The sequence below is a fragment of the Eulemur rufifrons genome, chromosome 3 (assembly GCF_041146395.1).
Source record: "Eulemur rufifrons isolate Redbay chromosome 3, OSU_ERuf_1, whole genome shotgun sequence".
In the NCBI taxonomy this organism is placed as follows: Eukaryota; Metazoa; Chordata; class Mammalia; order Primates; family Lemuridae; genus Eulemur; species Eulemur rufifrons.
The window spans coordinates 80989130-81050077 of NC_090985.1; the positions used below are offsets into that span (position 1 = coordinate 80989130).

Here is a 60948-nt window from a genome sequence, read left to right on the forward strand (position 1 = left end):
CAAAGGATACATTTGTTTAGAGCCTGTGCTATATATTCCTCAGGAACCTAGAGGGGATATCCATTGCCATGTTAGAAGGATTCAAGGATTGGTGTTCCAGTTGGCCCTCATCTTAAGACACCATTAACAAATAAACCCAAAAGTCAATACAGGCAGATAATTGGTGCTACATTCTACCTTCTCACCCATGTCTTAGTCTATTAGGTTGCTACAAAAATGCCATAGATTAGGTGGCTTATAAACAACCGAAATTTATTTCTCACAGTTCTGGATGCTGGAAAATCCAATATCAAGGCACTGACAGATCTAATGTCTGATGAGGACCTATTTCCTGGTTCATTGATGGGGCCTTCTCACTGTGTCCTCACATGGTAGAAAGGGCAAGCAGCTCTCTGAAGCCCCTTTTGTAAGGACACTAATTCCATCATGAGAGCTCCAATCTCACAACCTAATCACCTCCCAAAGGCCTTACCTCCTAATACCATCACAATGGGGATGTTTTCAACATATGAATTTTAGGGAGACATAAATGTTCACACCATAGCAACCCACCTCCACTAGGAGATACCCTGGGTGAATTCAACAATCTCCAGTGAAGAGTACATTCAACTACCATGGAAATGCAAAACAACATTGTTGAGATGCAGGGAAGGATTTTTTTAAGCCTATCCTCAGAAAAGAGAAAGAAACAGACACACTTCCCGTCTTCCACTCTTCTCTTATTTTGAAATATCACAGACCTCGAGTGTGAGATTTTGGCTTGAGAAATTTTGGTTGCTCAGGTGTGTAAAAGCATTCTAAAATCTCAAGGATATTTATCAGGCTGTGTCTGGATGGAAAATGGAAGTGAAATTTGAACTATGAGTATTTTCATTTGGGGAAGTTCATTTGATTCTGCAAAATTGATAAAGGGATAACATTCAAGTCCGGGAGAGAAATAGAACATTTCAGGCTTGCATTCAGATCTGATTTTTAAAAAAGAGGTAAGTATTTAAGTTCTTTTCTGGTTGTCTAGGCCAGTTTGCCAGCAGAAAGAAAAAGGGCAGGGAGTAAGGACAGAAGTTCTTTCCAGGAATACAGCCTGCAATTGTCAAGGCATCGCCAGAGTACTCGCTCTCAAAATGGATATTTCTTTCTATGAGCCACAATTTCTCTCTGATTAATGGGACACATACACTTTTCTTTTGTATTTTTTTAGTCAAAGCCTAAAAATTTTACAACACAATGGTAACTGAAATAGAATTTTTTTTCACGTATGCCGACTGCAAGGAAGCAAATGTCAGCAGACAAAACTACATTATGGTGATTCTAGGAATAGGCAGCTAAGACATACTGGGTGGGCCTGATTAGCAGCCACTCTTCTAAGTAAACCTTCCCTCATGAGTTAAGTGCACACAGGTACCGGCAGATATTCTATGGAAGCCTCACTATGGATTTGGAAAATGAATTATCTCATGGTGAGTTAACTTCTGGGACTTCCTCAGTATGAACTTCAACGATTATTTGTCAAAAGCTACAGTCCACTATGGGAATCCATGATAGAAATAAAAGATGAAGTGGTATTGAATTATTATGCAAACTTCTTCACCATTTATAAGCATCACCAAGTAGAAAAACAATTAGGAGAGAGACAACACATGATATCCCTCATGTGTTGGTCTCAAATTAAGCAATAACGTTTTCAGAACTTCTTATTAGGTGACCTTAAAATTGTACTTGGTATAGAAGCTCTTTAAATGTAAGTCTGCTACTATAAATACAATTTTCCATGGTTTCTTGTAATAAGTGAAGGGAGCTGTTCATCCAGGCAGGGCTAATATTTCAGACCAGATTTTCTTGGTATCACAGAGTATTATGTTAATGCCAGTCCTGTTAGAAGGGCATGTGTGTTTATAGGGCCCACTCCAAAGTAAAGTCTCAAGCACAGAAAATAAACAGTGTTGTTGAGTCAATGTTTATTTATCATTGCTAACCTAGAATTCATTAAATGGCACTGACTGTCTCAAACTTTAATTTGAGCCACAAAAATATTCTCAACATATTGCCATGTTGCTGAAAAGACATGTGCACCACACATTTTTACCTCATCTGCCTTTCAGCTTCTGAGACTTACAACTCAGCAGTGATTAAAAACAGGATTTAAGCTAAGACAAGGTCAGGTGAGTGTCTTGGATGATCCAAGGCATGTGGATCTAGCTAAGCAGTTAGCTTTTGTTTATGCCAACAGCTTTATATTCCTACATTAAAATGGTTTAAAAGCCTATGCAAGCTACTGACATTTATTGATTCCAATATATTCTTGGCTCCTTGGAAAATGTCCTGTGTGGAAACTTTCACAATTCAGAATGTCTCCTCAGACATATATTCTTTTGCCAGAACACGCCATTCCATACCCCAACAACTCCCCTTAGTGGTCTCGATGTCATATTAATGACTGGCCTCCAATGCTGAAATACTGAAATTCTACTCCTTTGGACAGATTTTTGTCTTCAGGATGCTCACTCATGTTTAGTCCCTCAATCTCTCCTCTTGCTCAATGTCAGGATTTACCATAATGCTTCAGCTCTGCTATTTCAAGACTAGTTTAACAAATTAGAAAACAATGTGGCTATCTATTCACTCAAAAGAAATAGTATTTGCAAATCCAAGAAAAAAATATAGTCATGTTGAGCATTTTTTCCTATGTTTATTGGCCATTGTCTTTCTTCTTTTCAGAAGCTTCTGTTCATGTCTTTTGCACACTTTTTCATCGGGTTGTTTGTTTTTTCTTGCTAATTTGCTTGAGTTCTTTTTAAATTCTGGATATTAGCCCTTTATCGAATGCATAGCTTGTGAATATTTTCTCCCATTCTGTAAATTGTCTGTGTGCTCTGTTGATGGTTTCCTTAGCTGTGCAGAAGCTTTTTAGTTTAATCAAATCCCATTTATTAATTTTTGTTGTTGCCATGATTACCATTGGAGTCTTAGTCATAAATTCTTTGCCTAGGCTGATATCTAGAAGAGTTTTTCCTACATTTTCCTCTAGAATTATTATAGTTTCATGCCTTAGATTTAAGTCTTTTATTCATCTTGAATTAATTTTTGTGAGTGGTGAGAGGTACAGGTCCTGTTTCATTCTTATACATGTAGCTATCCAATTTTCCCAGCCCCGTTTATTAATATACCAAGTATCTCAAAAATGGAAAAATAAACACCACATATACTCACTATTAAATTGGAACTAACCAGTGAGCACACGTGTGCACTAAGGGAAGTAAAATTCAGTGGAAATCAACCGGGGGGAGGAGGAAATAGCAGAGGGGCAAAAATCTATGTAATGGGTACAGTGACCACTATTTGGGTGATGGGCACACCTATAGCCAGGACTCAAGCATTACAAAAGCAATCTATGTATGTAACCTAAAACATGTGTACCTCCTTAATATTTTGAAATAAAAAAATGAAGTCCACATATCACAACAGCAAACTTTTGGTAAGTGAAATAATAAAGACATGAAGAGGATAGTAGAGCATAAAAGAAGGCCCCCAGCCCAGGATGGGCAGTGGTAAACTCTGTAAATCCTGACACTGAGCAAGGGCACAGATTGAGGGACTAAAACATAAGTGAATATCTTGAGGGCAAAAATCTAAGGACAGGCCGGGTGAGGTAGCTCATGCCTATAATCCTAGCACCCTGGGAGGCCGAGGCAGGTGGATTGTTTGAGCTCAGGAGTTCAAGACCAGCCTGAGCAAGAGTGAGACCTCGTCTCTACTAAAAATAGAAAGAAATGATCTGGACAGCTAAAAATATACAGAAAAAATTAGCCAGGCATGGTGGCGCATGCCTGTAGTCCCAGCTACTTGGGAGGCTGAGGCAGGAGGATTGCTTGAGCCCAGGAGTCTGAGGTTGCTGTGAGCTAGGCTGATGCCACAGCACTCACTCTAGCCCAGGCAACAGAGTGAGACTCTGTCTCAAAAAAAAAAAAAAAAAAAAATCTAAGAACAAAAAAGAGGACCCCTAGCCCAGCATGGGGAATGGTAAACTTTAATTTGGTTCACTTCAACAAATATAGTCAACCCTCTTCCTCACCTGTCAATTCACCCAAACTCAGATCAAAAATACTTGGAAAAAAAATTTTGTCTACTGAATATACACAAACTTTTTTCCTTGTCATTATTCCCTAAACAATGCAGTATAACAACTATTTACATAGTATTTACATTGTACTAGGTATTATAAGTAATCTAGAGATGATTTAAAGTATATGGGAGGCTATGCATAGATTATATGCAAATAGTACTACATCATTTATATCAGGGACTCGAGCATCCTTGGATTTTGGAATCCGTGGGGGGGTCCTGAAACCAATCCCCCTTGGATACCAAGGGACAACTATACTTACTCTGCATTCTCAGTATTCCAAGGAAATCCTCTAAGGATGAGAGAAAAGAATGGGGAGGAGAGAGAATTTGGACATAGATTCAAAAGTCATTGAGGAAAAAGAACATTCTCCCTAGAGATCAGTTAACATGTCAATAAGCACGGATTTCAAAGCAATAGAGCTTTGAGAGCTACTGTAGTATAGTGGTTAAGAATGGAACCTCTGAAGTCAGATAGACTTGCTGTGCAGTCTTCACTCCACACTTAGTAGCTGTGTAAACTTAGGTGAATGACAGCTTTTCTGCATCTCAGTATGTTCACTTTTTAAAATGAGAATAATTTAATAATACATTAAATATATTTAAATAATATAATAATACATACCTTGGAGAGATTTTTGTCATAACTAAATATGTTAATTCGTATAAACTGCCTAGCACTTAGTAATCATCTAGAAAATTATGGCTACTACTACTATTAAAGTAATTCTATCAATAATCCTAAGAGAGGATTTTTTTTAGTTAATGCACAAAGTAAACAATTTCACTTATCAATCAAATGAGCGTATGTATCACTTAATATATTTACTAGTACATTGTAAGTGCTCAAGAAATAGCCATTATCATTATTATTTTTATTAATCACAAATTAATGTCTCATGGTCTTTTTGTCATAGAGATTTCTAACATTTTCAATTATTCATCCTGAATGAATTCAAAATACACACTATCCTATTATCTTTCTACTTTAAAGGTTCATATTTAAAGATTGTTCATCATAAATTTTGTTCAATTAAGAAAATAAAAAGCAAAACTTTCCAGATATCATAGACCTTCAAAGTCTTATACATAGTACCAAATTAGTTAGAGGATTGAGTTTTAAAATCTCAATTGAGTCTAAATAAAAAAGCAGCTTTATCAAGTTTCATGTTTAAACATAGGCAGTACCCTTTGGTTGAGTACAGTTCATCCTTGCTGTTCTATCAAATAGTCTGTAAAAGTTACTGAAGCATATGCTATGGAGATACTGCAACATAAGAAATCTACCCAAATGTCTTACCCAAAGCTGACTATAATCCATATACTTTTTACTGGAACTTCTGGTGAAATTCAGTAGATATGCTTCATCAGCAAAAGCTAAAATGTAAGCATATAAAACTTATAAATATTTGGCCAGCTTGTTTAGAAAGGAAAATTCCACCATCTGGGTTCATTTGCAATTCTAGCCATCTCCCATGTAGAATGGATAGACTAAGACAGTCACCCAAATGAAACATGTAAACATGCCCTGTACTTTTCTCTCACTGGGTGGAAAAAAAAGTTAAGAATTAAACTTTTAAATCTGTTTATAATCCCCTCTTCTTACATTTCTTCTTTTTAAATTTTTATTTAAATGAAACAATAAAATACAGTGAATACTACAATGAAATTAATAGGATGGAGAAGCCAATACTAATAAACTTTAAACAATTAAGCTAAAGCATCTATATTATTTTTAAAAACCAGAATATAATCAAACTTGAAATATTTAAATATTTTGAATAAAACAAATATACCCAGTGAATAACTCTCCCTTCACTTTAAGGTATGAAATTAGCTTATTTCAACATCAGATTCTTTGGCCACTATTATCATGTTGTGTTTGTAATGAAAATATCCATTACTACATTATAGAGGTGTTTCTATGCATGTATTGTGAACTTCTACATATCCGTTAACATTTTTTTTCTTAACTTTTGAAGAATATCATACATTGAAACTAAAGTTACCTTTACTTGGAACAAACTCATCAACAACAATTAAAAAAAAAAGAATGAGGATAATCAATGATATATCTGCTCAGATAGCTCTTGATAGATAATTTTATGGAAGAGTGATTAACTTCTATTAAATTGGAATTTTTACAAATTAACTTTAATATTTTTGTATATGCAAAAAAGTCATTTGTTTATATTCAAGGAAAAAGTACTTTTGTTTTTAGTGCAAAAAATTAAAAGTTTTTTTAATTTTTATAAAATAATATTACACTGGAATTGTGAAAGACAATAATTTCATGGGATTTTTTTTCAATTTTTCTGATTTTTAAAATAATCTCTTTCTGCTGGTTATGGTGGCTCATGCCTGTAATCCCAGCACTTTGGGAGACTGAGGCAATAGGATAGCTCGAGGCTAGGCATTCAAGACCAGCCTGGGCAACATAGTGAGACCCTGCCTCTACAAAAAACAAAAACTAAAAAAGTAGCCAGGCATGATGGCGTGTGCCTATAGTCCCAGCTACTTGGGAGGCTTAAGCAGAAGAATCGCTTGAGCCCAAGAGTTGGAGGCTGCAGTGAGCTACGATCACACCATTGCACTCCAGCCTGGGTGACAGAGCAAGACTCTGTCTCGAAAGAAAGAAAGAAACAAAGAAAGAAAGAAAGAAAGAAAGAAAGAAAGAAAGAAAGAAAGAAAGAAGGGAGGGAGGGAGGGAGGGAGGGAGGGAGGGAGGGAGGGAGGGAGGGAGGGAGGGAGGGAGGGAAGGAAGGAAGGAAGGAAGGAAGGGAGGGAGAGAGAAAGAAAAGAGGGAAGGAAGCGCCAAGATGGCTGACTAGAGACATCACTTGTCAGACTGTCCCAGCTAGGAGGCAGTATATTGGATTGAAGAGAGCAGAGAGGAGTCCCAGCTCTAGTGTGGATCACAAAAAGAAACAACAGAGACAACTGGAGATCCTACGGAGAAAAACTGTGAAGCTGAGAAAGGATACAGAGAAGATGTCAGCATGGATCAAACCCAGAGAGGCTCGGAGCCCAGTGAAAGGGTAAGGGGGGGTTCCCCTCCCCCTCCTAGGTGCCCTTGGTGAACATCTGGACACTGAGTTTATTGAAGGCTTTTCCACCCTCCATGAGCCCAGGAAAGGCTGCTAATTAAGAATAGTGGGGTGAACTATCGAGTCCAAGGAGATTGGGTGTCCGTAAGGGGCACCCCACAGGAGAGTGCCACAAGAGGCCAGAGTGCCAGCTTTCTTACACCTAGACACTTCCACCCCTACATCCCCCATCACCACAGCATCCGAGAGAACAGTCTGAGCTCGGGCTGACGGGGAGCCGCGCCCCTGCCCCCACCCATTGCAACGCCGAGAGTAGGTCAGATCCAGCCGAGCCGAGCAGCTCACGAACAGCTGCTTCTCTATGGCAGGTGTGCCTCCAGGCTGAGGCCTCCATGGAGAGCAGGGCTTGCCCCTTTCCTTGGGGACTTGTGGTGGAACAGGGGGGCACAATTTGGGAGCTACCTGTGAGCTGGCATTTTGTGGGATTGTGCCCCGGCAGCTCCAATAGGCTGGCGGGTCCTGGTGCCCACCGGTCATGACAGGGGAACAAGGAGACACAGGGGAAAGGTCTGGGAGCTGGACTCAAGTGACAAGGAAGACCTAGTCGATATACCCAACAGGAGGGCAAGGTGGAGCGCTACGGAATGGCGATCTGGGAGTGTGCCCACCCCACCCCCACCCCACTGGAGAACTGCAGTGTTGGGTAGGGGTGCAGCATTCAGAAGTAAATAGCTCTGCCCCTGGTTCCGTGGCAACAAAACGCCTTGCACTGGGGAGCGCCAGCTGAATGGGAGCTGAATGGGAGCTCCCTCATCACAACAGGGAGTGCAGCTTGAGGCAAGAGGTTCTGGAGCAGCAGCTTCACTCCAGCGGGAGCATGCTCCTGGCTGAGGTCCCCACAGACAGAGAGGCCCACTCCGCTTCCTTTCGGGACTTGTGGTGGAACAGGGGTGCACAATTGGGGCACTCCATGACCGCTAGCATCTCACAGAGACACACACTGGTGGGTCAGACACGCAGACTGGGGGCAGGTTTGAGAGCTGTTCAGGGAACACACATGGACTGAACTGACAGGAGCGTGCTGTGGGGTGACAGGGAGTAGTGACTAGGGCGGGTGCTCATCACTCCCTGCAGAGAAACTGCACTGCTGGACGAGGGCAGGAAGATTCCTACGTGGAGCATTAGCACTCAGGTGTTTAGGCCCCTTCCCCAGGAGGAATCCTCCCAGTGTAGAGAGCCTGTCCTGAACCGCTTACTAGCAGTTCCCTCTAATGGCCGGAAAAGCAACTTCTGAGCCCCGCCAAGGCTTTGAAGAGCCTTTCAGGCTCTGGCAATCTAGCCACAATCTGCCTGGCTCCTCCCCCCACCTCAGTGGGAGTAGAGATCAAGCCACCCCCTGGGAGCTACAGGGCCCTTCCTAAAGCTTGGGGCACTGGAATGCCCCACCTGGGGGACCAGAGCTTACCAGAGACACAAATAACATCTCAGCAGCTGGCTCTTCCGCACAAACATCAACTAATGACAGGGGAACATCTCTATAGCTCAGCATAGCAACTTCTAACTCAAGCAAACAGAGCGTGGCTGATTCATACTCACAAGTTCCACCTGCCATCTCAGAGATCAAGCTGGGGGACCCAAAACAATTCACACTAGTGGGAAGAGGTGAAGACGTATAAGGTCAGAGGCAACCTCAGGGGATCACCAAACCTGCTGGAACAGCACGTAGGCAACTCGAGACCAGCACTCCCCTCCCTGCCATGGTCAGGGATTGATCTTCCGGGACTCAGAGACAGGCCCACAAGCCAGGCATAGTACCCCCAGGACTCATTTGAGAAGCCAGATGAGAAGGAATCAGTGAAAAAATTGTGGAAATATGAAAAATGAGAGTAAAAGGACACCCCCAAAAGAAAACAATAACTAGCTTGAAAACACTGCCTTACATCTTGACTGCCTTTCAATCCTCTTAACCCGTTTTTCCATCTTACTGTAAAATCTAAAATGATGTGTTATGTCTATAAGAGGCTAAATAAATGTGAGAGAGGGCAAGATTCTAACAAACTTCCATTAAGCCTAAAACCAAACGACTAGAGATACAGGTAGAGAGGTATGTTAAAGATTTGCTTCATTTCAGTTTGATTGAAGATGCAATTAAACCCACTCCAGTGTTAGAGTTGTCTACAGCATTGCAGACATGCCCACATACAATAGGGCATCAGGAAATTACTAAATGACAATGTGCTTGTGTTGTTCATATGAAAGCAGGATTACATGACTCTATGTTTATTTAACCTCAAACTACCATACTCCATCCACACTCTCAGCAACAAGGGCTTAGGACAGCTATGCAGTGAAACTGTCTTGTGTACAAAAGTGCTTAATTCTTTCTGTTGATCCAAGTTATTCATTGTTCTGCAAGAAGAGAGAGGACATGAAATTAAGATTTCTGTCTTCAGTGTATTTAATCCACCTTTGACACATACTGGAGCCTTTACATGTAAGCCAGAAATAGTACTTGTTGGACAAAACCAGGCCCCTGAATTTAAAAGTGAGATTGGTAGACACTAAATTGTACCACGTTCTAATTTAAGTATTATTGAAGCTGTGTCCGTACTTACAAACATGCTGGAAAGTTTTGGTCAACTGCCAGGCTTATCATCTACAACATAAAGTGAATGATATCTTCCAGAATTTGTTCCTTCATTTAATGCTCATTGTTTGGGTATCAGAAACTGTACTAAGCACTGTGAACTCATATAAATAAAATATAGAGGACGCCCATGAGAAGTTCACAAGCCAGCAAAGAAGACAGGTATGATTGAAGGACACTCCAAAGGGATGAAACAAGATGAAAAGACCAGTTAAAGAGCAATATCTGGCCTCGGGTATGCATTTTATTTGCAATTGATACAACTTCAGCTATTCTCTCAACTTTGGGTTTCACAATTTTACTTCCTGGTATGTCCCCATTACCGTGATTGCCCCTCCAGGTTTGAGTCCTCTTTGGATACCCATTTCCAGATCCCTGTCTTCTGGCTCCTCACTGCCACTGTCACCAGCAGTGCCATTCCTAGTCCCTAGCTCAGCCTAACTGCACCTATCTAACTCAGCATCCTCTCTGAGTCACTGCCTCAACATGGCTTTGTATTCAATCATCTGGTGAGTATTGGCATATGCAGTGTGAGTGGGTATGTAGAACCCAGGTATGAGTCTGGTGCTTTAGAAACAGAGGAAGGAATGACTAATTCTGCCTGGGGAAGTCAAAGAGCGTGTTTTACCTGACCACTAAAGCTAAGAAGAGGAAGGGCATTCCAGACAACAAGTGCTAAAGCATGGAGAGGCAAACGTGTCTCCTTCAGGGACCTATGAGAAGACATAACTGGAGCAACAACTTCCAGAAGATTCTACCCAAAGTGGTTGATCACCTCTTCTCACTCAAGTCAAACATTCACCAGAAGACTTGACTAGTCTTTGCCATGGAAAGAACAGATTTATATAAGAATGAGGGGAAAAAGTGTATAAGAAAGGGGAAAATAGAAGTTTCACAAAATATCCAAACAGTATGACTACCACCTGGATGGTTCTCTTTCTCAGAAGCTAGACAGTTACTTAGTACCTAAAAGTATTCACAGATACATGTGTCTTATTGAAAGACACTTGCCCTTATTTAACTGCACTTGACTGTTAACTTAGAGGTTTACAATTGTTTTTTTTTTTTTTTTTGACTATTGGTTATAGTAATATTCAGTGATCTGCTCTTTGTTGGCAGGAATTTAGTATTTTAATCAAATATACAACATAGTTTCTTGTCCTCCCAGATCAACATGAGAACTTTATAGTCAAAGTTTGTAGAAATTTTAAGTTTCTGCTCTTTTTTTTTTCCTTGGCTATAATAAAAAGACCCAAAATAGTCATTATCATTTTTCAAGGATGTTCAGAACATTTTGATCCAGGATACCTCACATAGTTTACGCACGTTAAACAAAAACTTGGGAGTCAGGTTTTTCCATCTAAAATTCCCTGAGGCCTTTTATTTATACCTTATACCCAATCATCCCTTATCCCAAACTTACTGAGCTCACCCACCAAAAGAAGGGGAAAACCATGTGCCAAGATTTCAAAGCTAGCAAGGAGGTAGAAAGAGAAGATTGAAAAAATAGTTTTTTCTCATTTTTTTTGTCCAAGTCAGAAATTATCAGGTTCTCTTTTGTGTTTTTATCAATCTCTTTACTAGAAAGGAACAATTACTTAAATTATTTGCTAGCCAGGAAATCAAAAGGTAGTTTATGTGCTATAATAAATTCTCATTGTAGTTAAGAATATTACCCCATATGATGCAATTTCAAGACACTGTTGAATATGTTAAATTTGCTCCTTATAAATGCAAAATTCTTTTTAACATCTGAATATTTTTAATATTGATAAAAATGACACACATGAAAGATTAGTATAAAATACATTCTGTATTAGTAGAGACTAGTGCTAGCTTCTGTAACTCCCAAATGTCCATGACTTGACCCTTTAGATTTTTCTTGCTAGTGTAAATTCAGTATGGGTGTTCCTGATCAGCAGCAAATCTCCTCCATGCACAGTTGCTTCTGTTGTTTGGTTCTGCCATTCCCTAAGCCTGGACATCTGTATCTATTCCAATAAAAGGAAAAAGTGTTTGGGAAAGGGTAGAGAGATTTGTATTGGCCTCTCTATGGCATAAATCACTCTGCTTTCATTTTGTTGGCAAGAATATGTCTTGAGAACACACCTAGTTACAAAGGATGCTGGAAGCTGTAGTTCCTGATCCACATCCATTTCCAGGAACTGCTCTATTCTATCAAAAGGGAAACTTTGGCAGTTTTGGCAGCAATCTGAACGTTGGCAGATTACTAGTCCTTGCTACCACATAGTATGAGTTGTAAAAATAAATACTACAAACTAAAATGTTAAATGAGTTTACACCGTAGATAAAAACATGCAACAGTAGCAAGCTGGAAAACATTTTTCACTGAGATCAGTATAGGTCTTAACCACTGCTACATGTTTATATGGGCTACAGAAATTGTCAATTTAGATTTCATTTTCTTTTTCCATTTTCTTTAATTTGTTTTTTGAAATTATTGACATAAAAATTTGTTACTTTTCTTGCTAAAATTCCAAAGTAAAATGTATTTGATGATATGGAATATGTTAAATAACACATTGATAAAAACTGGGAAGTACTTGAGCAATATTTAGTCTAAATCCTCATTTTATGGGTAGAGAAAAGTTAGGTACACAGTTGTAGGAGATGAATCAAACAAAATAAGTAGATCTGATTTTATCATGCTCTGTACCTGAAGTCAATAATTACTATTAAAGAAAAATATTTCATTCTTATATCTGAAGTCAATAATCAGTGTGAGTGTAATGGATGTGCCTTTATATGCTATATACAAATATTATTAAGTTCATATCACAGGTAACGCCAAAATTAACCGGTAATATCAACATTGACTACAATGTTGATATCCAACTCTATTAGTAAGAAAAGATGTACACACCACCAAACTCTTTACCCATAAAACGCTTGGATTTTATAATATCTAATTTCTACTGCAAAAAACATATCTTAGTAAAAAACTCCCTAAGGTCTCCTTCCATTTCTGTGATTCTAGGCCTTTTAGAAGTTAATAGATTAATGTTTAGCTAATTAGCATCCATATCATTTGGTTTGCTAGCCTTAACATCATTCTCCTGTAGCTTAGGAGGATCCATATCCATATAATACTGTTCCTTAGTATACTTGTTTGTGAAATTTCAATATGTAAAGTCAGTATTGCAACTTTAGCTATAAATAAAATGAGCATAGCTGTACTAACTGCAAAACATAGAGGGGATCTCATTCAATACTTAAGGACACAGATTAGTACAGCTATGCATTGATACATAGCATGGCATTTCATTGGCAGCACAGGACATCTTCTTCTAGTGTTGCTTAGTGCTTTTTTATGAAGTTATATTGAATTTTTTTAGTGAAACCTGAAACCAAATGAAACCTTCTTGATGTGGGGGTTATTTGTAAAGGTTTGGGGTTTCTCTATAAACTCCAAATCCATGTGTGGTTCATAGAAAATAATAGTAAGACTCAATCAACTTTTGGAAAACCTGGATAGAATTTCAGGCAATTAGGAACAAGAGAATGAATGTGTTTTGTTTACTTTAGACCAAATTCTGTGGCTTTTGAATTTAGAAGTGAACAATTGGGGTTTCAGTTCCATTCACAAGAAAAACATGACTTCCTAGTGGAAAGAAAAGACCTGAAGAAAACAATTTTTACTTTGGAAAAATATAAAAATCGTTCATAAGTGGGCTCTGGAACCAAAACACAGCGGTTGAAAAGAGGTTGCCTGAGAAGAATTTAAAGAAATTGTATTATACAGTATGTTGCTGTTGGTTGTTATTCTCCCTATTAAAGAGAATTCCCAGAAGCTCTAAGAGGTATCAACACACACAATCTTCTTGGGGAAGAAAATGTTAACTTAAGCCATATATTAATGGACTAAATTCAACAAAATGTTTTTAAAATAAACAACAGAATGTTTTAAAAAGCAAATGGTTATCAGTGCATTGTCTGAATTCAGTTGATTGTATTCCAAATAAGAAGTTCCTGTGAGGTAAACAATGAAATCATTATTCTTATCACTTCAGAGGCAGGAAATCTGCAGGGTGGTGTTAAGAGTTGAATTCATGTGTGTTAGGTGACAATGTGAGTCTTATAACCTTACTGCTCAGAGACCCATGACAACCAAGACGTGGGGTCATTCACAAGATTGAAAAAACCAATCTGTTATATTTTTGAGCTTATGCTTTTCCTTTTTGACATTTCATAGGTTTTGATTGAAAGGTTTCATGGAAGAAGTGAATCTACCAGAGTATGGCAAAAAATAAAAAAAAATCTGATAAACTGGCAAACTAAGGGAAAAATAACTTCTTATGACCATATGGAGAGAGTATGGAAAAGAGGTATAGATCATGACTGTCAGAGGAGTTAGTTAAAGGGGTGATTAAGCCCCAGATCAGAGGACAATGAAACGAAAGATTTGGAAATGAGAAGATTTCTGTCATGACTTATATATAATGTTGGCTTCTCTTTTGCTAGGAAAACACATTTTTAAATTAAGGATAGAAATATCTGTAGAGATTCAAAAACAGATCATTAAGTGTTAACCTTTTGAAATCAGTTCTAATACTCAAAATAGAGCTCAATTCTTCTCTCCCAAGAGGAAAAAATGAGATTTGTAGAGATGAATTTTGAACTAACCTGGGCTGCCATTTCAGTGGAATGCATTTGGAATAATTCCAGGTCAGTTTAAAACCAATGCGGTCTGGTTTTCAAATAAACCTGGACTCAATTAAAGATTAGAGCTAAAGCCACCAGAAACCTGCAAACAGGTGAAATTTAGCAAAGCAAGCTAATTTGAATTGATATTTAAGATTTCCCCCACCCCAATTTTGGAATGGCCAACTAGAGTACTGAAAGGTTGATCTGGATTTGGATTTGTTTAAATAAGTTTGTATGCAAATACACAGGGAAACAAAATGTCATGTTTTGTGGAACTTTGGTTACTTTGAATGCTACATCCTGAAAAGATCCAGACTTAACCCAGGTCTATAATAAGTGTTGGAAAGTTTTACAAACATTTTGTAAGCTGAGTGATTGAGGAAGAAGTTTGTTTTGTTTTGTTTTTAGTTTAAATTTCATTCAGATGCCATGAATTCTGAACTTTTAATTTAACAAGTAGGAGTGAAAAGGTTCTAACTCTTAAAAAAGAAGAGATTCCAAATAGAGAATAATTGCAATAAAAGGTAGACAGAATTAATAATCCAAAACTTCTCCACCTGAGTAATTCAAACTTCCAAGCAGATATATATTCAGGAAGAAAAACAAAGTAAAATTCTAAACAGAGGAAATTTATTACAATTTCACCTAGATTATAGATAAGAACAAAAGCTCCCATCTGCCATTTGCTCCTCATTAATCATTTTTCTAAACAAATTATTTTAGGGTATCAGTCATTTACTTAGTATAATTATATGACCCAGCACTGATAGAGAGAACTCAGATGTAGCATTTTCCAATGGAAAAATGATGATAAATTCAGGGATTACTTCAAAGCATGTTACTCAATATTTTTTCGTTCTTAGGTAAAATCAGTAAACTCCAATTAAACTGATAAATTTACTAAAAATTACTAAAGTTCAGTGACAGCATTTTCTATATCCTTTTTATAATACCTGTCAAATAATGTGTTAACTACAGACTAGGTCCTATTGTGACTTCATGCTTTTAAATATTTAGAACATACCAAACTCTATCCACTGAAATAATCTAGGAAAAAAATGATCAAATCCAATTAGCAATGAGCAACCTACACATAAATTTCCCACTAACAGAAACCAGGGCTGTTTGAAAAAATAGCTGATTCCAAGTCTGGGGTAAAAAAATGTAAAACATAAGTACCTTATCATACCAGAAATCAAGGAAGCTATCAAACTATATTGTAAGTATAAGAAAAGAACTTAGGAACCAAATTAATAGGCTTATAGTGACCAAAGATAAGACAATTTGAACATCCATAAAATAATACAGGCAATAGATTGAAACATGAAATATGTTTAAACCCCTAAGTTCATAATATTACTTCCCCCCCCCCCCAAAGAAAATCCTCATTAGTTGTCTTTGGAGGATACTAGGGAATAAATCTACTATATTGAAAACTGGAAAATAATATAAAAAGACCAAGCTTTTAGTTGTTAACATACTCCAACATAGTGGCCTATATTAGAGAAATTGAATAGGAAAGCAGAGGATCAAGCTCTCAAAGATTAGTAAACCACTGGTATAAAACATGAAAGGTAAAGGAAGAAGTTCAAGACCTCTCCCACCCATGTTCCTGCACAACTCCAGTGACCTCTCCAAAGTCAACCACTATTAAGAGTTTTAGTGTTAAACTTTTTTACATGTATTAATAGTTACGTATTTCTTTACATAAAGAAATGATACACATGATACAAATGATACACACATGATGATATGCATCTATAGGAATCCTCAGTTTGCTCTCTTTTTTCTTTTTTATTTCAGCATATTATGGGGGTACAAAAGTTTAGGTTACGTATATTGCCCTTGCCCCACCCAAGTCAGAGCTCCAAGTGTGTCCATCCTCCAGAGAATGCACACCGCACCCATTAAGTATGTATACATCCATCCCCTTCTCCCCCTAACATCTGCCCTACATCCGATTAATATTATTACCATATGTGCACTTAAGTGTTGATCAGTTACAACCAATTTGATGGTGAGTACATGTGGTGCTTGTTTTTCCATTCTTGGGATACTTCACTTAGTAGAATAGGTTCCAGCTCTATCCAGGTTAATACAAGAGGTGCTATATGACCATTGCATTTTGTGGCTGAATAGAACTCCATGGTATACATATACCACATTTTATTAATCCACTGATGTATTGATGGGCACTTGGGTTGTTTCCACATCTTTGCAATTGTGAATTGTGCTGCTATAAACATTCTAGTGCAGATGTCTTTTTTATAGAATGTTTTTTTCTCCTTTGGGTAGATGCCCAGTAATGGGATTGCTGGATCAAATGGTAGTTCTACTTGTGTCTCCTTGAGGTATCTCCATATTGCTTTCCACAAAGGTTGTACTAGTTTGCAGTCCCACCAGCAGTGTATGAGTGTTCCTAACTCTCCGCATCTATGCCAACATTTATTATTTGAGGACTTTTTTGTAAAGGCCATTCTCAGTGGAGTTAAGTGATATCTCATTATGGTTTTGATTTGCATTTACCTGGTGATTAGAGATGTTGAACATTTTTTCATGTTTGTTATCCATTACTCTATCTTCTTTTGAAAAGTTTCTGTTCTTGTCCTTTGCCCACTTTTTCATAGGGTTGTTTGATTTTTTCTTGCTGATTTTCCTGAGTTCTATATAGATTCTAGTAATCAGCCCTTTATCAAATGTGTCACACGCGAATATATTCTCCCATTCTGTAGGTTCTCTGTTTGCTCTTGTGATAGTTTCCTTGGCTGTACAGAAGCTTTTTATTTTGATCAGGTCACACTTATTTATTTTTATTGTTGCTGTGATTGCCTTTGGGGTCTTCCTCATAAATTCTTTGCCTAGGCCAATGTCTACAAGAGTTTTTCCAACATTTTCTTCTAGAATTCTTATAGCTTCATGCCTTAGGTTTAAGTCTGTTATCCACCATGAGTTGATTTTTGTGAGAAGTGAAAGATGCAAATCTTGTTTCAGTCTTCTACATGTGGCTATCCAGTTTTCCCAGCACCATTTATTGACTAAGGATTCTTTTCCCCAGTGTATGTTTTTGTCTGCTTTGTCAAAGATTAGATGGCTATAAGAGGATGGTTTTATATCTGGGTTCTCAGTTCTGTTCCATTGGCCGATGTCCCTGTTCTTGTGCCAGTACCATGCTGTTTTAATTATTATAGCCTTGTAGTATATCTTGAAGTCTGGTAAATTGATGCCTCCCAATTTGTTCTTTTTGCTTAAGATTGCTTTTGCTATACGGGGTCTTCTCTGCTTCCATATGAAGCATAGAATTATTTTTTCTAGATCTGTAAAAAATTATGTTGGTATTTTAATAGGGATTGCATTGAATCATTGATCACTTTGGGTAGTATAGACATTTTAACAGGGTTGATTCTGCCAACCCATGAGAATGGTATGGCTTTCCACCTGTTTACATCCTCTGCTATTTCCTTCCTCAGTGTTTCATAGTTCTCCCTGTAGAGGTCTTTTACCTACTTAGTTAAATATATTCGTAGGTATTTTATTTTCTTTGTTGCTATTGTTAAGGGTATTGAGTCTTTGATTTGGTTCTCAGTTTGACTGCTTTTGGCATATAGGAATGCTACTGATTTTTATACATTGATTTTGTAACCTGAGACTGTGCTGAATTTATCAATTCCAGTTGTCTCATGGCAGAATCTTTAGGGTTTTCTAGATATAAGATCATATCATCAGCAAAGAGAGATAATTTGACCTCTTATGTCCCCATTTGGATGCCCTTGATTTGCTTCTCTTGCCTGATTGCTCTGGCTAGGACTTCCAGCACTATGTTGAATAGAAGCAGTGATAGAAGGCAACATTGTCTGGTTCCAGTTCTAAGTAGGAATGCTTTCAATTTTTCCCCATTCAGTATGATGTTGGCTGTGGGTTTGTCATATATGGCTTTTAACATTTTTAGGTAAGTCCCATCTATGCCTGTTTTGTTAAGCATTCTTATCATAAAAGGATGTTGAATTTTGTCAAATGCTTTTTCTGCATCTATTAGGAGGCTCATACAGTTTTTGTTTGTGCTTCTATTTATGTAGTGAATTACATTTATAGGTTTTCATATGTTGAACCATCCCTGCATCTCTGGGATGAAACCCACTTGGTCATGATGGATTATTTTTTTGATAAGCACTTGAATTTGGTATGCTAGGATTTTGTTGAGAAATTTTTCATCTATATTCATAAGGGATATTGGTCTGTAATTCTTTTTTTTTGGGGGGGGGGTGTCCTTTCCTGGTTTTGGTATCAAGGTGATATTGGCTTCATAAAATGTGTTGGGGAGGATTCCTTCTTTCTCGATGTTGTGGAATAATTTCTTCAGGATAGGCACCAGTTCTCCTTTAGGTCTGGTAAAATTTGGGTGTGAAACTGTCTGGTCCGGGACTTTTCTTTTTAGGAAGGTTTTTTATTGCTGTTTCAATTTTGGTACTTGATATTGGTCTGTTCAGGAATTCTATTTCTTCCTGATTGAGTCTAGGGAGGCTGTGTGTTTCTAGGAATTTGTCCATTTCCTCCACATTTTCCAGTTTATGTGCACAGAGGTTTTTATAACATTCATAGACTATAGTTTGTATTTCCGTGGCATCAATTGTAATTTCTCCTTTTTCATTACTGATGGAGCTTATTAGAGTTCTTTCTTTTTTGATTTTCATTAATCTAGCCAGAGGCATGTAAATTTGTTTATTTTTTCAAAGAACCAACTTTTTGTTTTATTAATCTTACATGCAGTTTTTTTTATTATCAATGCTCTGATCTTTGTTATTTCTTTTCTTCTGCTGGGTTTGGGGTTGGTTTGCTCATCCTTGTCCAGTTATTTGCAATGATTCGTTAGATTGTTTATTTGTGATCTTTCTGTCTTTTGGGTATAGGCATTTATGGAAATAAATTTTATTCTCAGGACTGCTTTAGCTGTGTCCCACACAATTTGATAACTTGTGTCTCCTTTATCATTTAGTTCAAAGAATCTTTTGATTTTCATCTTGATTTCCTCCTTAATGAAATAATTGTTCAGCAGAAGGTTGTTTAGTTTCCATGACTTTGTGTAGAGATGAGAGTTTCTGTTGGAGTTGATTTCTAATTTTATTTTGGTCTGAGAAGATAGATGGCACAATTTCTATTTTTTTTTTTTAATTTTTTGAGATATGCTTTGTGTCCTAGGATATGGTCAATCTTACAGAATGTCCCAAGAGTTGATGAGCAAAACATATATTCATCGGTTTTGTGTAGAATGTTCTATAAATGTCAGTCAGGCCGATTTGTTCTAGAGTACTGTTCAAGTCCACTGTTTCTTTGTTAATTTTCTGATTGGAGGATCTGTCCTGTGCTGTCAGAGGGGTGTTGAAGTCTCCGGCTATTATGGTGTTGCTGTTTATCATTTTGTTTAGACCAAGTAGGATTTGCTTTATGAATCTGGGTGCACCTGAGTTAGGTGCATAAATATTTAGAATTGTTATGTATTCCTGTTGAACTGTACCCTTCAACATTATATAGTGATCCTCTTTGTCTTTTATTACTTCTGTTGATTTGAAGACTAAGTTATCTGAAATCAGAACCACCACCCCTGCTTTCTTTTGACTTCCGTTTGCTTGCAATATTGTTTTCCATCCCTTCACCTTGAGTCTGAATGCATGCTTGTGGGTTAGAAGTGTTTCCTCAAGACAGCAGATACATGGCTTTTGTATATTTATCCATTCAGCCAGCCTATGTCTCTTTAGTGGGCAGTTCAATCCATTCACATTTATTGAGAGAATTGATAAGTGGGGCAAATTTCTGTTCATCCTGTTGAGGTGAATTTTGTTGGTTTGTTTTCTCTCTTGAGCCATTGTGGTATCTGGCCTCTGACCTTTAGCTTTTGGGTGATTTTACATTCGTGAGTGTTTATTTTGCTGATCCGTGTGTAACAAGGATTTTCTCCTATGTTTTCTTCTAGAAGTTTTAAAGTTTTAGGTTTTACATTTAGGTCTATGATCTATTTTAAGTCAATTTTTGTTTATTTGTGAAGTTCTTTCTTTGCCCATAGATATCCATTATTCCAGTATCCCTTGTAGAAAGATTACATTTTGCCACTGAATTACCTTTGCATCTTTGTCAAAAATCAACTGACCACATACCAGTTGATGAGAAGATGTAAGTGTTGCATTTCAGAGTTTATGATGCATTTGCTGAGGAAAGCAATGAAAAACATGGGATTGCTAATTGGCAATTATTTAAAATAACTGTATCAAATGTAATTGATATAAACTAATTAAAGGAAAATATGAAGCAAGAAAAAGGCATCAAACTTCAGTAAATAATCACAATGCTTAGAATATAAAAATCATGGTGTGTATTTTATCATGATTGTATGAAATTATAAATCTGGTTCTTATTTTAACTGCAATATTATCAATCCCATAGAGTGAAAATTGACAATGCTTTAAAAAATCATTTTTTATCTTTTAAACAGTTTCCAGTGTCTCTAGATTTAAGTGCTTAGACTAGCAAAAATAATCCTATAGGATGCTTATTTTGTTTAGAAAGAATTCTAAATATTTTACTCTTAGAATTGCTTTTAAGTCAATTTCTAAATATAAATTTATTTTGTTTTTATAAAGTAATTTTAAAGTGGAGAAATATATTCAGCTTGCCCCTTTCATAAAAAACAACACTGTGAGGAAACCTACGTCTTTAAATGGGAAAATATAAAAATTTTAACATCATTTTAGCAAATTTTTCAGCACAGTGTTATCAAGGATTCAGGAGACCTAAGTTCTAGAGTCATTTTTTTCCATCAAGGAGGAAAGCCTGTGTTTGGAGTCAAGTTACTTTTCCTGTTATCTCAGATTCTCATCTGTAAAATAAAACTATTAGATGAAAGAGTAGTCACTATATCATTTCAATGCAATATTCTTACACTGTGAGTCTCACAAAATACTCACCCTAATTGCTAGTGTCTTTGTTGACTTTAGTCTGTGATGACTCTAAAACTTCTTTTGTGAAATAAGAAAAATATTTTCACCTCTCAAATATCATCAGCTGAGTCACAAGGCCCACAAAGAAGGTCATTTATACCACAGCCTCACCCTGCTACAGAGCCTTCTCTTGCTCTAGTCCCACTCAAAACTGGCCGTCAACCAACAAGTAAATCAGAGCAGTATTCCAAGCACAGTGTATTCTGCTTTCAAATCTAAAACTGGCCACCCAAGTGCTATGCTTCTTTCTTAGGAGTAGAGGGTTCAAGGCACAGCCTGCCCTTGATGTTGGAGGTGATATCCCCACATGCCCTAGACCACATGACTCCTGAAATCTTTACCACTGAGGAAGGCCTCTGTACCTTTTAAGGATCTGTCTCACTTCTATGACATACATCATTCTTGGGCAAGTAGAGTACTTGCTACTTCCCTCTACCCAGGTCTAATTAGCCTGTCACCATAAAAAGAGGACTAGATTGATAATTAACAGAATGGTGAACTGATCAAGATCCCTGCTAAGTTAAGACAGAGAGTAGGAAAATTAACATAGCCATGGAGCAAGACAAGGAAGGTATATTCTTATCTTTACCACATAAAAGAAACTACTTACAATCATTTTTACAGATGTGAATTGGAACTTAGTAACTGCATTTTAAGTGCCAGAGGAAGTTGATATGTTTCAATAAAGATACCACAGCTGGCACAGCAGCTACAATTAGGACTACTACTTGGTCAAATTCACTGCAATAATACAGACATCGACCATGAGCCATTGGGTTTTGCAAGGTCTCAACAAATGAAGTGAACAGAAAGCCACCACCCCTGTATCCTTTAAGTCTTTGATGGCAACTAATCTCTGAAACTCCTCCGAGGATATGATACGGTTTTCGATTTACCATTTTGGCCTGTGGGATTGGGGAATACTTTTGCAATTTCACTGGCTTCTACTTGGCCCTTCCTCACACAGTGGCTTTTACTGCATAAGTCAGGGAATTAATATGAGGCTTCCAAGTGCCCTCAAAAAAACCAATGTACCCTATCACCCTGAAAGTCAGACAAATACGACCTCTTTCTAGGGCCCCTTTATGACTCACATTTAATGGAAGACTACTTCAGCCTCCAACCAAAGCCCTCCCTGAAAGAGTCTGTAGGGCCAAGAAGACATGCCCTCTCGGGGCCCACACCACCACTTCTAATACTGCAGTACTAGGAGCTATGAAATTCTCTGCCCAATTAGCCATGATCTCACTTCCAGAACCTACATGCAACTTTTCCCTAAGTCTTTCCTGTCAAGAGTGGATCATGCTCTTAATATGCACACCTGTCAACCCAAGAGGTGGCCCAGAGGAAGCTGGTTGTACAGGTATGTTCAGAGTTTGGGTCTGTAGATTGGGGTGTATGCATATGTGTAAGTGAGGTCCTCAAGTAGAAAGAAAAGGAAGAGTTATGGGCCAAGGGCTTCCACTTGTGTACTTGTCCTAGGTCTTATAATGTCAGGGGTAGGCATGGCCAGAGGTGCCTTGGAGAAACATAGAGGAAATATTTGTCACATACCCTTCTGTTGAAACTGCAAGTTTCTTTCTCATAAGGACATAGACCCCGCTTCAGGCAACAGACTCTGGGCCTGAGAATTTGTTTAGATTGGGAGACTGAATGAAAGATTACAATTTTTTCATTACAACAGCTGTTAGCAGGCTTCTGCTTACCAGCTCTCAAGTAAAGTAAATACCCTGATGTACTGCCCATATCTCACTTCTCTGAGAACACATGGTCTATTAGCTATCACAACAGGTCCCTGTGGGTCAAGGTTCCCTGATCATGACTCCAGCTTTGCTCCTCATTTTGGTAATTATGTACAACTTTCCTCTGTCAGTGAAGTGCTGCCACTTGGCTTCTGCTAGTTCAGAATCCTTTGGAATTGACACTAATTTGATGATGACATTGATATTAGTTTGATGTCAGTATCTTCTGTCAACACTGGTCAACCAAGGATAGCCACTACTGAACACTCAAACATTCCCCTCACCAGTATTGCTCTTAGACTCAAGCAAGCAGTGTGGGTCCCAGACCCCAGGGAGGCCACCAATTTAGAGTGTTTCTCAAAATGTTCTAAGTCCACCTCAGGTGCATGTGACAGGTTGAGGCCATGAGTGCCATCCAGGTGAAGAACTCTGAGTTCACACTGGGAGCTACAAGGACTGTGGCCCCATTTCTCCCATTTTGGATGCTCTCCAACCATCTAACCTATGAATGAGGTTACCAGATGCCCTGAGGAACTCTAGAATTTTCATCCATTAGACTGTCCTGGGATCCCATGGTCATGTCCAGTTCAAGGAGAGTGGTCAAGTAGGCAAATCTCTCCCACTGACCAGTGCAGTTTTTCTTTCCCATGATCACATGAGATCAGTTTGCCAAAATGGTGTGATTTTGGGTGACTCTCACTCATGTCAGACATAGGACAAGTTCAGGATCTGGGTCACCGATGATCATCCTTGGGTTTGAGTAACATGTGCAAACCCATTGCCTCTTTCACATAACATGTTTTTGAAATTTATCTGCACATTTTTATGGATTGTTCTTTTTTGTTGCTGAATTGTATTCCGTTGTATTAATATAGTAGTTTGTTTATTCATTTGCTATGGTGTACATTTGAATAGTTTCCAATTATTGGCTATTAGTAATAAAGCTGCTATAAACATTTATGTAACAGTTTACAAATACATGTGGATATTGGTTGCCATTTGTTTGGGATAAATACCTAAGAATGGAATTGTTAGGTCATATGTTAACTGCATTTTTAATTTATAAGAAACTGCCAAGCTTTTTTCCAAAGTAGATGTGAATTTTATCTTCCTACTAATAATTTATAGAGTTCCAATTGCTCCATATCCTTACCAAACAATTAGTATTGTCAGTCTTTTTAATTTTAGCCCATCTAGTGGATATGAAGTAGTACCTCATTGTGGTTTTAATTTGGATTTGGCTTATACTGAATGTTAATAGTTTCTATGTGGGTACAATGACCAGCATATTTAATTTTTAATTGAATCCAATGGCCTTATTGGATTTGATGACTAACAATGTTGAGCATCTTTTCGTGTGCTTATTGACCATTCATATATCCTCTTTTGTGAAGTGTCTATTCAAGTTTTTGCCCACTTTTTATTGTTTGTTGTGTTATTATTGAGTTGTAAGAATACTTTATATACTTAGGCTAAGTCCTTTGCTAAGCACACATATTGTGAATATTTTCTTCCATTCTGTGTTTGCCTTTTCATTCTCTTAATGGTGTCTTTTAGAAAGCAGGTACTTATAACTTTGATAAAGTCTAATTTATCATTTTTCATGAACACTTTTCTGCATACTCTCTAATAATCTTTGCCAGTCCCAAAGTAGTAAAAATTTTCTTTTACTTTCTTCTAGAAGTTTTATAGCTTTAGCATCTATGTTTCAGTCCATGACAGATTTCAAAGTAATTTTTGTGTACAGTTTAAGATTAATATTGAGGTATGTTTTTAATGTGGATATCCAGTTGTTCCAGTGTCATTTTTTCAAAAAACTCTCTTCCCCCAATAAAACACAATTGGCTCCTATGCTTAAACAAAAAAAAAAAAAAAAGAAGAAGGAGAAAGAAAAAAGAAAAGAAGAGAAGAGAAAAGAAAATAAAAGTTAAGTTGATCATACATACATGAAAGGTCCATTCTGGATTCTCTAAACTGTGCTATTGATCTATATGTCTACCTTTATGCCAATACCATACTAAGTGATTGCTATAGCTTTATTGTAAGTCTTGAAATAAGAAATGTACCTCCAAATTTGTTCTGTCTCAAAATTGTTTTAGCTATTCTATGTCCTCTGCATTTTCATATAAATTTTAGGATAAAGTTGTCAATTTATTTTAAAAAGGGGAAGGAGCTGCTGGGATGGTGATTGGCACTTCATTAAATCTACAGACATGTGGAGAGAATGGACTTAATAAATATTGAGTCTTCCAATCCATGGACATGGTATATCTATTTATTTTGTTTTTTTTTCTCTTATTAATTACTTGAAGGTTTCAGTGTAGTTGTATTGCACATCTGTTAAATCCTAAGTATTTTATATTTTTGATGTACTATAAAAGGATTATTTTCATTTCTCAATTGTATGATGCTAGTGTATATAAATACAATTGAGTTTTGTATACTGATCTTGCATTCTGTGACCTTGCTAACTTCACTTAATATTTCTAAGTGTTTTTTAGAAGATTCCTTAGGATTTTCTATATAGACAATCATGTCCATTGCAAATAGAAATAGTTTTCCTTTTTCCTTTCCAACTATATACCTTTTCATTTAGTTGTCTTATTGCACTGGCTATTATTTTAGTAGAATAATGAGTGAAAGTGATGATAGTAGATATGTTTATTTCATTCCTGATCTATAAAAGGGAAAAATTTAGTCTTTCACCATTAAGTATGATATTAACTTTGGATTTTTCATGGATGCTTTTATCAGGTTGAGGAGGTTTCCCTTTATTTCTACTATGTTGAATGTCTTTATCTTGAATATGTGTTGAATTTTATCAAAATCTTTTTCTGCATTTACTGAGATAGTTATATGATATTTCATCCTTATTTGGTTAATTGGTTAATTGTTAAACACATCTTTTGATTTTCAAACATTAAACCAAGTTTGCATTCCTTAAATAAACTCTACTTGACCATAATGTATGATGTATGCTTTTTAGTGTATTAATAGATTCAATTTGCCAATATTTTATTGAGAAATTTTGAATCATATTCATGAGGAATATTTGGTCTCTGATTTCTTCTCTTATAAATCTTTGTCAGATTTTGGTATCAGGGTTATATTGGTCTCATAAAATAATTTTGTTAAGCACTCCCTTCTCTATATTCTAAAACAGTTTGTTATGATTGGTATTACTTCTTACTTTATACATGATAGAAATTACCAATGAAACCATCTGGGCCTAGAATTTTCCTTGTAGAAAAGTTATCTTTATTAAAAATTCAATTTCTTTAATAGATACATGGTTATTCCAATTTGCCACTTATTCTAGAGTCACTTTTGAAAAGCTGTGCTTTTTAAAAAACTTATCATTTCATCCAGTTGCTAAATTTATTGGCACAATTTGTTCTGAATTTTATTTTCCTATTAAAATCTGCAGAATATGTAATGATATTCCTTCTTTTATTTGTGACATTGGTAGTTTATATTTCTCTATCTATTTCTTGACTTGTACTGTTGGGACTTATTGATTTTATTAATCTTTTAAAGAATACATTTTAAGCTTTGTTAATTTTTGTTTCTATGTCATAGATTTCTGCACTGATTCTTTACTATTTTTTCTTTCCACTTATTTTGAGTTTAATTCACTCTTTTCTGTAGCTCTTAAAATTAAAACTTACATCAAAAATTTTAGCTCTTTCTTCTCTTCTAATATTGGCATTTAAAGGTATAAATGTCTCTCTAAACATTGCCTTTGCTATATCCCACAAATTTTGAAATGTTGTACTTTCATTATCACTCAACTCAAAATATCTTCTTATTCCCTTATTATTTCTTCTTTCAACCATGGGTTAGACATGTGTTATTTAGTTTTCAAATGTTTAAGAGTTTTCTAAGTATTTTGTTGATTTTTAATTCCATTATGGCCATAGAATAAACTCTGTAATAAAAAAATCTTTGAAAATCTATGAGATTTGTTTCATGGCTTTGTTATTAGATATATTTATGATTGTTATATCTTCCTCATGAATTATTCTTTTTGTGATTTATAAATGTCCCTCTTTATTTCTTATAAAACTTTGCCTTAAACTTTTTTTCAGAAATTAATATAGCTGCACCAACTTTCTTGCTATTTGCCTGAGATATCACTTCCCATACTTGTATGTTCGATTTGCACATCTTTAAATTTAGAGAACATCTCTTATAGACAGCATACCCTTGTACTTGCATTCTTACCTGATCTTATGATCTCTGACCTTCAATCAGAATATTTTACATTAAATGTGATTTACATCACATTTATATATGATGTAATAATTGGTATGATGTGTTTAAGTCTACCACTTTGCTATTTGTTTTCCATTTGTCCCTTCTGTTTCTTGGTTCTGTTGCTTCTTTCATTGCTATTTTATTTCTGTTTCTTCTATTGGTTTCTTAGTTATTTTTAATTAATTTTTAGTGTTCCTCCAGGGCTAACAATCCACTAACTTATCAGAGTCTATTTAGTGCTTAAATTGTACTACTTCATACTTGACACTTACCACTTTCTTCTTCATGCTTTCCACTTGTTATTTGACATGCGGCACACGCTTCCTCACACTTCATACTTTACACTTCACAAATCTAGTCTTGTTACAATAACACAATTCCAGTCCTTTACTGCCCCCAACCTTTGTGTTTTTAATCCATATATTTACTTCTACATATATTGTAAAGTCCACTTCATAATCTTTTATATGCACCCTTTTATTTACCATTCCTGGCACTACTTTTTTCCCCCATTTCTGTAGACTTGGGTTTCCATTCGGAATCATTCCCCAGCAGCCTGAAAAATGTCCTTTCGCATTTTTTGTTTTATTTTACAGGCCTGCTGGATCCAAGTTCTCTCAGCTTCCATTTATCTGAAATGACATGTCTTTATTTCACCCAATTTTTAAGGGATTTTTTTTTCTAGATATAAAATTCTGAGTTGACAGGATTCTCCCCACATCCATCAGCATTTTAAAGAAATTTTCATTGTCTTCTGGTCTCCACTGTTTCTGATAAGTCAGCAAACATTCGTATTGTTGTTCACTTGTGTCTTTTTTTCCGACTGCTTGCAAGATTTTCTTTCTAGTTTTCAACAGTCTGATAATGATGTACCTAGATGAGGCTTTCTTGGTATTTATCTTTCACTGAGTTCAATTATTTTCTTTGATTAGTAAGGCAATGTTCTTTCATCAAATTTGGGAAAACTTGGCATACATATTTTTCCTACCCCATTCTTTCTTCTCTTTTTAGGACTCCTATAACACATATATTAGATCAGTTGATATTTTCTATGTTCCTGAAATTCCATTTCTTTATCTTTCCTTTGCCATCTTCCATCTGCTGTGAAGTCCACCTGCTGAACTTCTCACTTAAAGTACAGTACTTTTCTATTCTAGAGTTTCCATTTTGTTTCTCTTAATGGTTTTTATTTCTCTGCTGAGATTCTCTATCTGTTGATTCAATCAGACATTTTTTTCAATTCTATAAACATATACAGTCAGATGGCTGCTTTAAAATCTTTGCTAAATCCAACATTTGGGTCATATCACATTCAGTTTCTATTATTACTTTTTTATTGACTATGGTTCTGTATCTTTGTTTGTGCTGTATCTTTGTTTACCTAGTAATTTTTTACTGGACATTGTTAGGGATACCTTACAGAGACTCTAGATTCTGTTATCTTCTCTCTGAAGAATGTTGATTCTTATTCTAGTAGGCAGTCCAGTCACTGGCAAATCACTTTTCAATTGTGCAGGTTTGGTTTTATGTTTTTTTATGAAGGATATATAGAAGCCCAAGCTGTTCCCAAGTACCTCTAATTTGGCAGGAATCAACCTCTAAAATATGTCTCCCCAGCAGATCTTGTCAGGACTTGGTTTTAGGCTTTGTTAGGGTGAGTATAGAGCACTGGGCTTCAACTGGAGATGATTTTCTCCCCAGGTGACATTTGGCAATATCTGAAGACATTTTGGATTGTCAAAACTGACATGGGAGGCACTCCTGGCATCTAGTGGGTAGAGGCCAGGAATACTGCTGAACACATAGTACATCTCCACAAAACAAAGAATTATTTGGCCCACAATATCCATAGTACCAACACTGAAAAACACTGGTACGTCTTAGGACATGGTCCTCACTCGTGCCTGGTGGGTTAGCAAGGTGTTAATGAGGCCCTCCACTCTGCCTGGAATAGACCTCCAATGACTTTCCATACTACCTGATGTCTAATATGTCTAATACGTTGCTCTCTGATAAGCCTCATATAGTCTTGCTCTGCAGATGTTCTTTGATGGAAGGATTTGCAATACTACATTACAAGGGAATGAGTGGAGCAATAAGAAGAATTTTTTCAATGGCCCTTTTTACAATGTAGCCACTTCTGCTTTTAGGGCTAAGAATTTTTAGTTCATACCATTTTGTTAATGCAAACCTTTATTTTCTTTTGAGCACTGGACTTAATGAATGTGGAATCTCTGAAAACATGTCATTATATTTTTATTATGATGTATATTTGATGTTTATGGATAATTTTGTTGAATATCAAATTCTTTTTTTTAATTTCCCATATTTTTTCAATGTGAGGACTTTTTTTTTTTTTTTAAGATTGAGCCCTGATACAGTTTATTTTATTATTATTTTTTTTTTCCATTTCAGCTTATTATGGGGGCACAAAAGTTCAGGTCACATACGTTGTCCATGTACCACCTATCCCCCCAAGTCAGAATATCAAATTCTTAAATTCAAAAAGTAGTTTAATCTGATGATACAAAAAGTTATAAATGCTGGCCACATGACTAAAAAATTACTTACTTGCTTAGGAATTACCTTGCATATATGGATGTGATTACTGCTGTTGGCATGGAAACCTGACCCTTTGCCTTATACTTCATTAACATTCATTATATTTTTACTCATATTGTTGGTTTCCCCTACTAAGGGAGTTAATGACAGCACATGGTAATTAGGGAGCCAATGTATAAGTAATGGAATAAAGTAAAAGGCTGAAGACAAAAAACTTATAACTTTCCCAAAGGAGTTTTACGACCAGGTACTATGGATAAGATACACCACCCTACTTGAGCCAAAAAGTGTATCAAGGCCCATCATAGATATGTTTTGTCTCAAGCTCAACAGACCTGCTCTATCCCACTGCCTTCTCACCCATGTCAATCCTTCCTCCCTTCCAACACAAAAATCCAAGCTTCAATTCGGATGCAGCAATGAAGGATATTGCTTTCACCCATGCACTGTTTTTCTAATCCATGAACTGAATTCATTCTCTCTTCATTCTAGTAACGTAATACATAATTAAAATAAAATTATCCTCACACTAGAAATTATACTTAGCTGGTTTGGAGTCTACTACCCTACCTAGTAAAACATAACTGTTCTGGAGTATTAGAAAATCAAGGCATTCTGATAGAGGTAAGAAGAGATAACAAAATAAATGGGCCAATCAATAGTTTGCAATAAACAATGATGGTCATGTCTAAATACTGATTTATTTATTGCATTAATTTGACTTTTACGTCTTTACCATGGTGCTTTTTAATTTTCTGAGCACACTAAAGAGTTATAAATTCACTTGACTTTTCAAGAGTATTCAGTATTGTTGACTTTTGTTCTTGTTTGTAAACTCAGGGAAGGTAAAGTCAAGTAGACTTTCATTGAATTTGCTTTGTTCAGTACAAAAAAAATAGTATTCAATTTCTATTTGATGATTCGAATAATGGCTAAGCTTACCAAGGCTAGAAATGTGGATGGTAATTTGTATATTCATAATCCGTGCTCAATAAAAGGAAGAGAATTAGCTATATTGAAAATATACATAAATATTGGGATCTTCAGGAAAATTAAAATAAAATATATACATATATAAATATAAGAGTAATATTTGAAACCTGGAAAACATATAAAAAAATTATTTTTCAAAGATAAATACTCTTAGTACTTATCATTTTCATGTTCTCACCTAGCAAGTGGCGGGCTGCAAAAGTGCTACTTTAATAACCAGGATCAATATGTTATTATTTAGGCTGCCAATCATTTTAACGATAAATTTTACATATTTGAATGAATCGTGAGTGTTTTTATAAGAAAAATATGGCATTTTATAGCTAAATATCTTGAACTCCTAACTTCTGCTTATTTTACCCTTTCTAATTACCAAATCATGCTTGGATACTAAATGAAAAAAAAATACATCTGTTTTCTAAAAAAGATTACAAAATGAGTACTTTGTTTTAGGGTTTATATTTATTTTCCAATTACATTTATTGATCTTACAGGCAGAATAGTATCTTGATCTCTCTATTACATTCAACAACACCAAAAATCTACAACTCTGGTGTCAATAGCAATAATTACTAAAAATTGAGCAAGCAATTTACAACTATCTGCTATTAAGGAAAATGGATTCAAAAGGCAAATATAATTACAATAACAATAAAATAGTATTTATGTGTGTTAAGAGATAAATAGGCAACATAAATTTAATACCTCAGGCATTTTCCTAATTGTGATATTTACGCAAATTTTGGAAATTGAGAAGCACTTTGTCTAGTCACTAATGATCATGAAAAAGAAAATACATAAAAGTGCCTACTTAGCTAATAGTGCATGTTCAACTCTTTAGCTTGACATTGAGTGGTACTATTATCCCTTTTAAAGCATTAGAAATCAATTACCTTTGCCACAAGCTTTTTTCCCCACAGATGGACAATCTGATGAAGATGCCCTCATTTCAGAAACTAAGGTCATTAATGTTTATCTTTGCTTAAAACATTTCAGAAGCCTTCTGAACAGAAAGAACACCCAATCTTAAACTACTGGATGAACAGCGACATCTGGTGGTCATTATATCCCTAAACAAAACATTTTAAAAGCATGAACTCAGGAGTATCCATGAAACAAGTGAAACTGCCACCATGTATTATTAATATTGTATTATTAATATTGACATAAGTGTATTTCCAATGCTCCTGTATAAGAAAATTATGAACACTTCCTAGTAGATTTCCTCTGATTCAGCAATAATATAAACTGAAGGAAAACCTAACACTAGGCTTCTAATCTTTATTCTTAACAACCCTTTCACAGATAAATAGCCTGTGTAGATTTTTATAAAAATCCAACTTTGATTTCTTCATGTCTCAGCAATTGTTTCTATCAGAGTGACATAAAAATTTAAAACACACTGCTTCACTTGACCAGCCTTAAAAGATAAAAAGAATTTTAAAATGCTATGAATTATTGAATAATCACTTCTATGGCTCTTTTATGAATACACAGATTGGAATGTCACAGCAACAAAAAGATCCAGATATGCCATAAGATGACACACTGATGTGCAAAATTAAGACATTATAAAAGCTGCCAGTCTATTAATTATTATTGAGTTGCATTTACCTTACAGGTGTTATTAAATTTTTATTATCAGAGCACATCTAGTTCATCGAGATTTTCTGATACAACTATATCATTACATGGAATTGTAGAATCAAAATGGAATTACAGAATTGTTTTGCCATCAAAAACTCATTGTTTCCTAGGTATGACTGTTTCCTACTAGTGAAAAAGTCAGCATATTCTTTGGCTATTTTGGACAGACCATCTAAGACAGTCCAAGCAAGCTAATATAGTTCACTGCAACCTTAGTCCATCATCTCTACACAAGCTACCTATCTGAAACTGTTCCTAAGGCCTTTATGGCCAGCTCCAGAGAAACTGCCTTCCTGTCACCATGAAAGACTTTTCCAGAGCATAAACCACATGTTGCTGTTCCATGGTTGTTCATGGGACACATGGGGATTGTTCCTTCCAGATGAACTGGGGTACCGCCCAAAATGCCTAGACATACATGAATGAATAGAGGTGGGCATCACTATCTATCCATCTCCCCTAAATTAATTGCCAAGGGCTAAGATTAGACCTTTCTCTTTAACAAGGTTTTGTTGATGATCACAAACAGATGCAAGGCCTGGACAAGTTTTTGTGTTAGTGCACCAGCCTCCCCAAATGAAGAATGAACATATTTGGTACTCCTGGATCATCAAAATACCCACTACCCAGCCACATGACATGCTAGTGATTAGCTGGGACATTCACCTAAATGCCACTTATGTGCATAAAGAAGGCAGTAGAGGCCAAGCCCCCCACTGACTGGGTACAATGGTCCACAGGAGTGATGTATCACAGGCATCATCAAAGTGGGGACCACGTAGAATGGTAAAGAACCATCGTAATAGCACTTAAGACTTTCATGTAAATGCTAGGCAGACTTGTTCCAATTGGCATCTCATCCCCAAGCACTTAATCTTACTAAAGCAATGAGTGTTATTCATAAGCATTTAGAATTGACTGTGAGGTCAAATGAGGTGCTATATGTGTAAAGTCTGAAGTTCTTTCCAGCCCAGTTTTTCCAGTGATTCCCTAGTCCTCTCCTCCCAGGAGTTCGTAATTGCAGGAGTATATGTGCAGGCAGTGGCCACAAGCAGTTAAATGTGATGTTTAGTAAGGGGACAGGCAGCCATTAGTGACACTGGAGGCATCTGAAGGTTACTTTCTACTGCTCTACCCTATACACACTTCACCCTTCCATTTTTCCTTCTCCCTTTTCCCTTTGCCTCCCCTATTTCTGCCTGAAGCTGGCAGTGGTAGGATGAAGCGATGCTGTGCCCTCTTGCTGTCTGAACCCCTGCGTCATGTAACAAGGATGACTTCTGAATTCCAGCAGAAAATACTGCTAACTACTCAACTACATAGTCTCAATCACAGGTTATTGTTACTGTCTGCTCATAATAATAACCTTCTCCCAGAAAATAATTCAGAACTTTAACTGGCATTTCAAGTTAAAGGCCTATTCTCTACCTGTCGGCATTTACATATCTTGACCTTGCACATGTGTTAAGGATGGATTAGTTCAGGTTTGCAAATAAGTAATCTCAGTGACCAGCCCACCAAAACATTTTCATAACCTCCTCCTCCCACATAAACTACCCAAACAGTAAAGTAAATTATGCCTTTTACTAGTTGCCCAGGATAATTCTTCACTGGTTCTGGAAGAGTAGACAAGGGTCTAGCTGAATGGCTGGAGGAGTTGCCACAACCAGATCCCAACAAAACTAGAAATAAGATGGTCTGGGTCTAAATGCTAATATCATGCTGCCAAGTCTCTTTCTGAAAAGCATAAAAGCAAAATATCCCACTCCTGCAAGCAAACCAACCACAAGAGTGGTGCCAAGAACTTTTGGGGCCCTTTTCTTGGCCACCCGGAATGCTGTTGGCAGCACTGCGGAGATTAATATGTTGTTGACATGTCCTAAAACCTTGTTAAATGTTTTCCTCTTCAAGACACGCTCGTAATAGGTTTCCAAGTTCGGTCGCTTTCCATTTCCCCAGTTTCTCCTCGCAAACCCCAGGAACTTCAGTCGATGCAACGTGACAGCGAGGGAGACGTCTGCCAGGGTGAAGGATTCTCCGCAGAGCCAAGGTTGGTGGCCCTCTTCTAATCAGAGAAAGGGACATGGAGAATTAGGGGCAAGCACTGTACAGATTGGTCTCAGTGGCCTCAGCCTTAAAGGCAAGTGTGAGTGGAGCAAAATGCACCCTGAAGCCCATGATACATTTTCTTGATAACCACACTCAGCAAGTAATTTTATACTTTAAAAAAAAAGTGTTGGCCAGGCGCGGTGGCTCACACCTGTAATCCTAGCATGCTGGGAGGCCGAGGTGGGAGGATCGCTCGAGGTCAGGAATTCGAGACCAGCCTGAGCAAGAGCGAGATCCCGTCTCTACTAAAAATAGAAAGAAATTATCTGGCCAACTAAAAATATATATAGAAAAAAATTAGCCGGGCATGGTGGCACATGCCTGTAGTCCCAGCCATTCAGGAGGCTGAGGCAGGAGGATTGCTTAATCCCAGGAGTTTGAAGTTGCTGTGAGCTAGGCTGATGCCATGGTACTCACTCTAGCCTGGGCAACAGAGAGAGACACTGTCTCAAAAAAAAAAAAAAAGTGCACGCAAATGTATCCCAAGCTAAAGGAGACTTGCTTGACATCTTCCAGCCACCCAGTTCCCTATGTGAAACTGAAGCCACTTGATGCTCAAAGCCTAACATTTTGTAAAGGACTCTGAGGAGTTAAGGACCTCTGAGATGGGAGTTAACAGCTACTTCCATCTGGTTAGAAAAACAGGTGTGCTTTAGGAAAATCCATAAAGTTGGGCCTGAATATCACTCAGTGACTACTGCTCTTAGTTACTTAGTTAAAGCAGAAGAGGTTTTGGGAAGCAAGTTTTAGGTAACCTGGTCTGCAGTTCTGTTGTCAGACTAGCGCAGATGGTCTGCATGTACACACCTGGGTAGTGGCTTAATCCCAAAGTTAGTTGATAGGTACGATACTTGGACACTCACCAACCAGCCTAGAAATACACACATGCTGGGCCTCATTGTAGACTCTAAATTGGAAGTTGTCTCCCTGCCTAAGGAAAAAACCCTGAGGGAGCACTCAAGCAACTATATAAGTTATTCAACCAAACAAACTACTATAATTACAGTCTGTAAAACAGCTTAGGTAAGAACCTCTCAACCATAGTTTAAATTGTGTAGAAAACTCCTCCACCAGTCATATACCACATAGATGCAGACTGAGTTACAATTAGACACCTGGGTTTTTCTGAGTTCAAAATCATTGTTGCTATCGTCATTAAAACTGCCCATGAATAACAACAATGAAAAGCAGATTACAAAAGGTTTTTGGAGAGATCTAAGAATGTTCCCATAAATACTGGTGTTGAAAAGAGAAAAAGAATACAAATGAGAACCTACCTGGGGTTTCTTCATTTCTTCTTTGCAATTCAGTTTCAACCTGATCCAAGACCTTCTCCAACTCATCAAGGATTTTCTTCAAATATTTGACATTGTCATGATCAAGCAGCTTTGACTAATTAATGACCAAAACAAACCAAAAAAAAACCTAAATAGGTTATTTATGCCTGTAAAAAAAAAAAATCTAGATACAGCAAAGTAGATATAAACTCTGTACAGAGTTGGAGGCTATTTTAGACAATGGGAAAAAACAGAATAACTTTGTTAAAGCAAGAGCAAAGTTGTAGGGAAACAGCCCAGCTGTGGAAATTCCCCAGGAGCAGACCCACTCGTCGCTAGCAGCCTCTGTGAGCCAGATGACCAGATAGGACAAAGAGTGGGAGGGACACGAAGGGCCATCTGTCATGCCCAACCTAAGAACGGATGTTCAGCAGCCTGAAATGAATGAATAACTGAAAGGCCGGAGGCGAGGAAGGAGTCTGAGTGCAGTGAGTTAAAGAGCAAGTGGACAGCCAGGATAGTGACTGTGTGTGCAGGCATTTCTACCTGGAGTTTGTTTAGTTAAGGTAGAATAAAGGAAGATAAGAAGTTGGGGGAGTGTTGGGAGTATCAGTGTTTGCTGTATCTTTTTTTTCTGAGGCAGAGTCTTGCTCTGTCACCCTACCCTGGTAGAGTGCAGCGGTGTCATCATAGACCACCACAACTTCAAATCCCTGGGCTCAAGGGATCCTTCTGCCGCAGCCTCCCGAGTAGCTGGGACTCACAGGTACACGCCATCACACCCAGCTAATTTTTTCTATTTTTGGTAGAAACGGGGTCTCGCTCTTGCTCAGGCTGGTCTCGAACTCCTGACTTCAAGCGATCCTCCCGCCTTGGCCTCCCAGAGTGCTAGAATTATAGGCGTGAGCCACTGCTCCCGGCCTGTTTGCTACATTTTTAACATAGGAGAAGCTTGCATGTGTTGTTGGGCCATGTGGAAGGATCAACAAAGAAAGGCTGACCATAACTGGTGTTCTTCGGAGGGCACAGCAAGTCAGTGCCACACACAGAGGGCCTATGTCTAGCAAGGCCTGAAAGTGGTGGAATACCTGCAATGACAGATTCCTGGAATATTGTATTAACTTGCTTTTACATTTTATAACTTTCTCTGGCAAGCAGCATGCTCAATATGTGCTTTTTAAGCACTATTCATCAAGTTTGAATATCTAATCTCAAAGAAAGTTCCTTCTAAAAGCAGAACATAAGCCAAAGGTAATGTGTGCTGGTGACTTGCAATATCCAACAGAAGATCTTCTCTAAATAGTGGTACTTTACAAAAAGGAGAACATTCAGCATGAGCAGTGTGTGTCAACTGAGGACAACTGGGCTACTTACTTTAAGTCGCTTCTGTTTTGCGATGTATGCCTCTTGTAAATCCGGGTTTTCTTCAGCAAGTTTCTTCAGTTCAGATTCTGTGTTACCAATTTGGCCTGATGATGAAAACATTTTTGGAAAAAGAAAATTATTTTCTCCCTTCTACACCAGAAAGTAGGAGAAGTGGGGAAACTCAATGATAAGAACATGAGCTCTGTGGCTCATGTCCTGCCTCTGCCTAGTACTTAGCTTGTCTGTGCCTCAGTTTCCTCACCTTTTAGTTCAAAGGGAACAACTATAAGAGTACCTGCCATGCAGGGTGAGGATTAAATGAGAAGCTCTGTGGGGGCTTTCAAGTTTTCTGTAATGAACTCCCATATGAAAGGAAGGAAAAAGCCTTAGTTTTTTTAAAAAAAAAACTGCCTATAGGTGATAGAGTTGCAGTCAGAACACTTGTTTCAAATCGTATAATGAATATTAATGAAGAAAAGGAGCAGGGGAAAGAGCAGGACAAGAGGGAGGCAGAGAGGAGGAGAAGGGAGGGGTGAGGAGGAAGGACACCCTCTGGGCCAGCTCCCTTACACAATGAAACAACAATTAAGGACCAGAAACGTGAACTCAGTTGCCCCTCATCCCAGGCAGATCCCATCTTTTCAGATTTCCGGTTCTCACGTTCATGATGACACGTTATATTCTTGAGTTTTCAATAAGCCACTCTTCTGAGTTTTACCCTAGCTTGGCCCTCAAAGCCAAGCACTGACAAACCGGGTCCTATAGACAATAAACATCCAGTTGAGCAGCAAACAGAGATTTATCTGACTGATTCATGGATTGATCCATGACATGCAGGTCCAAATCGCAAACTTGACAACCCTATATCTCAATCTTCTCTCAATAACCGTAACAGACAACAGGTCTCAAAAATGAATAAAAAGAAACTTCAGACAAAATTCCAAGTCATTAAGACTTTTACATACTGCGGATCCTTGTGGTTGCATAAGCTGGGATCATGGAGTCCACAGTTAGCTCAGGATGTAAAATGCAGCCATGAGTATAGGCATCCATCGGCAAGGAGTCAAGCAGCTCTCGGTAATGTTGTACCCGTGGGTAATACATGCTTCCTTTATCGGGCATCAACCTGGGTGTTCTTTCTAAAATACACAAACAAATATTGAAGAAAAAGTTACAAATGACTTGTTACATCCAAGAGTAAAATGAAAAACTATAAGCTCTCATCATTAATGTTTTCAACATATCAGGACATTCACAAAATTGATGTATCCTCAGCCCAGACATTCAAAATTTGAAATGGCCTGATGTACCAGACCAGATCCCAAACCATGATCACACTGGTATTCTCTCACTTCTCCACCTTGCAAACTGCTACTCAACCCTCAAGGTCCAGTTATTTAAGCCACTTTTTCATGAAGCATTCTCTGACCTCCTACAACGGCCAACATCTGACTGGCTCAGGCATGCCCTTCTCTATGTACCCATAGCACATTGTGCATACTCTATAGCCCTACCACACTGGAATTCATTGTTTGTATCTTTTTGCCCCATGAACGTCTTTAGGGAAAGGAACCTAGGATCCAGGGTCTAGCACAGTTCCTCACACACTTTAAGCCTTTAGCAAAGGTTGGTTAAGTGAATAAAGACTTATCATGAGAAGATAATCATGGGCCATTCTCTTCTAGGTGCCAACCACCACCAAGAGTAACCTTGCTGATACCACATGAATGTGAAATGACAATCTGTATAGAATGGGAAAGGACTTTTCTCAAATACCACGGTTGCACTTTCCCCAGAATTTCTGAAAATTTATTTCTGCAAAGTGGATTCTACATAAATCCTCACTTGCTAGTTAAAAATCCAGACTGCAAAGTCCTTGAGGGTAGGGACCATGTCTTCCTCTCTGTTAAACCCCAGTGCCTAATATAATGTTTGACAAACAGTAGGCATTTAATAAATTATAGCTAATGAATATATTCTCAAGTTTCTAGTTATTATAGAATACATGAGCTGGACAAGTGCTGCAGTAGCTAATGAGTACACTGAGATATAGAGGCTGACAAGTTCTCCCAAGATCCCACAGATAACTAGAGGCAGCACAAGAACTAAAGACATCTGATTCCTAACGTAATGCTCTGCTTTATCACACCATCATAGCATCTTCAAAGGGTTTACATTTCAGAGACCATCTAAAAACAATAAAAGTGAAGGATGCAACCCAAAGGTCAGGGCTGTGTTCCTTCAGGTTCATTTCCTATCTCTGGCTCTCAAACTGCCCCTGAAAAATGCCAACCAGCTTATTCCAACCAGTGAATAGAACAGCTTTAACTTTCTTTATTCATTTATCTCTTAGTTTGAGTCATTTAATTTAGAATCCTTTTGAGCATCTCTTGTTCACAAGTGTTGACAATCCAGAGTTGGCTGCCATCAACAGGACATTTCAGGCAAGATCTCATAATGCCAGACCAAGCAGAAGAAGCTTTTTAGCCAGCAAGCTATTTCTGACTCCCGAAGAAGAAAGAAGATGGATTACTTCTCAAACCAGTGGGCAAATGGTTAATTCCCTGCGCGAGAGTCCAAGTCTGAACGCTGCATTAGAATAACCAAGAATGAAGCATCGGCTACATACTGCTCCCCAACAGAATTTACTCAACTAAAGCATACTTTATTGCTGTCACCGTGTGGAAAGGAGGCAGGTAAGTCACCTATGCGTGTGGAAGGCAGCCTCTAAACAACACAGATCTAGTAACACCTCAGATCCACTTTTCAGGACCTCAATATATCACCAGGCCCCCAGTCAATGCATGGTTGACATTTCCTGAGGACAATAGACTGGTGAAGTTCTTAACCTTTCATGTGCCACTGACCTCTTCTCAAAATTGCAATGTTCTTAAATGCATAAAATGTAAGACACTGTGTTGCAAGGGAAATTGATATTAAAATACAGTTATCAAAATAATTTTAAATTATAAAATAATGATAGGCATACATCTTTATTAACATAGTATCAACATCTAGCAGGTCTAATAACTATCATAGTTTCAAAGTACTAAGATATCTGTAATAACTTAATGTGCTATGAACATATCTGTTATCTCTATTGGTAACAAGGTCACAGTCACTCCTAATATTGCTATGGATTATGCCTACATTAGTAATGGAAGGAAATGATAAATTTCTGTTAGAAATTAGTGAAAATAAAGATACAATTATTCCCCATCAAAGATCTCAAATCTCCTGAATTCTGTTCTTAAATACCTAAGGGCAACTGTTCTCAAAGTGTGGTCTGAGGATCCTGGGCTTCCCCAAGACACTTTCAGAGGATCCACAAAGTGAAAGCTATTTTTACAGCAATATTGAGATGTTAATTGTTTTTTCAGTACAAGTGTACAGCAGAATTTTCCAGAGGCTACAGGAAATGTGATGACTTCCTCACTCTGACAGCTAATGAGATTTGTGCTTGAGTATTCTGATGTTTTAAATTTTTCTCAGTTTTCATTTCTAAATGGTAAATATTGATAGCTATAACCCACATAAACAAAAGCTCTTGGGCATCCTCAATAATTTTTAACACAAAGGGTTCCTGAGACCAAAAATTTCAGGAACCACTGCATTATGGATTCAAGAACCTCAGGTTAATAACGATAACTGGTACATTTTCAAATGCTTCCCAAATGGTCAAATTTACAGCTTGTGAATCTGGCTGCTTCCTGGTGCCAGGTTCTGGGGCTTTTCTCCAGAAGACCATGAGAGCAAGAAAAACAATGTCTAACTGCTTTCCGGAGAAGTTCCATCTGGCCAAGCCTGAATTCTTCAAAGGAGGGCAAATGTTTAAATTCATGAAAATAATTTTCTCCTATTCAGTGTGCCACTAGTAACTATTTCCTGAAGTACTTTATCAACTAGAGCATAAGACACCCACTGAACCCAGGTTCTCTTCCTGTCATACTTTTTCTCCTTGCACATGTCAAAGATACATTGTCCAGTGTCACATGGGCACTGTGCTGCCACCCCCTCTCCTCACACCAGAGCACAACAGTGTCCACTGCCTCTGCAAATAGAGTTTTTCAAAAGACAATTGGGAATTTCCTTTGAATTATACATGAAATCTTCCCACTCAATCCCATTCTATTTAATTTTCTAGTCCTACCACATAGCATCTTTATCATAATACTAAAAAAAAGAATCTTTTCTCAGTAATCTATCTCCATCAGGAGTGGGGAAGCAATGTAAGGTATGCAAGGGAGGGACAGGGAATCACGAAATTTAAGACGCAGGCAATGACAGGAGGTCCCAGCATTGGAGAATGGAATTACAATAGTGGATGCCAGGCTCAGTGACTAAGCTATTAATAGAAGAATAAATAAAAATAAATAAGTTGGCACAAGACTTGACTTCCTAGAAGAACTGAATAAGGGACAAAGCAGGTCTTGTATTACATATAAATTTAGGAAGCAGATTAGAAACAGGCAGATAGACATAATGCAGAAAGATGTGATAAACAATTGCAGAAGAAACCAAAATAACCAAAAAAAAAAAATAATAATAAGAAGAAGAAGAAACAATAAAAGCATCCTGCAGCCATTTAATGGAGACAAACGGTCCCATACAATCTCAAGTCCCTGTACTGCTGAGTAAAATAACAATGGCTCTAAGCCACTTAAAAAAATTGCATTTGGCTTTACCAAGAGCAAAAAATTAAAAAAAAAAAAAAAAATTAGGGGCTCAAAGGCATAAGCTTCCATTAATATACTAAATTCACTATCTGGTTTCTCATATTTCCTAGTGATGGCAGATAAAGGAGGCATTATTATGTCTTGTTTTCAAAAAAAAGACTCCCCCAGGTCTATTTGAGTAACTTGCAAGTTTCCCTTATTAGCTCAACGAAAACAGAGTAGACTTCATTGCTCACTTTAGCCCTTTGCTGTTTATTTTACTTAGATTGCATAGTTATGGCAATTAGTATATGAGACAATATGCACAATTTAGCTAAACAGTATTGTACCCTTCAACTAGTTACACACTAGTCTACTAAAAAAAATAATAAAGGTAAACAATTATGACCTAAAGCAAAAGATATGGTTACACACTGACTACAATTTAAAGCTGTCATAACTTTGGAACTAGAAAGATCAAATCTAAACACAGATGGGGGGGAAAAGCATGGTGTCAAATTATAATATATAAGTTCACTATATGCATTCAGGATTTTCTGAGACAGACATAAACTTGCACATTATTTCAATAAATGTTATACATTATACATTAAATGTCTGGCTACTTCTAATTGGTATTATAGTTAAGACTTTTAACAGAAACATTGGCAATGAGGGAGGCAAAAACTCCTTTAGAGACAATTTGTTCCAATTGTTGGATACACATAACATAGAACTAGGGCCTCTGCATTTTAATACCCCCACTTATCTGCTGAAACTGGACAAATCACAAAGAATTTTTTAAATGTTACTTTTAAAGCAACTTTTTTTTTTTTTTGAGATAGTCTCACTCTGTTGCCCAGGCTAGAGCGCCATGGCGTCAGCCTAGCTCACAGCAACCTCAAACTCCTGGGCTCAAGTGATCCTTCTACCTCACCCTCCCAAGTAGCTGGGACTACAGGCACATGCCACCACACCTGGCTAATTTTTGCTATTTTTAGTAGAGACGGGGTCTCACTCTTGCTCAGGCTGGTCTCACACTCCTGACCTCAAGCTATTCTCCCGCCTCGGCCTTCCAGATTGTTAGCATTACAGGCATGAGTTACCGCGCCTGGCCAAAGCAACTTTTATTGACACAATCATTAGTTTTAAAGACTCATTTTCTTTTCCTTACCATATATCATATAGTGTATTTTCTCCACACTTTATGCTAATTTGAAATTTCAGTACTTGTGCTAAAAGGCATATAAAATTATTCAACTACATACAAGAGCCTTTTACTGATGAACATAAAGTTATTCTATAAATCCTGACACTAATTGGGAATTCCTTAAATACATAACTATTTTTAATGTAATAGTGACTTCAGAATTAATGTTCTTTTTAAAATGGTATTTTTGAATTCCAATATATATTGACAAAATTGTATCTATAAAATAAATTTCTATTTCCTAATCAGACTTATATGTGATTTTAATATCAAACCAGAATAATTTATTTCCAAACCAAATTCTATTTCCTAAAAATACTTTAAATGATATACATAGACACAAGACATGGACATAATTTTTAGAGAACTGTTATATATTAAATTACCAAAATTCATTATTCCCCATATGTCATCCTTGATTGCAGGTTACCACCAAGTTATTTGGTAGTAACAAATATACGTTCCAGTACTTTATAGGTATTTCATATCATATTTTTGATTAGTTAGTAATCAAATTAAAATTTATTGAACGAAATTATGAATAGCACAAGAAACAGCTAAAATTTTTGGCATTTAAAATTTAAGAATATAGCTCTCCTCCCAGACAACCAGAATAAATAGTAAAGCTCCTTTTTCAAAAGGCAGGGGAAAAAAAAGAAGAAATAGCTAAATTTTAAAATCTGCATTAGTGTGTATATTCACTTTGTCACATCCACTGTTCCTGAGTTTGCCTAGTTTGCTTACTATCATACCTCAACTAGCTTAATCAATTGCTTGCTGTAATATAACTATTTTTTATTACACGCTCAGATTGAAAAAGGTCTCATATATATATATATATATATATATATATATGGGTTTATAAAACTGAATAGTAACAGCATATGTATACATTAAGGACAGTTTTGGAATTATTATCAAATTCATACAAAAAGAAATTATCTTTGTAAATTAGCAAGCTTCTAATGATTTGGGATCTTTGAAGTATCCCAGGACCTAATTAATATCCAATAAATGGTTTACTAGAAGAATGAACAAAGAAATAGCTCTTGGCCAGCTCTTACTTGGGTAGCTGAGTACTTTTAAATTCCTGCTTTGACCCAAATTTTGCCCTCAGGAGTATCATTCATGTCTACACCATTCTTCCACATGACTGCTTTCCAAAAAAACATCAAACATAGCCATTACCCAACTTAAATATTCACTATTTCAAACTAAGATTTGAAAAGGATTCCCTTGGCTATCAAATTTCTCCCCCAAAACTATCAATTATTTAATGGATTATCCTAAGAGTATAAGGATGTAAATATGCAAATACTGATATACAAAAAGCTTGGGGAAGGTTAAGAAATGTTTCTAGGTCAGTAAGCCATCATTTTTAGTATAATCCCCAGCTGATAGTACAATAGGGGTAGATAACAGAGATACCAGTTCACTACATTCTGTTCTCTAGACAAATGGCTACACTTAATTAAAGTCTCCTATCATAATCATGGGCAACTATACACCTCATGAAATCCATCCACCTATTATCATTCTAACTTGCCAACATTCCTCAAAGTTCCATCCACAACTGGACAACAAGCCAAATGTTCCAACCAGCTCAGAATGCAGAGGGTTACAACTCACCATGATCTAGATAGAACCTATAATTTTCAAACAACCTGACACCACACTGGCCTTTCGTTTTGTAATTGGCAATGTACTTTTGACCCCCATCCTTCCTTAATGCAGTTGATTTTTAAAAACAAAATTCCCATATTGCATTTGGCCTTGTTAAACTTTACCTTCATTATTTTTCCAGTTTATTATCATTCTATGAGAAACATTTTATAAGCTAGTCATCATCTTAACTATCCCGGTTTTTCTGTCATTCATAAATGTAACAGTATTTCTTTTATGTCTCTAATCAAGTCATTTATACAATAGTTAGATTCAAGACAGAGAACAGAAGCCTACAAAAGGAATAGAAGCCTACAGAAGCCTACAAGAGATCCCTGTCCAGGCTGACATCTACTTCAATAATTTGTTCATTTTAATCATTCAAATAATTTATTAAGTTCTTATTAAGGATGATTCACTGTACAAGGCACTGGGGATACAGTTTTGAATAAGACAGACACTGTCTCTGACCTTATGATACTTACAGCACTGTACAAGTTGATTCAAATATTTAAAATAAAGTATGATAAAAATTATTATAAGTAAAGCAAGAGTCTATACGTGGAGGGGTAAGTTGGTATAAGAAATCTGTAAATGAATATTCATCAATATGGTAGCTTATTCATCTGCAAATGTGCATTCCTATCATCTAGCCATATTTGCTCCTTTATTCTACAAGGTATGTTATGTGAAGTAATTTCAAATGCTCTACTTAAATCAAGATAACTATATCTAGAATCATGCCTGGCACATAAAGCACATTTTTTAAAAAGTGTTAATGACATTCTCCAGTAATGTAAAACTTAAGCTGGTTTCTTTTACTGAGCTATTCAGAAATTTAAAATACATATTTAAAAAAACTTTTGACATTCTATTCTAGAATTTTGCCAGATTTAAAATCAGTAATTTATAGTAAAGTTTAAAGCTTAACGATGAATTTATAGCAGTATTCTCAAACTTTAGTGTACATATGAATCACCTGGGGCTTTTGTTAGAACGAAGATTCTAAGTCAGTAGATCTGCAGTGAGGTCTAAGACTCTGCATTTCTAACAAACTCCCAGGTGATGCCAGTGCTGCTGGTGGATGGAACATACTTTAAATAGCAAGGATTGGTTGAATTCACCTTCCTTGTCTTTGACACTGAGATGACAATTGTCTACCTCTTGTCTGGCTCTTTCCCTATTCCCCCATGAGTTCTTGAAGATAACTTTTTTATTTCAATACTCTGAGATAAACTTCATCTTGACTTATAGACTGAACTAGCCTTGATTTATATAGTTATTATTCTCTTGCTGTCTTCATATCTATTATAAATTTTAGGATCCTTAATCTTTTGTTAATACTTTCCTATTGAATGACTACTCTCCTGAAATAAGAGTTAGTTGGACTTCTTTTATCTTTGCAACTAATACAACTGCCTCACCTAATCCAAAAGGCAAACAGAGAAATCTAGTAACCAAAGATATTCAGCAAGTTCATGGCATCATCAGACTAAAACTCAGGACTCTTGATTGCTTACTTATTATAAAAGCTCAATCAGAATTAAAGTCTGTAGTTTTCATATTTCCATCCTATCATTTAGTCTGCAGTGCCTTCACCTCTAATTAAATCAATAGTAATCAAAAGAACAACTTAGTATTTCCCGTCTGGTTATTTAAACATAACTTAAAAAGACACAATGTATTTGAATTTTGTTATTATTCTATAGTAAAAGCACAATGGAAAGCCTAAAAAGAAATTTTAAAGCCTAACATCAGTAACATTACTATGTTATAAAGAATCACATTTTATGACACTGGATTTCTTGAGGAAAAACAGTAAAAGGAGAAGATGAAAAGGAGCAGGAGGTGGAGAAGGAAGGGAAGGGAAATGATGATAGAAGTTGTACTTCAACAATGCAACCAAAGATTTAAATGATTTTCCACTTACCATGTCTTTTTAAAGTTTTGATCATTTAAAACAAAATTCTTACACAATTATTATGTTTTGTTCACATTACTACTTACAATCACTTCTCCCCAAAAATATAAATTACTATTAACAGACTTATCCATTTCCAAAAAGCTCAAGATTGAGAAAAATTGTTTTAAATCAATTAGTCACCACTTTCGTTCAGTACAGTCTCCACCATATAAACTTATAAGGGATGGTAAGTAATGGTGAAGAGAAAGTAGTTCATCAAACTCTGGTTTTGACCAAGGCTACCATTAATCAAAACCTCCAATCACAGTCCTAGGCAGCTAACACTGGGATTAAGATTAGGGGTAGCCTATTGTTAATCTAATTCCCTGGGCTTCCCCCCAATCACCCCATTTAGGTTGCATACCCACTTTCCTTGTAAGTACCTTAGACATTTTTTGGTCCTAGAATTTCCTTTCTCAGCTTCCTGTAATTTGGGGCTAGATTCTGGTTTCATTCTACCCAATAAACATAAACCTATTTGGTGGCAGATGAAAAGTAACTGGATTTCACGCAGCTTCTTTTTAGAAGTGCACTTAGCTAAAACCTTGGAGCCCTGTGTTCTGCTTTCAGCTCTGCTGATGATCAGCTATGTAATCTTGGGCAAATCATCGAAGCTACAGTTCACCTCAAAGAATTGTTATTAGTAACAAGCAAGACAATGTGTAAGTGGCAAAGACCATGGGAGTCATGTGGTGTAGTATGAAGGCTTTGGAGACGAAAGGTTGCCATAAAATAGTTATATTACTTTGCGCAACCCTCTGTTTTTCTTTCTGCATGTACAAAATGGGAATAACTAGTCTACAATGCCTATCTCAGTTCTTTTGAAGACTAAATAGAAATTATAAAATGTCTGGCACATAAGCTATCAATATATTATTACTTAAAAGAACTATACAAATTTAAGCCTTATAATTCCTTCGTAAAGATATACAATTCAAACTATTCAGAAGTAACTAGGGCAAAGAACTCAAAGTATGCTAACCTTCTATTCTCCCTTGTCTAAAATTTATTCCTCTTTTTTCTTATTATTGTTTCTAAGATGGAACCATTTGGTAGATTAGATGAAATTGATTGTCACGGTGTATATTTAGAATCAATATTATGAATTTTAAGGCTAATAAATCACCAACACAAACCACACACTTGCAGGGTTTTTGCAAGTGAATTTAAAAGGAAAGTTTCAACATTAACATTTATACTTTACATGAAATTCTTTTAAATGGAGTTATGCTGGCTCATACAAAATTTGTTATTGACTTATTTTATATTTGTGTGCTTATGGAAATGGAAAAGATATTTAATCACTAAGTCACCATCATGAAACGAGAGAGAGAGAGAGAGAGAGAGAGAGAAAGTGAGAGAGAAAGTGAAAGAATGATAGAGAAAGGGAACATATATTTGTGTTGAAAGTAAATCCAAAAATCACAAATAGCCTTAACATTACCATCCAGGAAAGTCTGTTCAAGATAATCAATGATCTGAGTGGCCTCACAAATTATGTTTTCCCCGTGGATAAGGACAGGCACTTCTCCAGTTGAGTTCAAACGCATAAACCAAGGCTCATTGTGCTCACTCAGGGGCAGACTTACATCATGTTCCTCGCACTTCAATGCCTTTTCAGCAATTACCAAGCGCACCTGGAAGAGTTCACACCGGTTACTACAACACAGGTAAGCTTTCAATTAAATGACTTCTCTGGATACGCTAAGCAGCCTTTCTGGTCTTCCCTGATTATTAACATTATCAACGGTCTTTCTAATGATTCGTATTCCTGGAATTAACAAGTGAGATATATTCTCGTGTCTCGTTCTTATAAATTAGAGAAGACAACAAAATAAGTTCATGAAAATGATTCTGGCTATATTCATTATACAGTCACCCTCCTCATCACCTCGTCTTTGTATCCTAAACCTGATTATGCGTCCTCCCCAGACAAGAACCTGAAATATAGGTATGTCAGGCCTTGCTGAAGAAGAGTGAATCCAAGAAAGTTTAAAAGAAGTGACTGTAGATTATGCGGGACTTGAAGGTGCTTTCTTCTGCCTCACTCCTCAAGGCCCAGAGGGCAAGGCCTGCAGGCCAAATACTGAAAGTGATGCTTTTTCGGTCGCATTTCATGAGTGGCAGTGCCTGAGTCATGGCCTTCCATCTCACACTGACTCCCTCCGCTCCCCACCAAGGAGCATCCCTGGCCCCGAGGGAGCGCCCGCTTGGGTTCGGACTCCGGAGCTGGTCTCTGGGTGGGCGGGCGTCCCGGGCGGGCCCCGGAGGGAGCTGTCCCGGTGCTGAAACCCGATCCGCGCCGTGCTCCGCAGCCGAGGCCTTTACCTTTTGAGAGCTGAAGGAATGCGTCCAGTGGTACAGAATGAGCTTAACCTCCGCTTCGGGTTTGCCTTCCGCCATCAAGGGCGCGCCCCCTCTCTGCTCGTCCTGCCTCCGAGCCATGTCGGGGTGCGTGAGTGCGGCAGGGCCTGGCCCGTCCGCCCTGCGCTTCTCCCACCCACACTGCCCCGCAAAGCGTCTTCAGGTTTTCCACGACGTCGCCCGGAGCCGGGAAGACGAACAGACCTCTGGGAAGTGTAGTTCCGGCGGCGAGAACGCTGCGCGGCCGAGTCTGCGAAGACGCGCGAGTCTGCGCGCGGAAAGGCCCCCGGAGCGCCCCGGGAGCGCGGGGGCCACCTGGGAGATGCAATTGAACTTTTTTTAGGGGAAAAAAATCTAAAATCTGAGTCCCTGGTTATTAAGGTGAGTAAGGAAAAATGGTGACAGCAAATGTCTCATCGGTTTGGAGGTTGCTTGGGGATAAAAGCAGCAATTTCCCAAGATACTTAGGGTTCCTCTTGGAGCGCGTGTTCCTTCGGCGGAAAGGAAGTTCCGGTCAACAGACAGAGCAACAGGAAAAGGATCTATGAGTTTTCATTAGAAGATGCTACTATGGAGTCATACAAAAAAAAAACTAATAAACAATGGCGCCATAAAATAGCCTAGTGGTTAAACACAAAAATTTTAGAGCAGTACTACCTGGGTTCATGCACTGGGTTTTCTATTTTCTCCATTTTTGGAGTGGAAATAACAATTTTATTTCCCTCATAAAGTTGATGTGAAACTTGAATAAATAATAAAATGTTAAACACTCAAAACAGCAGGCATGATGTAGGCACTCAATATTTTTCCCAGGTTCAGTTACCTTATAAACATTCTCTTTATAACCATGGTCAGAATCATAATTTTATATGACTGTAGTTATTATTGTACATTTCTTAAAATTTGGCATGATAGTCAATTCATAAAATTTCTCTTTCAGTAAATACATATAAATATGACCATGAAACAAGTGTCTGTATAATTTATTCAACGAATATTTATGAAGCACTCACAATGTTCCAGACATTGTACTGGGTCCGGAGAATACAAAGACATGTAAGACCTAATACCTTGCCACCAGAGATATAAGTCTGATGGCAGAGATGAGAAAGTAAATAGACAACCACAATAAAGATGAGAACTGTCTTAGGGTTCCATAAGAAAGGGGGACAGGCAGCCAACCCAGATCAGAAAAGGGCCCCTGGAAGAGATGGAACTTCCTGAGATCCTTCCTCCCCTTTGCAGCACTTCATCTGTTGTTCTTTATAATTCTTTTATAATTTTTAAAGATTTCATATCTTTTTATATCCTTCAGTTAATTCAAATGCTACAGCAAAAGTGAACCCCTCACCAAATGTGCTGTATCATTTCACTCTTAAGAGTAGAAGGGGAGGCCGGGCGCGGTGGCTCACGCCTGTAATCCTAGCACTCTGGGAGGTCGAGGTGGGCGGATCATTTGAGCTCAGGAGTTCGAGACCAGCCTGAGCGAGAGCGAGACCCCACCTCTACTAAAAATAGAAAGAAATTATATGGACAGCTAAAAATATATATATAGAAAAAATTAGCCGGGCATGGTGGCGCATGCCTGTAGTCCCAGCTACTCGGGAGGCTGAGACAGGAGGATCGCTTGAGCTCAGGAGTTTGAGGTTGCTGTGAGCTAGGCTGACGCCACGGCACTCACTCTAGCCTGGGCAACAGAGTGAGACTCTGTCTCAAAAAAAAAAAAAAAAAAAAAGAGTAGAAGGGGAAAGAATAAATCTTTGAATGAGACAGAGTAGGGTTTAAATTCTAGATTTACCCCTAACTTGACCTCTCTTAAGCTTTCACTTCATCATGTGTAAAACATGGATGTGTAAGGATATATGCTGACGCAGACTGCTGTAGGAATTCATTGGGAATGTAAACATATACAGAACTTCTGAAGGCAAATTTATCAATTGCATCAAAAACCTTGAAAATGGGCGTAATTTCTAACATAGAAATTTATCTATTTGCACTTTAAGGAAATACTTGTGGCAAATTCTGACAGTTGATCCTAAAAATCTGTTTTCCCTTTCTTCCATGGTAATAGAAATTTTAGCGGAGGACATGACTGCTGAGAACAAAGATTGCATTTCCCAGGCTCCATTGCAGCTAAATGTGGCCTCGGCCTCGAGACTATATTCTAACAAAGGAGATGTCACAGATATGCCACAGGGCACGCTCTGGGAATCTTTCTTAAACAGACAACTAGCCCTGTACCTCTTCTTCATCCCATCCTCCATCCTGCTTCCAGGAGAGTGGATGCTAACTTAGACCATGAAGAATGGGGCCACATCCTGGCTGGGACATAAGCCTGGTGGAAACTGAGCCTCTAAAGACACTGGAGAGCAGAACTACCACACGAACCTCAGTCTGCAAACCTCCAAGCTTTTACTTGAAGAAGAAATAAAGCATCTTGATTAAGGTACTGTTATTTGGTGCTTTCTGGAAGTTATTGTGTTAATCTATCCTAATATAGCAACCTTGTAAAACACAGTTGTCTGTTATTTCCTTATGTTTCTGCATATTCTAATTTTTCTGTAATGAATATGTGTTGCTTTTTAGCTCTTAAAGATGTGAACATTAAAAGAATATCATTAAACAGATGAGATAAAGAAAGATGGTGTTTGTTTATTTATTACAACAGGAGAAAAACTGCTACCTCTACTTTCAATGATGTATAATCGTTTTTACTATCCATCCCAATAAAAGCCATTTTAGGTAAAATGGAAACCTTATTATCTAGCCAGGTATGGTGGCTCACCCCTGTAATCCTAGCACTTTGGGAGGCCAAGGCAGGAGGATCTCTTGAGCCCCAGGAGTTTGAGGTTGCAGTGACCTATGATGACACCATTGCACTCTAGCCCAGGCAACAGAGGGAGACTCTCTAAAAATAAAACAAAACAAAGCAAAACAACCCTTATTATGCATTCACATTATTCATAGCTTCTATTACATTGTCTTTATATTCCGTATCTATGTGCCTTTGTCCATCATGGCATTATCGTGGGCTCCTGGAAGACAGGAGACAGGTCCAGGTGAATATGTTTTCAATAAAAATGTATTGAGTCCCAGGCACAGTGCTAGATACAGAAGATACAGAGTTAAATATCACAGTCACTGGCCTTAGGGAACTCAAGTGTGGAAGGAGAGAAGTGAGATTTCAACACAGTGTGCTAATTGCTTTGATATCTAGAAAATTGTAATAGAAATATAGAGAAAGCCACCTAACACAGATAGGCTTCCCAGAAGAGGCAATAATCTTTACCATAACTAACGCCATACTAGTGCAATTACCAATATATCCAGTGTTGTGCTGCCACTGGCTCATGATAACTGATTGTTAAATTTTCAGGAATTCTGCAAGTTGGAGTACCCAGCCATTATTCAAAATTAAATTGAGTTGCATTTAAATAAGTTATTTTAAAAATAAAGCTAGCAAATACTCAAAACTCATCACTTCCTGATTATTTTATATTTATTATCTATACTCTTGTGTTTATGTCTATTATATCTATATGATGGAAATAGCATATAAGGGTGTGCTACTGTGTATCTCTCTTTATAACTCCCTGTTCAGTAATGTCATGTTAGTAACTTGAAATTGGCCATGTAGGAGTATTTACACTACAGAAATCAATAAATGCTATCTATCATGTTTATTTTTTTCCCAGAGAGTTGGCTGTCAGACATTTACCACCATACCACTAAATGTATCTATTTAGTATTTGATCGATTGTTTTGATGAGGAGGAGGAGGAAGAAAACTCTGGGTAAATTTGTGAATGAGTAAGTTTGTATACTGATCTGCTTTTGGTACCTTTTCCCGTCCCAACCAGCTTTAGCTCTGCTTCCCTCTCTATTTCTTGGACACCCACTATCCTTATTACCTTTCCATTCTCTTCACTGTGATTAGGAAGAAAGTAGATATGCACACATCAATCTGCCCACTATCAAACAGTGAGCACTTTCTGTAGCTCATCTTCCCAGCAGCAAAACCATGAACTATTAATAGTAAGCACTGAATGAACTCATTATTGCATTGCTGTTCAGTATTAACACCTTATAAATGAAAGGCATAATGTAGAATGTCTGTGTCTAAAGATCACAGACCACTTTCTTACAATCTCATTTGATCTTCATTTGTAGCTACCATTCTTAATTTATAGTTAAGGAAATGAAGTTTAGTAAATGAGAGAGTAGTTGAAAATCCTGCAGCTAGTGACAGAACTATAACTCAAATACAAGTTTCCTGACTACCAGTTAAGTATTATTTTCTACTACACTACGTTAGCCTTAAACCAAAAAGAGAAAGTTGTAGACTTTCAAGCCTTAGCTAGCCTGGGGTGGACTTTGGGTAAAATATAGCCACCTTCTTGCAAATTAGTCCACACAGTTGTATATAGAGCTCTTGTAAAACTACTGTGTTTAACTACTGTCTGTATGCCTTTCCTGTGCATTAAACTGAGCCTCTCAAGGACAAGGACCTAAATTATTCATTTTAGTATCGCCAGGAACCCAGAACAGTGCTTGGTACATAGAAGATGTACCCAACTTGCTTATTCATGGAGAAAAAGAGTAGGTAACTACCAACAACAAATGATAACAATAAATAATAATAAAAACTGTAACTCCCAGCCTGAGCCAGAGCGAGACCCTATCTCTACTAAAAATAGAAAGAAAATTATATGGACAGCTAAAAATATATATAGAAAAATTAGCCGGGCATGGTGGTGCATGCCTGTAGTCCCAGCTACTGGGGAGGCTGAGACAGGAGGATCGCTTGAGTGCAGGAGTTTGAGGTTGCTGTGAGCTAGGCTGATGCCACGGCACTCTAGCCTGGACAACAGAGCGAGACTCTGTCTCAAAAAAAACAAAAACAAAAAAAACTGTAACTTGTTTGTCTATTGCTCTAGAAATTCTATGTGTAAAGATAATTTCATTTGATAAGTTTTGATGTTTACAAATCTAGACTGTAGATCACGGTTAAACTCTTTTATGTTAATATTTATTAAAGTTCTTTATTCATTTGCATAATTCTGAGTGAATGAAGTTCAAATGAATTTGAATGATGTTATAAAAGAACAAATCACATAACTCCTGGGCTTGAATCACTTTATCTATATATACACTTATGATAAAAATTGAACCATTATGCTGGATGCACTGATACACCCAGTTTGGGAAAATTCCTCAAACTAGACACATGATTTCCATACTTTCCTGTATGTTTTATGCTCCAATAAAGTTTTAATTTATCATATAGTACTATTATGGCTGAATGATGTATGTATCTATAAAAGTTACCTTTATATAAAGTCCTATTACTGATCTTATATATTTTAACAGTTACTAGGTAATTCATACATATATTTTTAAAATGAATTTCAACTAACCAGAGATCTTGAAACCTGACACATTATTAATAGACACCTTAGGTTTCTGTTTTTTAAAGTACTTTCATCAATGACCACCAGAGGTCTCTACTTTTTTAAGAATAACTAATCCCCTGCTATTTTTCTCTCTTGACAAAATTAGAAAACAGAAATGGTGATATTCTCCAGAGAATATATTTAACTCAAAACCAAATTTTGCAAAATTGAAAAAGATCTTTTATACATGCAGAAAAATAAAATCAGCTCCGCTTTCTCCTGACAATAGCAAAGTTAATACTAAGGGGCTGGACGAGGTGACTCATGCCTGTAATCCCAGCACCTTGGGAGACCAAGGATCAGTTAAGACCAGGAGTTCAGGGTTAGCCTGGGCAACATAGTGAGACCCCACTCTACAAAAAAAATTTAAAAATAGCTGGGCATGGTGGCACGCACCTGTAGTCTCAGCTACTTGAGGGGCTGAGGCAGAAGGATGGCTGAGCCCAGTAGTTGTAGGCTGCAGTGAGCTATGATCACACCACTACACTCCAGTCCGGGTGACACAGTGAGACCCTGTCTCTTAAAAGAAAAGAAAAAGAAGAAAAATACTAAGCACCCAGAAGTTATTTTGCCTGCTCAGCCTTGACCCATGCCAGTAATTTGATCCATGTGAATTACATAGGATTTGTAATTGGGATATACATAAGAATAGCCACATAGACTCACCCACAAGCATGAGAAAGCAAGCATACTGTGTGTGGCCAAGACATACTATGAATACAGCACACTGTGGACAAGGTGCTCAGTGACCAAGGATTGGGCTATGATGAAGGTATACTGTGTCAAAGGGGCTCTGTGATCAGCATGTTGGGACCAACACATATGGGGACCAAGGAGCATTGTGTCCCCCCCAAAAAGGGGAGGAGTCCTTATTTAGAAATTATTCTTGAGAATTTTTATCTTGAATGTGAACAATTCCTGTTATCTGATGTCCTCGAGTGTCTACAAAACTTTAAGTATTATCTAATTGAATGTGATAACAGATGATTCATTAAGTACATTGATTTAATAAAAGGAATTATGATGGCTAGTTTACTAGAGTTCTAATCTACTTGACCCCTGTACCATATTTGATTTATTGCAGTAGTTCTCAAAGTATGATCCCCTGACAAGCAGCTCAATATCACCTGGGAACTTAGAAATGCATATTCTTCTGAGTCAGAAGCTCTAGGGGTGGCCCAGCAATCTGTGTTTTAACAGGCCCTCCAGGTTTTTCTGATGCAGGTAAAGTTTAAGAACTACCAATTTAGCAAATAGCTGATGAACCATCTCAATTCTCAGCCCCTAGTATTCCCCATCTGCAAAATTTTTAGAGCAGAATAGTGCATAAAAGTCAAAAGGCTGATTTACGGTTGCCTAGAAGAAAAGGTTAAATAATTTGAAAGAACCTCCACAAAATGGACCAGTAAAACCCCTTGGTGCCAAGCCACCAGATAGAGTTCCCAGGTACAAGGTGCTAAGTAAGACTCTACCACTTACCCCTCGAAAAGTGTTGATTACCCCCTGTGGGCTTCTAAGCAAAAGCCTCAGCAACCTTAGAATAGCCCAGACTTGATTTTGAAACTCTAAAATGTTTCCTCTGGTCTTTCACTGCACCCCAGAGCGAATAATCCTATTTAATACCAAGTGTGACTTATTGATTTAGCTGTGAGGTTACTGTAGACTTATAATAATTTGATTAATATTCTAGTTTCCAAAAAAAGTCTAATAATGTTAATGATGCACTAAATTATTTCTTAGTAGAGAAATCACTTTGAGCTCTATTTCTGCTCAAAAAAAAATGGATTTGATATATCTGCCCACCCTCTTTCATCCATCTCTATGGTGATTAATGATGTACATCTCTAGAATAAATACACAAATATGGACCAATATGCAATTCAAACAAAGATACATTTGCACTACTTGGTTGCTAATATTTTGGGGGGTATTTACTAATGCCAGGAACTGTTTTGAGGGCTTTACATGTACATTGTATTTAACACTTGAAAAATCACTTAAAGTATGGAGAAATATCATCCCTGTTTTATTGATGATGATATTAAAGCACAGAGAGTTCCAATAAATTTCCCAAACTTGCACTATTTGGGCCAAAACTGGGACTTAAACACAGAAGTCTGGTCTACAGATCATGGTCTTACCGCTACAATATCTGGCCTTACTACATGAGGCACAACCATAGTCATCAGCTTTATTTCACTAGTCATATATATATATATGTATATATATCACCCACTCCTTAAGTTGATATTTGTTTTACTTTAGGAAATTTTTGCCCAAGATTCTACCTTCAGAGTTCACAAAAAAACTGGGAGCAACCAGGTAGAGAGAATATCCTCCTAAAAGTAAACCAACACTTATTACAAATTTTTATCAACATTCTTCTAATAATATCTAATTTCCTTCTAAAAGTTTCAAAGTGCCTTTATAAACAGTACTCACATGATTTTCCCAGCCAGCCCCCTTGTAGGGTTAGCGCTGCCCCACTAATAATCAGTAGAGCTGGAACTGAGACACAAAGCATCTACTGCAAACTCCATGCTCATTCTACCACATCCCACCACGTCATCCCACCACTTGCCTCAGCCTGTATACGGGACCAACTCTAGGGCCCCTCTCTTTATTTATCTATTGGCATCACAGTCTGACTTTTGTTCTGTTTCTTGGCTTTACAATAAAGGATGTGGATACATTGATCAGGTACTGTGGGATCTTACCATTGTGTGAGTGCAATGGCCGAAGTTATACTTCACTGTGTAATTTCTCCACTTTAACTTAGCATTACCTGTCCCCCCCCCCCACCCCGGATCCCCCAGAACATGGACTTGTAGTTAAGAGCTCAGATTCTGAAGTCAGAGCTGGATTCAAATCCTGGCCTCACTGCTCACCAGCTTGTGATCACAGCTTTTTCAACTATATAGCCCAGGTAAAGTAATTATACCACCGTTATTGGGATATTTTAAGGATTAATTGTAATTCTTAAAATGTGAAGTATTTAACACAATTTTAGCACGTAGCACATAAAAATTATAAGATAATAATGATAGAATGGTTAAAATAACTGATTTTTTAATGCTTCAGGTAAACGTTAATTATTTATATAGCATGTTCTCTAGTCAGAGGAGCTATCTTGCTAGATTGCGTGCACTTTTAGATTTCATTTTTGGCGATTCTAATGATTTAAAATGAATTTTAGCCATTTAAAGTTCAAAAATACATGTGAAATAATCACTACGAGGTGAAAATTAAATTTTATAATGAAAGAAATGACAAATAATAAAATCCTTAGCTACTACTCATATTTTCACATGGATTCATTTCTTGACTTCATACTGTACCTGTTGGAATAGATTATTAAAAGAACACCTCAATGATTATGTTAATATTCTGCAAGTAGCACTTATAATATGAAAGTAAGAGAAGTCTAGGAGAAAAAAAATCACTTCCCAATGTGTTCTGATATTTGAATAAAACTAACATTAACATTTCTTTCATTAATGTAACAATAGTAAAAAGGTCTATTTATAAATGTTTTCAACTATGAAAGCCTCTAGGATATGTCAGACACAATCTCAGAAAAGCATATTCCATAGAGGATACTTAATGTCTAGGTTTGGAATTATAGCATTTAATTAGTTATATCTCCTAAAGTTAAGTACTTTCTTGCTAATTCAAAATGTGCTTGTGCACATTTAACTATCCTTTCATCATAAGTACAGAATGCCATCCTCTCAGTGAAAGGTGCCCTACTCTTGCTATTTCCCAATAAATGTTTCAGGTAGTCTTCTCAGACACCTTATTTTATCATTCTCTTTTCATGCTTAAAGGAATCTTTCCAGGGATTTAAGATCGTTTGGAGCACATAAGTCAAAATAGAATTTTTAATTATACATTGGAATTTATTCTTCAAATGTCCTTGCTTTTGTGCTTTCTAAGTTATTAATACTAAATAATAGGTGGAAAAGTTCATTTATGTCTACATCGTCTCTGACCACATGAGAAAAAAATAGCATTAAAACCTTGGAGACATAAGCTTTAGAGGAAGAAAATGCTAACATTGCATGGGTTTCTCTAAGTGAGATTTTGCTTTGTCAATGTACCAATAGGGCAAATTAAGGTTCTGGGCAGCAGCTGATGCCGGGCACCAATAGTCAGTCGTCTATGTTCCTTTGGCACCAGTTTCAAGGCACTGGCATGATTTTTTCTGAGCCACCTACCACCACCAGGGACCTTGAGAGAATAAACACGAGAGCTAATAGTATAAAAACATACTTCATTTATCTCGTTGGGCTTAATAAGATCCTAAAGAAGCATAAGGTAACAGTGACAACAGAATACAGTGCTGGATTTTACAGAGACACCAAAGTCTAAAGCAACATTGGCTCTAGTTTTTTACATATTATATTTTTGAAATAAAAGCAACATCATGATCCTTAGAGAAAAGATGAATTTAAATCCTCTGCGTACCTGAGACAAATGAAAGCACGGAGTCCAGTCTGTGCCTATTAAAGCTACATGAGAGAAACGGGAGACGTGGGGCCCAAGTGAACCTGCTTCCAGGCACTCCCCGCAGGGACACGCTGCAGAAGTCAGTGAACCACAGAGACTGCAGAGACAAAAGGCTTGGCTTTATAAGAAACTGTATCATTTTAGAGCAGGGAAGTTTAACGGAAAAAAGGGAAACTGGTCAAATTCAGGGGATGCTTTGGTTTCCAAAGCACATGGGAAGAATCAGCTACATATGTTAGCTTAAAAACTGTTCACCTAACAGACTCCTATGGGCTATTACATGCAAATGTAACAGTCCAGTTCTGCCAATTCCAGGTGGCAAAAGAAAGTAAAGATGGGAAAACCGCAGCTACCCAGAGACGCGGCCGTATAGTATATGAAACTGGAAGAGACATGAAAATGGACAGATGAAGAGGAAGCTCCCAGAGACTCAGAAATGGCCTGAACCCAGTGGCTCGGTCAGGAGAGGGAGACTTAAGGAGTTTTGAAGGGAGGGAGATGTCCCTTTCTCTTAGACCTCCCAGAGCAAAGGTGCTGATTCTGTACAATGAAGTGGCTAAAATCCGACGGGCCTTCTTTAAATAACTGACGCCCCATTGGCTCATTAGCGCCCTCTTTTTCACCTTCCTCATTACGCATGTGCCTTGATGGCTGCGGCAGCTGCAAATAACAGCAAGTTCTCAGGCAGACGTGTGGGGAAGTTCTCGGCTCAGCTCTCCAGAGCCCTGAGCCAGCTGTCCTGAAAGCTGATTTAGAACGTCTTCCCTTGTGGCCAGAAGGACGTCGAGCCCCCTCTAGCTCTGGGTCAGGGTCTATGCCATTTCTTTCGGTGCCAAGTCACAAACCCCGAAATCAAGCCTCTAACTCAGCACCAACTTTTGCACATGTTCCCTCCAAACCCCTGAGCCACCTCTGGTAACCAGGAGGCCTGCTGGGTGCCATAAATGTGATCCTGTCTGTCGTTTCAGCCTCAGCAGAAGAGCGACATGACCATATTTATTGCTGTTGCTATTCTGGGGGGTGGATGACGTTTTTCTCCCCTTGTGGCTGAGCACTGCCCGTTCATCTTTCACCACTCCCTCCAAGTCTACCAGGCTAAGACCGGTGATACAAATAGATTCTATCAGGAGGAAAGTTAAAATGAGAAGTTCTTAGGCATTTCCAAATCTATCTGCTGTATGTCATCAAAAGCTTTAAATTCTCTCATCCTGTATTTTAAATGTATACTGTCAGCATCCCACTATTACCATAAATGGCTATTGGTGGTAACTTTGCTAAGGAAAGAAAACATGGATAACAGGGGGAAAAAAAAACAACAGATAAGCACAGCTTAGAAATTTGGCAAATGTTGACTTTACCACTGCTGAGTATGGAGAGTCCAAATGTTACCAGAACAATTGAAGATTTTCCACTGGCCTGTGTGTGAGCTCAGTCCCTCCACTCTTCCTCTTGTGTGACGTGAAAGGGACTCAATGACAAGGCACAGAAACTCCAATTAAGGATACAATGATACAGGGCACAGGTGACGGCTCCTGGGAAGTAACTATATACAGGTTTTCTAAATGAAGGACTTAGGCACATAAATAACTAATTACAACATGCATTACATGATGCACCAGAGGAAATGATTCCGACTTAACCACTAACCCCAACTCATTACCAACTAGTATAATCTACCATAGCTCACCATCCCTCTGTGTTAGTACTCCTGGCTGAT

General features: G+C 37.4%; 1 protein-coding gene across 2 annotated transcripts; it reads right to left on the bottom strand.

Annotated features, from left to right (window-relative positions):
• Positions 1-34347: 34347 nt before the first annotated feature.
• GDAP1 (ganglioside induced differentiation associated protein 1) lies at positions 34348-49351 on the bottom strand. Of its 2 annotated transcripts, XM_069466344.1 has the most exons (6): positions 49235-49351; positions 48351-48543; positions 38382-38555; positions 37426-37520; positions 36052-36166; positions 34348-34730 (listed from the first exon to the last, which is right to left on the bottom strand). In XM_069466344.1, exons 1-6 carry the CDS (start codon positions 49349-49351, stop codon positions 34348-34350), a joined length of 1077 nt encoding a protein of 358 aa, XP_069322445.1. The 2 variants fall into 2 exon arrangements, with proteins under 2 accessions (XP_069322445.1, XP_069322446.1); XM_069466345.1 differs by lacking the exon at positions 38382-38555.
• Positions 49352-60948: the final 11597 nt, after the last annotated feature.

Coding starts and splice junctions, on each gene's coding strand:
- GDAP1 (XM_069466344.1), bottom strand. CDS start 49,351: ATGGCTCGGAGGCAGGACGAGCAGAGAGGGGGCGCGCCCTTGATGGCG. Junction 36,167..37,425: donor CAAAACAGAAGCGACTTAAA/GTAAGTAGCCCA, acceptor GTCATTAATTAG/TCAAAGCTGCTTGATCATGA. Junction 34,731..36,051: donor AAGAAATGAAGAAACCCCAG/GTAGGTTCTCAT, acceptor TTCTCTGATTAG/AAGAGGGCCACCAACCTTGG.